Consider the following 72,089-nt stretch of genomic DNA (forward strand, 5'->3'; position numbering starts at 1 on the left):
ATTCCACCCTCTAGCCCCCCCCCCCAACCCGCCGCCGCCCCGGAATCCTCTGGAACCCGCAGGGCCGCGGGCCAGGGCGCAGACGGAGGCCCGAAGCCCGAAGCCCGAGGCCCTAGGGTATCCGGACATTCTCAGCGGGGAAGCGGTGGAAAGTGCAAGCGGCCCGCGAGGTTAGCCAGGGCCCAGCCAGAGCAAGCCGCACACGAGTGGGACGTGCGCGCGCTGCACAGCCCGGCGGCTACGGGGGCTGGCACTCCTCGTGGATGGGCTTGACGTTTTCACTCGCTTTTCTCTGTAATACCTAGTTTTGAAAAGGAATTCTTACTTGAAATATCTACAGGAGCGTCACAGCCCCGTCTGCTCATTCCACTACCTCTGGGTCCCCTGCTTTCCCGGAGACTGACAGTTGGCAGCGAATCCGCTGGCGCACGCGGACGCGGACGCGGACGCGCCGCTCTCTGCTCGCGGGTCGCCGCCGCCTCCCGGGAGCCTGAGTGGCGTGGAGGCGAGGCCCGAGACACAGTTTGCGGGGTGGTGCGGTCTTGGGAGCTCGGGGAGGTTTCTGGGGGTCTTTGATGAGCGTTAGTAGTTCCTCTCCAGGGAGTCCAGCGCTGAGCTTGGCGCTTGGAGCCAGGGTCGGGTCCCGCGAGCCCTGCTCCGCCAGCAAGAGGTGGCGCAGTCCCGGCGCGGACGCCCGCACTAATGTGTAACTCTGGGCGGGTACCGAACCGCAGTGGGCTGAGAGGCCCTTTCAAGACGGACGCCCCCGGGAGATGATGTATTTGTTCTTCGCACTTACTGTGCACTTAGCACCGAGAGGGCTGTTCATTGCACTCAGCAACCGAGACTAGAGGAGCCGCAGCCCCTGACTCTGGCTGCCTAACGCTGCGCTGCCGCCGCTGGAGCGGGTCCTTGGGCCTGGGTTTATCCAATAGGTGGCGAGGACCCTCGGAGACCCGTCGGGACCCCCCCTGTCCAGCTGGACACACTCGCTCCCTGGGTGCAGCCAGCCATTTCGCTCCGGAGAGGGGGGACGCGGGCTCAAGGACGCGAGGATCCCGGAGTGGGGTGTGTGCGCTGGGAAGTGAGTTTGCAGGCGGGATCTCAACTGCAAGCGGCTATGCCGCCGCTGTCGCAGAAAACTTCCTAGGATGCTTTCCTGATTTCTGCTAAAAAAAGGGGGGGGGGGTTGTGGGCACCCTTAATGGCTGAATGAATCTCCCTTTGGAGTGACTTGAGCTCTCCAGGAACTTCTCTGGGATCCAGAGTTTGGGGTTGTTACTCTGTCATTAACCACCACCACCCCAAGTTTGTCTCCCAGGTCCTCTGATTTTACAAACACTGCACCGAAAGATTCCAGATGATGAATTAATTCGGGGTTCCTTTGGGTTTGGCCATGCCTTTCTGCCCCAACAGGCCCCTTTCCCGGGGCGAGTCCGAACCCCGTGCAGAATGCGATCCCGGCTCGGGCCCCACCGGCTGAGCCCGGCTTGCTCGGGCCGCAGGAGTCCAGCGGCAGCTGAGAGCTGTGGCTGCAAGCGAGCGCGCAGCTCCGAGCGCGCTGCCTCCGGACGCCACCGCAGCGCTGATTTATGTTCTAGTCGCTCGCGAGAACCCCAACGCTTTGGCTGGGTTAATTTTTGTCAATTGTTCCTCATCACACTGAGATAGTCTGTAGCTTGAGGCGAGTTTTATTTATCACCCTGCACATTTGATATACAGTCAGACATAAAAATAACTGACTCTGGAACTCTGGCGCAATATTGGAGCCGTCGGGGAACAATTTGGCTAACTGACTTGGACGTTTCACCTTCTAAACAGAAATGCAACGCTCAGTCAAACTGTAAATCAGATTGTCTTCAGCACTAGGGGGAAAAAAAAGCATCCAAACCAGAAAGAACGGAAATAAAATGAAAGAAAACGCAGATAGTGACCAAAGCAATATGAGTTTCAGAAAGCCACACTGGATTTTAATTTCAGGTGTGGAACCTCATCGGGAATATGAATTCCTGAATGTTTTACCAATGGTATCTACCCCTAGGGATTCCAGGGTGCCCAGAAACAATTGACTTTTTTTTTTTTAAATCTTAGTGCTGGTTTGTTATTAAGTAATATCAAAAATGCTGCTTAAAATATTAATATAACCGAACCAGATACACGCTCAGGTGAAGTCGGGTCGCGGTCCCCGTAATTGGAAAAACCAAGGGGCGCAGAATGCCAGGAGCAGCACCCAGTTTTCAGCAGTTCTGGAGGCAACCTGACACAGGGAAGAGAAGGAAATCAGAAGCTTCCCCCACACTTTCTTGGTTTCCAAGGAAAGAAACTGATCGTCTTTTCTGAGCCTCGGGGATTCCCCGCCCCGGGTCTACGTGGAAGCCCGCAACATTAAACGCTCGATTGCTTACCACCTCAAGTAGACGATGGGATCAAAAGCCTGCCCAAAGACGAACCCACAGCAAGGCGGGAACTGGAAAAGAGGAGAAAACCCGACACAGGCGACCACTCCACAATTGATCCCAAAGGAGGAATTCAAAACACAACCAAATAAAACTTCTGCCTGGGAAGGGCGCATCTGCTATTATTTTGCATTATTTCTCCCCCCCAAGTAATTTTCATTCTAGTGCAACAAAGCGGAGACCAGTCTCACGCTTTTCCACTACAAAAACGGCAGGACTGTTTCCCTGAAGTGAACCCACAGCGACCTTACCTGTCGGCACCTGCCCCACCTTTAGTTTTTTTTTTTTTAAGTATGTATTTGTTTGAATTTATTTTTGACCGAGACCATTCACATAAACTTGCTTCTAGCATTTCTCCAAAGAAACTGGAAGGAGAGCCATGCCTCTTAAAAACCACAAAATAAAATTTAAATATAACACTGGGGGTGTCAGGTAGAAAATCAGAGGGATTATTTTAAAACAACTTTAAAAGTGTAAGGGAGGATACCTTGGCAGTTGATAGCACTCGGTATCCATTGTTGATACTGAATACGTAATGTTAAATTATTGTTGGAATCAAAACGTAGTTTCAAAAGCATTAAGTGACATAATTAAAATTAGATCCAGTATTTTGGTTGGAAAAATATCAGTAAGTAGTTGAAACATTTTCTCAAGAGCAAATTGAGTTGGTGTAGTTTTGACATTTGCGTGGTCAAGTTCTTAATGTGGGGGATTTATATCAGCCCCAAGCTGGCTTTGCTCAAATTGATATCTCTGCTTCTTCAGAACGGGAACTCAATAAATGCAGCATGTTCTGCTGATGGGCACCTCCTGTGTTGTGAGTAATCCTTTGCCAATAGATGGCCTGATGGCCTTTTCAGTATAACCAGCTGGGAAATAAAAGAAAAATGTTTCTCTCTCCACATATTTATTTTTACTTGTCGAGAGTTTTTTTTTTTATTTTTAATTCACCAAGATGAGTTCTTTCTCTTATAATCTCAAACCACAAATATCTCAAAAAACATATATTTCAAAAATTAAATCTACAGATGTAATACATACTGTGAACCCTATAAAATGCGTTTACAATGCTGACTTAAAGAAAGAAATTTATAACTTTCATATGTACCTTCCTTGTGCAATAGGCAACTGCCATATGTTTCCGACTTCCATAATTCAGTTTTCCTGGACATCTGTAGCAGGTAGTGAGTGCTTCTTAAAGTACATTTTATGTAATTTGAGAAGAAACCCACACTAAAGACCAAAGGTGAACATAAAAAAGTTCAAGTCTCTCTAGAAATGCTAGTTATTCTAAATTTACACCACCTATTAATGCATGGCCTAAGATAGTTTTTTCCCCCCTCTCCCTTTCTTCATATGAAGGCATTTAGAAATATAGTAATTTGGAAATGCAGTGTTGTACTAGTATATGGCAAGGATTGTTTATACGCAACATTCCCAGAACATAAGTTTGGTAGCCGTCCTCTTGTAATCACCACTCTTTAGTCTTTTGCTCCCAGATTTTCATTTGACTTTTCCTGAAAAGTTAGTTTGGCGATATTCCAGTATGATTATTTAAGATAAAATTTAAAATTGTTTATATTGCAATGGAAAAAATCTTGGCCTCTTTCATTTTTCATCTCTTAATTGTTCAGGATACATACTTTACAGTTTATCAATTAAAAGTGAAAACAAAATGAAAAGTCATTTAGGAACACCATTACTTCTTAACAAACTTTTGCCTATGTGTTTAAATACAAGGTTCACTCCTAAAGACAATCCTAAAGGTAATACTGTTTTTCAATAACTCAGTTCTTTATGCACCATTCCAATGTTATCTCTATATTAATCCATTAAAAGTCCTCTCATTCAACTGAAACTGAAATGCCGCATCTGTCCTCACAAAGATGTGTATCAATTCCAGCCACATTCTTTATTGTTCATACTTTCAAAAGATTATACGAATGTGCACAGAATGCCCACTGTTTAAGAACTGTTGGTGTCCACAGATGTAGAGAACAGGGTCCGTTTACAGCAAATTAGAGGGAATAATTTTTGCTAAATGCTAAATGTCAAACATAGTGATTCTTGAAAGGGCTTACGGGAATGTTAAGCTCCATTTTCAATTCATTTTTATTAACCTTGAAGAGTCATGGTAACCATTGTTTATAGGGAAAAGGCATTAAATGCTTAATAAAAATATGAAGTTGAGTATTTTATATATAAATTTAAAATGATCTCAAATAGCACAAATTATTACAATGTTCATTAACAATGAAATATTATTTAATTTTTCTGATACTTGTTTATGTTCAAATTGACTTATTGTGATAATGGTATCAGAAATGTTCAATTCCAGCTTTGGGCATTCATTTACAGTCAAGCCTTTACTTGTTACCTCCTTTGAGTCATCTTAAATTTAAATGAGATATTAGTGGCAGAGACAAGTGTGACACCGGAGGGCTTTCAATGAAGACGTGAGGGCGGCGGTTTTTCAGCGGGAGATGAGAAAAAAACACAAACAAACAAAAAACGGCCCTAGGTCTGGAGGCAAGGCAGATAGCCTGGGAAATGGATGGAAGCGGAATCGGAACCGGGGAGCTCATTTGCCCAAGCGTATGACTTTTCTTCTGGGCACCTCACAGGTTCATGACTCTCTCACCGCCCCTGGGCTTGCTGGGTCAGAGGCCCCTGTGCTCTTTCCGTTCCCTTCTCCAAGCTACAGGCCCCGTGGGCTGGGAGGAGGGAGGAATGAAGACTAGCCTACCCTCGGAATACACGCTCCCCTGAACCCCAGCGGGAAAGGAGCCCTGAGGGCACAATCAACACTGGAGAAGAAACTGCGGCCCCGAGCGACCTCTGGGCGCTGAGGAGCTCGGCAACGTTCTCGCGCATGCTGCGGGGGTTATTTTCGTAGCGGGCCTTGCTTTTGGTTAACCAGAACCAAGAAGAGGCGAGTTGTCGGGAGAGAAGAATGGGAAGCACTCTCCAGCTAGAAAGGAGGTGATGCCTGCGTGCGCCTCAGCGACGGCAGCCAGCAGGCAGGAACTGCTGCTCCTCGGGGCCTGGGTCTGCAGCTGCAGCCGGACCCCAGGCAGCGAGGAAGTCCGCGGGAGCGCAGCTGTCGAGCCCGGCCGCCTGGATTTACTCCCGCAGCCCCTGTAAATGCACACAGGTTATAACTTATTCTCATTAACCCAGGCCAGAGGAAGAGGCGAAAGGAAGAGTAGGTGCAAAGAAGGAAGAGAGTGGGAGAGGTAGGGCAGGAAGGGCTGAGGGAAGAAGCCCCAACTCCCCGCGTGGGGCGCTGCCTGCGACTCCGAATGGTGTCGGAAGTCCACAGTCCCCAACCAGGATGTGGCTCCTTCCCAGATAAAATTACAAAGTAATGCAGCCAAATACGTGCTCCTATCCGTGCTGGGGTTCCTCTCTTGTTCACCGCCACTCCCCCTCCTGTTTCTGCGTTTGGTTTCTTTTAACTAATGGTGGAAGTCTTGTTAAGCATGGGGAGGAAGTCTGAATTCTGTTTGGAAACCAGGCGACCACTTGATGCCCCCGGAGTCCATAACAGACTAGTGCGTGCCAGAGCTCCTCTCTCTGTGCCATGTCTTCAGTCTGAGAAGTCAAACGCAAGGGTTTAACACTTAGGCGATGGTCAAATGTAAAAGAAAAAAAAAATCAGTCTATAGAGAATGAAATCCTGATGCCTAAGACTTTTGCAATTTAGAACTTAAACTACTGTTCGTAAATAAAAGTATCTCATAAGGCGGGTAAGATGAAATAGCAAAATATGTATAATATAAAATATATACATATTATATACAGATATATGTTATATGTATATAAATATGTATGTGTTTATGTATAAATACATATTTCAACGCTTGTAAATAGGCACAACAAGAGCTGACAGAGAATGTGTTTTTGTAAAGGAATCTCTCAGATTATTCAAATTTCAAAAGCACCAAGCAAAACGAAGAGGCTGGCTCTGCTTTTTTAAAAGTGCAGCCCCTTTGCCCAAGGTAGTGCTGCTCTTTGGGGCTGGGGTGGACGCGGATTATACCTTGTCTTACATCTGAATGCTCTAGGATCTTTTTGCTCTTTCCTCTTTTCCAAGAGGAAAATAAGCTACTGAAAGTAGCTTATTCCGACAATGTTCTCTGAGTGATGGTTTCAAGTGCAATACGGCTGGTCTTGCCAGAGGGCGGACAGCTTATTACAGTATTAAGTGATTCCTTAGCCCTGCTCCTACTGAGAAAAGACGTTTTCCATCCGCAAATGGCAGAAGGCACACATTCCCCGTTACTCAGAACCACAGCACACACACCCCCAGCGTGTCCCAGTGAGCAGGTGCGCTCGCGCAGGCACACATGCACACACGAACACGTGCACACTCACGCGCACGGTGCACACCCAGACACGTGAGCACGCTCGATCGCACGTCGCTGAGCTGCCCTCCCAAGAATATGAGCCCGGCCTCCTTTGCTCTTTTAACTTGGAAAGCCCCAGGGCCTGCCTCTGCCCCGACACGTGTGTGTGTCCCGCTTTCTCGAGAGGAGGCCTTGCCAGCGCTATGGCTTCGCCAACTCTGCGAAGGCCCAGACGTCGCCGGTCGGTCAACTCCAGGCTTTCTTTTCTTCAGTGCCCAGAAGAGGCTCGACGCTCTCTACGGGTGCGGCGCGGTCTGCGACCCACTGCGCCACCGAGTTGGGAGACAGCGGGTCCAATTCGGTCTGGAAGCCTAAGCCCCATTCGAAGTAAATCGAAGGCAACTAGCGGCGGTGCGGTGTGGTTCCCAAAGCCCAGCCTAGCCCAGGACCAAGGGGGCGACGCCCTCGTCCTGCCGTGGCGTCCCACGCACATTCCGGTTATTTCTAAGGGCCACAGTCTGTCTTGAGGCGGTGCCGGTCGGTGAAGCCCGACTTTCCTCCTTGGCTGTTGTAGAGACACAAGTCCCGGGTGTCCGCACATCCTGGGGTCGGCACCTCCAGCTGCCAGGGGTAAAAGCAAAAGACGCGGCGGAGCAAAAGAGGAGGACTGGGGTTGTGTGATCCCGAGGGCGCACTGCAGGCCTGTGGAGTCTTTCCTAAATCAATTTGAGCTGCTGGGCACGTAGACGGTCAAGCACTCATCTACAAAGAAGGCTTCGCATCTGCAGCCCGCGTCTGTCTCTGGCGGTTTCTCACAACAGCCGCTTCCCCTGCTCCAGTCGCGGAGCTTGAGCGGGCCCCAAGGCTGCAGCGACTCCACCTTTCCAAGGCTGCAAGGGCAGTTCCGAGGGCCAGAGGGTCGCTCCTCCTCCGGGTCCCCGAAATCCCGGGCCTGGGGCGGGGCGCCGGAGCCTCTCAGGCTGCTGTTGCGGCTTCCCGCGCTCAAGCCCTTGCGGAGCTCCTGGCGTAGCAGCCTGCCACGTCTGCCCCTCTCCTCATCCCACCTCCCTTCTCGGCCCAAGCCCTCCAAGCCGCCTCTGCACTGTTCCTGCGCCGCGCCTGCCCTCCGCCGAGTTTGAGAAACAAAGATTCATGCTCATTTTTTACGTTATTAACATGGGCCTGAGACATCGCGAAGCTTCTTCGCTCCCCCCGACAGTTCCACGTCGGTGGCAAAGCCTTTCCTTGACAAATGCAAAGCCACTCTCCCAAGCGAATATGTTTTCTGCAGCATTTAAAGGAGACCACGGCCGCAAGGATAGCAGGGTGGTTCTTGGTTCCAAGGCTGCCAGCCCCCCTGGGCGGCGTGTAAGCTTCTCTGGGCACCTCCAGCTAGGTGCCCGCTGCTCCCTCACGGTGGGCCTAGACCGGGAATCACTCGTCCGCAGGAGGTGAGGTAGCAGGACTGGGCCAGTAGCGAAGCTACTCCTAGGAGCTGTTCTGCCTGAGGCGTACGGAGAAGATAACAGGGCAGGCCAAGGTTAAGGGGATCCACGGAGAGACAAAGCGGCCGTCTGATATTTTATACCAAAGAGTAAGAGAACACGCATGATCAGTTTCATCCTGTAATATAGTCTGCGACATCAAATGCCATTTATTATTAATCCTAACAAAAAGTCGAGTTGAAACTACAAAACAAACTGTGCATAAGCATGTTTGCTGTCATTCAATCCAAAAGTGCGGTTTCTTTTGAATGTCTCCTTAAAAAAAAAAACAAGCTGGCTCCTTAAATCAAAGCTGAGCTACCAGTGGTAGAGTGGTAAAGTGTGAAATCGGGAGAAATATGAAATTACACCAAGTCACAGAAAATGTCAAAAATTGCAGCGGGTGGAGTTTTTATGGCATCTTCAAACTAACTTTGCCACATTTTAGAGTTTTCAGGTTAGATCGGTATCTCTAGCGATGTAACAACTAAGATCTTTACGTTTTAAAATAGCTACCACTCTTTGAAAGAAGAGGGTCTCTGGAAAGAAAATACTTTTCTTGGCTACTTTATGCGAAGGCCTGAGCGATAATATAACACTTTTTGGGTCCCCTAAACATAATGGATTTAAATATTTTTTGAACTTTTCGCAAGAAAACCCCACAGAACTGAATATAAGTCCGGTGCTGAGCCATCCGCAGGGTGGGCGCCACTAAACCGTAGGAATGCTTAAATGAGATCGATGGGCCTGGCGGCAGTGAGTTCTGCCACCTCCCAACATGTTTTGAGCTGCGGCAACATCAAGATGCGGTCGTGGTACTGGAGTTTAAGTTGAAAGATCCTTGACATTCTAACTTGGTGATCTTCTCTACTTAAGCCCAGAAGCCTCAGCCTCTCCGTGTCCCGGCGAGGAAAGCTGGAGACTCCGGGCTGGACTGGGCGGTGGGCGGCAGGGAGACCCACAGGGGTTCAGCGTGCTAGGGGCTGGCACGGCCACGCCAGACGGCGGCGCTTTTCACTCCAGAGTTTTTTGCGACCTTGTAAGGAAGTGGGCGCGGGCCGCGCGGAATTGGCGCCTGCTGATTGGCCGGCCGTCTCCCTGATTGACAGGTCCCTGGGCCCCGCCTCCGCCGCTTTATTGACACTAATGAGCAAGTTCTTCCCACCGCTCTCCTGCCTGGAAGTGCTGACAGATCAAGGCAACAAATTTCAATTACAATCCCTAATTTGTGTCCGCAGAGTGTTTTTTACCCATGCTAGTCCTCTCAGGCGCATCAGTCGAGGCAGATCTTGGAGCAGGAGGAGGAGGTGGAGGGGGTGGGAGCGAAGGAGTGCATCAGTGAGAGCGCGCGCGAGAGAGACCCGGGGAAGGAAACTTGGCGGGCGCGTCACTGGCTTCTCGGATCCCGACACCAGCGCGAGGAAGAAAACGCCAAAGCTGTCCTTGCCCGCGGCGGGGAAGGGGGCAGAGCTCGGTTTTGGTGGGGAGGAGAGCGAGTGCGCGCGTGTGGCCGCGCGAGTGTATATGAGAGAGGGGCGGGCGGGCGCCGGGCGGCGGGGATGGCCGAAAAGCGGAGGGGTTCGCCCTGCAGCATGCTGAGTCTCAAGGCGCACGCCTTCTCAGTGGAGGCGCTCATCGGCGCCGAGAAGCAGCAACAGCTTCAGAAGAAGCGGCTAAAGCTGGGCGCAGAGGACGCGGCCGGGCCGGCAGACGACGGAGGCTGTAGCCGCGGAGGCAGTGGCGGCGGCGCGGGTGAAAAGGGCTCCTCGGAGCGAGAGGAAGGCGCAGCGCTCCCGCCGCCAGCTGGGGCGGCGTCCGCGCCGGGCCGGAGCTGCTCAGACTTGGAGGGGAGCTGCGGCTCCCGCGGCGCCGTGGGTGAGTGGGCCCCTTCCAGCATGAACTTTTGCATAGCACGAACGCTCCCGGGTTCTCGCGGGCCCCACAGCCGGCGCGAGCCCGAACTTGCGGAGTCTTTGGGGTGCGTGCGCGCCGCGTCCTACGTGGCCGAGGCAACTTCGCCACCAGCGCGCCGGCCGTGGGTGTGGGGCGCCGGGCTCGCCGCGCAACCTGGTTGCCCGCCAGACGGTTCCGAGGCTGGCTGCCGCCGCCCACTCGCCAACCTGCGCCCTTAGCCGCGGTTGCTTGCGGCGCCGGCGGCGCGGCTGTGCGCTTTCTGCGTCTGCCTCCCTTGGGGTTCCAGCCAATGGGTGCTCTGGTTTTTTCCCCCTTCCCTAACTTTTTGAAGCCTGAGGTCGGGGTGGGGGGGAATAGGTTGGGGGAGCGGTGGCCTAACTCCCCAAGCCTACCCCCCCCACACACACACACAGCCCGTAACCGGAACGAATGCCCTAAACCATTTGTGCAAACCAGGAAGGAGGCGGCCTGTTTGTAAATGCGATTTCCCGGGGGTCAGCGGAGTCTTCCCTGGGGAAGGCCGACGGCATCCGCAGGCCTCCTCACTGCTTAACTAGAGGCGCTGGGCAGTCGGAGAGTTTCAGAGCTTTCTAGAAGATGCCTCGGGCCGGGTCCGCCGCGAGACGCCTCCGACGCTTCTGGAGAAGGGAAGGCCCAGGGGCCAGGCGCTAGGCTGCGTGCGCTTCGTTTGCGGGTTGTGCGGGACTCTGCTTTTAGGAACTCGTCTTAGACTCTGCCAGACACGCCTCACAGACTCCGGCGGCAGCGGCGGGGCGCGAAACTTCTGGGCCCTTCCTTGGCTCCGAGTAGGCCTGGCGGGTGGGGTGGACGCGGCTCACGCTCCTCTCCGGGGCTCGGAACTTGGGAGCCCGGCAGGCCTCCCTGGAGCGCCGAGCGGCCCACGGGCAGGCCGAGAACGTGCGTTCGTCGATGGGCCTGTTCCTCAGGAGGATTCGATGACACCAGAGCTTCCCCTCTCTCCCCAGTCCCCGGCGCGCTTCCCCTCTGGAGCCCTCACGGTTCCCCTTCTCTGCCCTTTGCTGTCCAGGCAACTGTGAGGACGGCTTTCTACGGGGCGCTTCGCCTCTGGCGTCCCCCGGAGGCTCCCCAAAGGGGTCCCCCGCGCCCGCCCTAGCCCGGCCCGGGACCCCGCTGCCTTCACCGCAGACCCCGCGGGTGGATCTGCAGGGAGCTGAGCTCTGGAAGCGCTTTCACGAGATTGGCACGGAGATGATCATCACCAAGGCGGGCAGGTAAACGGGCGAGCTGGCGCGGTCCCCACCCCGGTCCCCGGCCCCGGCCTCACTCGTCCCTCGCTGGGTTAGGAAGGAGAAGGGCTTGCAGCTCTGCGGCGGGAGGGGACTCTGGTCAGCGGGCTCGGACGGAGCGGACAAGGCCCTGGGCCTTGATTCACGGTTGGGGATGGCTTTACCTACTACTTTGGAGAGCCATCAGCGAGGAGCATAGGCCAGCCGCACGCTGCTGAGTGCCCGGGCGAAAGTCGGTGTCGCCGCGGATGCTGCAGCCCTCGCGGTGGTTGTGCCGCGTGCGGGCGGCTGTGGATTCCAGGTCACGTTCACATCTGTGCAGGCCTCTCCTTAGGCGCCGGTTATCAGTTCTGAAACAAGGGAAGTCTTTCCAGCGTCCCCTCCTTTTAGATATTTAAAGTCCAGCTTGCTCTTCAGCATACTGTGATTTGGTTTTTCAGACTGGAAGCTTTCAGGTTGGTTCTTCATCGAAAGATTTACTGGCACCATGAGAACATGGTGTACTGTGCTGTTTGGGTATTAGGCTAGGATGAAAAGTCGCTGGAATTATCCATCGTGCGTGTTTAATCATAAGAACTGCAGGAATAATTGCCCTGACTTTTGGAAGCCGACCTGTTTGTAGATGTACAGTTATGTAGGTTAGGTAATTTTTTTTCCCTAAATGAAATCAACACATTAGCCTGCATTTGCTGAAGGATTTTTTTTTTAAAGAAACGGGTGTTTTTTTTTTTAATGGTAAGAAGTTATATCGGTTTCAGAGTGTGAAATTTGCACATCAATCGTTACTAAAACAAATGGATTTGTTGGCCAGATTCATTTGAGGTAGACAGATATATTTACATTTTAAAATTTTCAATTAGTGCAATGAAATCTATGAATGATATGCTTCCTTTAAAGGAACTTAAAAAGGACACCCAGCTCTTTCAGGGAGTACACATGGTAAAAACCTGGATAGCATAAAAGTATCCAAACTTATTAGAAATTACAAAAACATATTTTATTGAATCCATATGCTCCCTTCTACGTTTTCACAGAGCCTTTATTAATGATCCAAATTCAGTCCTCAACAATACAAAGCAGCAGTTGTCTTATAAAGGATATAGTTAAAGACCTCTACTCTTTATCTTACAGGTGCACTAAAATAACATTAAAAAAGCCAGTGTAGTAGTAAATTGTTCTCATGCCTAGTTAGGAATAATGGACTTTCTTTTCTGTGGGAGTACTCTTTAATGGCATTATTGTTATGAGAAAAATTTGGTAAATAACAGTACTAAAATTTGTGTTGTAAGGTTAAATGAGCAAAAATTAGATTACCTGGAAGGGTCCTACACATAAATCACTAGATGAAAGTTAAAAAAAGAGAACTGCTGCATTTGTTTTTATATACAATAGTTTGCTATAGTAGTCCTTGCTGCTGTGTCCTTTTCAAAGAGTAGATGCATTAGAATCTCCGTTGATACACATTCTGGGAAGCCAAGAGCTATGCAGATTTTCACTTGTTTTAATTAGCAAAGTTTGCGTTAAGTGTGGTTTTAAAAAAAGCAGTTTTGAGGTATGGTGGGGGGAGGAATGATTTGGTAAATATAAATTGTGTTTAGTTTCTGCTTTCAATAAAGAAGTTTTACTATACCTTTCACATTTAGAGCAACGTTTGCACTTCACCTTTACCATGCTGCAGACAGGAAGTCCTGTCTCAATAAAGAACATATTGTTTGGTTATAGCATGGCACATTGGCTCCTTGTGGTTTTTTTTATAACCCTTTTAAAATTTCACATTATAATATATTTTATCACTTTCAGAAATTCGTATTTTTCTATTTTACCGTTTGGTACGTTTTATTGTTTATATTATTAAAGTAAATATGCTTATAGATTTAGTTTAAAAAATCAGGTACTTGCTTTAGTGCCGTTACGCCTTCAGTGCTCAGTCCTTTTAGTTTTAGCTATTCTGACACTTCAGTAAACATGGGACACATGAACGCAGAGCGCTACAAATGACATTTACAAACCTTGGTTTTGATCATTCCCTATGTTCTGACTCCTGGAATTCCATTATTACAATGCATGCTATAAATTTGTCCATATTAAAAAGAAATTCAAGATGTTTCTTTGCTTATTCGTTCTCAGTCCTTAATCACAAGCAAAAACAGAACCCCAACCCTGTCTCTCCCCTCCCTTATAAATAGGCGCATGTTTCCAGCAATGAGAGTGAAGATCTCTGGATTAGATCCTCACCAGCAATATTACATTGCCATGGATATTGTGCCAGTGGACAACAAAAGATACAGGTACAGTGATTAGATACAGGATAATAAAGAAAATGCTAGGATTTTTCAGCTAATGGCTGTTTGATGTGTGACAGCTGTGATCCTTGTTTCCAGAGCCCTGTAGAGTTTCCAGTTCTATAATTCAACAATAGCCATGGTTCCAGCAGCCGAGCTAGTGCCATCTTTTGCAGCAAATACGGAAACTAATTTCTGTTTTGCTTTTAATAGATACAGAAATGTATCTATGTATTGTTAAACTAAATATATCTTTTATATTGACTCATTTTAATTAGAATTTTGGTAGGAAGTATTGTATAGAAATGTATTTTCGTCACGATTTTTGGTCTTCCTATAAATTTACTCAGTCTTGTAATGTTCAAAATCATGAATGTTTGTAGGCTCTTTCCCTTTAAAAATTATTTAAAGTTTTCTATACATAAGAAAAATCCCATAATTCATTAGGAGATAAACACATGCCCATTGGTAGTAAATTGTTACCTTTTGTTGTTTTTTGACTGAGTTAACACAATACATTTAAAAAACTCTTTATATTTGTGTTGAGAGAGATTGTACTTATCTTGCCATCAAGTGAACTTTAAAAAGATCCATTCTTCAATTGCAAAGGAAACTTTGCTCTTTTTCTTACATAATATAGCAAATCAGCAATTTTCAGTGACAATCCTTTTTATTTTCCCTTAAGAGTTAAAAATGCTGACATTTATAAAAGGAAGTTTTGAGTCTTTGGAAGATCAGAAGTGCTATTTTAAATTTTGCTCATCTGTGTCTCTTCTTAAAAAATATGAATGTTCTCATTTAATCGGTTTTTAATTTAAATCCGTTTTGATTTTTTAACTTATGCTTTTATGAAACAGGTTTATGGTGTCAAAAGTACAGAAATTTTAACTAGCACAGGGCCACATGAAATGCCATAAAAATGAGTAACAAAAAATAATTTCATTATTGTGTTTTGTCTATAGTATGTTGTATTACTTTTTTAATTAAGTATGTCATTATACAGTTTTGTTAAAATTATATATACACAACTAGAAAGCATTGAAGTTCATTCCTTAAACATACTTTGGGTTAAAACTCATATTCTAATTTGCGTTTTGTACTGAAGAAGATAATGTGATTCTTAATGAGATTGCAAATTACTCGTTTTTAAATTTGTCTCATGTTTCTCTAAATTTCTTCCATATATTTGTATACAGTTTATTTTGCATAACTGATTTTTTACTTACTGTCTCAGAAAACAAGGGCATTTTATAAATTAATATTTAAAATGCTGGATCAAATTGCAAGACATAAATTTGCTTTCACTTGTATTGCTTTCCAGGAACAAATTTGGCTTTAGCATTTATATTTAGAGTGTTTTACAAAGGCTATGTAACTTGTAGTGTGTATGGGGTTTTGAACTATTCAATATGTATAATTTTCAAGGTTTTGATAGAGCATATTACTCTCTTTTGATGGTTACATGATTAATATAGATATTGCAGTTTCTTATTGAAATTTCTAAGATTTCCATTTTATTTTCCACCTCTTTTAGCAGTGTTAGAAAAATATTTGTTTTTGGTTATTCTCTTATGTCTGAGTGGTATTTGGTCAAGTTAAAAATGATTGTCACTTATTAGAATATAAAATTAATATCCACAAAAGCCCACAGTTAGAAATTTATTTACTGAAATTACACCATACCAATTAGAGGAAGGTTTTAACAAATTATTCTTAATTTTGTGATTATGCATTTTTCCCAAAAGATGAGTTAGAGAATAGAAGCCATGTTGAGCTCAAAAGAGAATGAAATATATGACAATAGTTGAAACAAAGGGTTTCACCATAGAGACTGAAAATGTTTCATGCTGTTTAAAAAGAAATTTATATATTACACAAGTAGAATTTCCAGATACCATCAGCAAAGTATTGCTTTAAATTCAATGTGACCTTTTAACACAAAATGGAAGCAAAATATATAAGTATATAATTTTATTTATAATTATTCTTCATCAATAACTAATTTCTAGTGTTTAAATTAGTTTGATTTCAAAAATCATTAATACAGTGATACTTCCAAAAGTTTGTGGAAAATGGAATTAAAATACGAGGCTTATTTTGGTGCAAAATTTTTTGAAATGTGTACATATATAAGGAGCCTTCAAAATGTTCATGAAAAATGAATTATGAAAATACATTTTATGATAATTTTTTACTCAATGTATTGTTATAGCACTAGAAAAATGATTCTAAATTATGATAAGACTTCTTCCAGATCAAAATAGAAGTTACTGGAACCTTTGACAATTTCCTGTTGTCAGTTTACTGTATCCCATCAGCCCATACATAACTTAAAATGGGAATTGATCTTAAAGTAGGACACTTTAAAATATAACTAAAATATTTCTATATTTTCTTAAAGGTGAGCTTGACAACTTAACAGTTTGTTTATGTCAGTTGAAAATCCAGATGAAAGTGGGAAAATATCAGAATGTGGGTGGAATGTCTATTGTGAATGTGGGGATTTGAAAGAAGTAAGATGTTTGCATTTCTGTTGCAACAGTATGTGTGTTTTTCACTAAAACCTTAATACACCGCTTCCTCTGAGAAGGACACTGCCGTCTTGGAAAATTTTTGAAAAATGTTTGGAATCTTCCTGGATGTAAAAAGGAAATTTATTTATTTTAGACCTTTGAACAAGGACGTACATTTTGTCTGATTTTACTGAGTTGGAAATTCCAAGTAATGAGTAGTCCATATGCTGAGACCCTCGTCATTGCCTTCTAGGTATGTTTACCACAGCTCTAAATGGATGGTGGCGGGTAACGCAGACTCCCCTGTGCCACCCCGAGTGTACATTCATCCAGACTCGCCTGCCTCCGGGGAGACTTGGATGAGACAAGTGATCAGCTTTGACAAGCTGAAGCTCACCAACAATGAACTGGATGACCAAGGCCATGTGAGTAGATGGCCTCTGTAATGTACCACCTTTGACTGGCACAACCTGATCTATGGTGCGCCTGAATGAAGGAAAGGCTATTTTCAAAATCATAATATTCCTTTGCTGGTTGATCAGCATGTGCATGATTTGTGCAAGAATCAAGGTTATGTTTGCATCAGAGAGTATGCCTATGGCTGGAGTATCCCCGTGAAGCATTTAATAGGTTAACTCTAGATAAAACTGCATTTGTATTGGAATGTAAGAACCCCAGGCCGAGACTTTTTTAGTCAAAACATTTGTGTGAAATCCCATGAGGTGCTAATTATTATACTCTGAATATGAATACTACTGGGGAGTTGGGTAAACAGGGATAATGATTTATTGGCCCTGCCTTCCTCCTGCTCTTTTCCCAGCTGAGGCTCATTGCTTCTCAGTAATGGCCCAGGCTGAGGCTGTTTGTGTGTTCCGTGTGTAAGCTCCCAATTGTTTTGTAATGACATCTGATGTGTCAAAATGTGTTACAACAGTAATTCCTTTTAGTCTTGAAACTGCTGAAACATGATATGTATGTCAAAGTTCAGGCATTCCAAAAATAGTCATTTTTAACACTTTATTAATTTTTATGGAGTATTGTTCCTAGGCAAGATTGCTACATTATGGTTTTAGTAAGTGAGTAACTGATACATACTGATTTCTGTTCAAAGCTAGCGTTTCTGTTAGCTTCTTCTATTTGAGAAGGGTTTTGATGGAGATAGGACTGAAATACATTTTGAAGAATACATTATACGTAAATGGAATACCAACTTATTCATTTTTCAAAGCAGTGACATACAGATAGTGTATTTATGAGCAGTTCCTTTAAAACAAAATGGAAACTCATAAACTAATACAAAAAAATGACATAATGTGATTTGAAAGTTGCTAGTCAATTCACTGTAATGAAAATATTCAAGTACAGATTTCATGGTGGTACAAATGCATTATCTAGATTTTTGCAACTCATTGAGTAAAATCTCACATATCCAGTGTTTTTGTTCATTGATTGTTGCCTTTTATGATTTACAACAGAATCAGAACAGTAATACAGTGTTTTTTTTTTCTGAATCCAACTTTATGCTCTATATTTTATTTTATTTGTTTTTATTTTATGTATGATTTATTCTTCAAAAGGCTTTTAAATCTTGCCTCAATCAAAAGCCCACTCAAATAACAGAAGCTAACAGAAATTATTATGTTATTATTTTATTAAATTATTTATTTGAGAGACAGAGAGAGAAAAACAAAAACTGACAGGGCAGCATCCGGGTTCAGGAAGCAGAAGGCAATCCAGGTCTCCCACGTGGGTGGCAGGAACCCAGTTACTTGAGCCACCACAACAGCTAATCAGGGTCTGAACTGGCAGGAAGTTGGAGTCAAGAGCTGGAGCCAGGAATCAAACCCAGGCACTCTGATGTGGAATGTGGCTTAACCACTAGGCTAAACGCTCCTTGAGCCCTGTGTTTTAGTGCATTGTTTTGTTTTCCTTTTTATTATTTATGTTTATTTTTGTAATGTAACATAGTCAAGTTGAAACAATTATTTTTCATTTGACTTCAATGAAAGAACACTGTTATTTTTTCTGTTTCATTGAGGGAGCTGTTAAAAGCACATCCATTGAAGGGTCCTTTATGTTTTTAAATGAAAAATGTTGGACTAAATGCTATTTAATGTTAATTTGCTATCAAAACCTTAAGTGTACTGCGCTTTACTGAGTTCTACAGTTTCAGAATATATCTTTTGAAGAGATAATTGGGTTTAGAAACTGTATTGTTATTCATAAACCTCAAATTAAATGACAAATAATACAGTCACTTTATGATTTTAATTATTGAGTTCAAATGACTGGCTTTATACTTGTGTTTAATAACTAGCACACCTAATATTGGATCTAGATCTAGTAATTTGTCCATCTAGTAAGTTGATCTAAGTATTTCAGCTTTGTAGTTTCAGAAGTCTTTACTTGAAAGAGCATTCCCCAGGTCGCAGGCTGTGTGTGTCTATGTTTTAAGTCACAGCTTCATGAGATTGTGGAGACTGGCAAGTCTGAAATCAGTAGGGCAGGCTGGAAAGCCAGAGCCCCAGGGAAGAGCTGATATTACCGCTCAAATCTGGAGGTGGTCTGCCCTCAGAATTCTCTCTTTTTCTGGGGTCCTGAGTCTCTTTTCTCGTAAAGCCTTCAGCTGATTGAATGAGGCCTACCCTCACCATGAAGGATAACCGGCTTTACTCAGAGCTCACTGAATCAGTATTAATTTCATCCAAAAATGCTTTCCCAGGACCATCTAGAGTGATGTATGACCAGATGGTCCTGTGGCTTAGCCAAATTGACATATAAAATTACCTATCTCAGAGTATTGGTTTGAAATATGAAAGAAGAGGTCATAAATTGAAGTTCAGTTGCTTAAAGCTAAATAATTGTAGTATTTCACTATTAGGAAATTAAAAAAAAGAAGAAAACAAGCACATGCTAGAGAAGTGTGGCTACTAGTGAAATTCTCCCTTTAATGTTGTGGCAGGATGTGCTAGTTTAATAAAAGGAAATAATTAATGTGGGGGAGACAGAGAGAGAGATCTGTGCAATTTAGAAGTAAGAAATAACCTTACAAATGGTAAAAATGTACATATGATCATTTGATTCTAGAGGAGGATGTAAGAGAGAAAATGCTCTTCCCATTATTTATTTAAAAATATCTTTGAAGACTTTATAAAATGTGGTAAAAGATGCCAAGCCATGGTCTCTTCCTTTGATGAGTTTCTAGCGTAAGTGGGGGAGAAGATGTGCACAGGTTACCATCCTGCTAGCTCAGAGGAGTGCAGGTGCCACCTTATTCCAGGCGGGCGAGACTGGGAAGGCTTCATGAAGATGTCGGCAGTTGTATTTATTTACTCAGCTTGATGACCCCAAAAGAGGCTACATTAGGAATTTGTTTTAATTCTGTCCATGATAGTGACTAAGGTTCTAAGTAGATAGGAGTACCATTAACTTGTAATTCAACTGTCCCTTTCCTGACGCAGAGACTACTCAGGGACTCATCTGTCTGCCCTCACTTGTTTGAGGTTCCTCCCCACCCTGCAATTTTTTTTTAAAGATTTATTTATTTATTTGAGAGGCAGAGTTACAGACAGAGGGAGAAACAAAAAGAGAGATCCTCCATCTTGCCAGTTCACTTCCCAAATGTCTGCAATGGCCACAACTGGGCCGATCTGAAGCCAAGAGCCAGAAGCCTCCTCTGAGTCTCCCATGTGGGTGCAGGGGCCCAACCACTTGGGCCATCCTCCACCAACCTCCCAGGCCACGAGTAGGGAGCCAGATTGCAAGTGGAGTAGCTGGGATGCTGATGCTGCAGGTGGAGGCCTAACCCACTGTGCCACAGCGCTGGCCCCCCAAACCATGCAGTTCTAAAGCAAGTAACGTCAGCCTCTAACTAAAAAATTTGGGGACCCAAATGAGAAATGATTTCCTAATTTCATTTGAATATTGCTTTCATTTTTTTTTTTGCCTCTTCTCATGTGGAAGTATGTGTCATAATGTCTTGATAACCCTATGTAGACCTGAGGTTTTTACTAATAGCACAAAATGATTGCAGGGATCAAATCCTTCCAGGACTGTGACTGGGCATAGGACCGTAGGAGACAGGAGATGATGTGCGTTTTCCCCAAAGTGACTTCCAGTTTCCAGATTCCACAGTTGTTTAGAGAGGATTAGTGGTGAGAATCCAGAGTGGGAATCTCTCACCCTTCCTCAGCTACACTTTGAATGTTGTGAAGACTTTGTAAGTTCTATCAGACCCTTGGAGACTCTGTAGCTCGGTTTTTGATGGCTTTTGTGGGAACCAAAGCTTGGTGTTGGTTGCTATGCTCGGGTTGGAGTTCCCTCTCACCATGTGCATGCTTTCCTATTCACCTGGAATTTGCTGTTTGAAGGGAAACACTTTGGTGGTCATTTCCCTGAAAGAGGAGGTGATGCACCTTAAACCTAGCAGGACTCATACACGGGACGCTGCAGTGCTCTGGAAGGCAGCATGGCCAGGCGTCCAAGCCCAGGGCCTGTGGGAAAGCCTGCACTCCCGGCTGCTAAGGACTCAGCAATACGGATGGCCGCCTTCTCTTCCCTTTTCTTCATGAGAATCAGATGGGGAAGCGACATGCTGAGGTCTTCTTGTGGCGCCAGCACCCTGGGTTCTAGTCCTGGTTGGGCTCCTGGGTCAGATCGGCGCAGCGTGCTGGCTGGCCATAGTGGCCATTTGGGGTGTGAACCAACAGAAGGAAGACCTTTCTCTCTGTCTCTCTCTCTCTCACTAATTCTGCCTGTCCCCCCCCCCCCCAAAAAAATCAGAGAACTCTGAGTCAATCAAATGAGCTGATGCACTTGGAAGTACATATTTGTAAGGAGTGTTTTCTATACAGCATCATGCATGAGAATAAAAAACTACCTTCTGTGGAACTTGTGATTGGTTCTTTGAACCTAGTTATAGCCTTAACCCTTACCATTATTTTAAAGATTTATTTTATTTATTTGAAAGAGTTACACATAGAGAGAAGGAGAAGGAGGGAGGGAGGGAGGGAGAGAAAGAGAGAGGGAGAGAGAGTTTTCCATCCACTGGTTCACTCCCCAATTGGCTGCAATGGCCGGAGCTGTGCTGATATGAAGCCAGGAACTGGGAGCTTCTTCCCCGATGCAAGGGCCCAAGGACTTGGGCCATCTTGTACTGCTTTCCCAGACCATAGCAGAGAGCTGGATCAGAGGTGGAACAGCCGGGACTCAAACTGGCACCCACATGGGATGCTGGCGCTGCAGGCGGCAGCTTTACCGGTTTTGCCACAGCACGGGCCCCAACCCCTACCATTTAAAGCGGGTTGGTACCTGGTATCACCAAAAATTCAGGGATCCAGGGTTTTGCTATCTATTTCTCCTTGGTCCTTGTCTTGTCTTATTACAACAGAGGAACTTAGGTCATCTGGAAAATTTCCAATCAGCAGGGAGTATTTCCTTGTGGAACTTTCCTGTAAGACTCTACATAGCCACCTGTCTGTCAAACTTCAGGCACTTGAAACTCATCTTATTACACACAAATAATATTATGCTGCTTTTGCCTCACTTCTAGTGCCTTTTAAGTAGAAAAATGTACATTAGCTTGTTCATGAGAAAGCATAGATCTTTTCGACTCTCTGTGCTAATAGACCCCCTCCAATTCTCCATTAAACAGAATAGAGAGTGTAGATCATTTCCACAAGATGTAACTGTGATTTTCAGTGGTGGCCTTCTTGTCTGTAAGGCCAGTGGGTCTCCTAGTTCTACTTATTGCAAAACATGATTGACTACTCATCGTTATAAATCTGAGAGTTCATTTCAAAGCAAATAATGCTACCATATAAAGAACTGAGACTTGTTTAGAATTGCCTAAAAAGTTTTCAGGAATACCCTGAGCTCCTATAGTTGATATTTAAAATATTTTCTCTAATCTTCAGATTACTATTGGCAGTTGCTCCTTAATGTACAAATATAGGCACACATCAGGCATTTCTATACCTTACCCCAGTATACCCCACCTGAAGTCATTTTTGAAATACAGTAAGGATATAAACAAATAAAAGAAATCAAAATGTATATTACCAGGGTTTGGCATTGTGCAGCAGGTTAAACCATTGTGTAGGACTCAGGTATCCCATATTAGAATGCTAATTCAAGTCCTGGGTACTCTACTTCCAATCCAGTTTCCTACTAATGTGCCTGGAAAGGCAGTAGATGATGACCCAAGTAGTTGGGTCCTTGCCATCCATGTGGGAGACCTAGATGGAGTTCCTGGCTCTGGCCTTGCCCTGGTTGGGCTTCAGCTGTTGTGAGCATTTGTTGTGTGAACCAGTGGTTAGAGTATCTCTTTGTCACTCTGCCTTTGAAATAAGTAAATAAATCTTAAAAAATAACTACATGGAGAAAACTGCCTAATAGAAGTCTATGTGAAACAAGAGCCTGCTTTTCATTGACTCATACACAGAGACCCAAATAAATATTTTGTTTCCTATATTCCAGCTTAGTTCATTCCAGTCTTTGAAATGGGATGTACACTTATTTTTGTTTAATGTAAAGTCACTTTTTTCTTTCTGCTTTGGAATTTGTTTCTAAAAGGTTGCTGATTTTCCCTGGAAGTTTGTAAGTGCTATTGTTTTGTTTATTATTATTTGTTTACCATTGACATTTTGTTTCTTAGTTTGTAGAAGAAGAAATCTCCTTCACACTTTGCTGCTACCCAGTATATCAAGTGTATGCCAATTTTGTACAGAAGGAAGTTAGTTAAGAAATGAGGAAGGGGAAAAACAGGGTTTAACAGTTTTTATTAAATAATTGGTCATTTGCTGTTTTATGTTCATATTTAAAGAGCATGTTAAGGTAAAAATATAGAATAATTTGAGAAAAGGACCAGGACGGTTATTTTTCGGAGTCATGTGGTAAATGCAGCGCCAGGTGGGGTTAACCTCAATGCCTCTACAGGCCGAGAACCTTCTTTGTGTTTCCTTTGCTGGGCCTGTTCCAGTGGTGATGCAGGCACACAGACGTCATGCTGGGATGATGGCCAAGGAACCCAGCTTCCAGGTCCAGCCCTGAGGATTCAGAGGCGTCTCGCTTCCTGTAGAACTTAACGTCTTCAGCTATAGATCGGGGTGTTAGTGTCAGTTTTGTGCAGACTTAAGTGTGTCAAGTGTAATGTGATGCAGAATCCTCATGTTAATCTGAAATATTTTCAAGATACTTTTCAGCCCCACATATTTTTCAGACTGAGGATCAGTGAACATTATGCTCAGATAATATACTGAGGAAATGAAGATAAAAATATTTCATACTCACTGAAAATCTGTCTAGAGTACAGTAAATGTTTGAATCATTGGAATTCAATGTTGCTTCTGTGTTTTTCAAATTTTTTAAGTGTCTCACAGCAAGTCATACATTTTATGTTACGATCTAGTCCATACACATCCACACAGATAATGGAAAATATTTTGCAAAACCATACTTATTCTTACTACAAGCAGCATACTCTATGTTTGATGATTTTATTTAAAAAAATTCTGATTACAACTCTCTAAATTGATCTCATGAGTTACTAACGGTCATTGAAACTCTGCCCTTTTGTTAGACATGGAAAGAGACTTTTCCAGGGGCTGCAGAACCCTGTTCATGTCCCTAGGTGATGATGTGGGCTCTTGTCTCCTTTCGTTCTTCTTTCATACTCATGCTACTCCTCAACAAGCACGTCTGCTGGTCACACTCAGTATATCTGGCCTCTGTTCCATTGAGAGAGGGAAAATTCAAAAAAAAAAAACAAAGCCCTGACCTCAGTGTTTGTTACTGGCAGAGGATAAAGACATCCTGCTGTTGCAACAGGTGCACTCTCCAGGTGCAGAACTGTTGATGTCTGGCCTGACCAAAGATTCCAAATTTCGCTTATTGTACTGCTCATAGACTAAAAAACATCACTCAGGTTAACCCCTGAGTTTTCCTGAGAATTTTATTTTCCCTCTAAATTCATTACACCCAGAAACATCAAGTCAGATTTTATCTCGGGGAAGATACAGATTTGTTAATTAACTCATTAATAAATACCTGAATATGGAATCCCAGCAGCCGGTAGGAGATCCCATTGGATGAGTCTATTTCTTCACTCTATCCCTCTCAGTCTTGAAAGCATAGAACTTAGAAAGAAGAAAAAAATTCACCCATAATACCAACATCCAGAGATGATTACTGTTCATGTCTTTGCTTGGGTCTTTTTATTTTACTCTATTTTTATGTAGTTGTGGTAAATTTATAAATAATTTACTTCTTCTTTTATCATTTATCACTTAGAAAGGAAGAGCAGGTGTTTGGCACACTGGTGAAGTTACTGCTTGGGTCACCCATACCCCTTATAGGAGTTCCTTGGTTTGAGTCCCAGCTCTGCTCCCAGTTCCTGCTTTCGCTAATGTGCATCCTGGGAGATAGCAGGTGATGGCTCAGGTGCTTGGGCTGCCACCCAGGTTAGAGACCTAAATTGTGTTCCAGGCTTCTGGCTTTGGCCTGGCCCAGCTCCTGCTGTTGTGGGCATTTGGGGATTGAAACATCAGATAGGAGCTCTTGCTTTTGTCTAAAAATAAAATTTTTACAGAGAAGTATTTCATTATGTGTTTAAAGATTTCTTAGTAACATTAGTAACATTGTATTCCATTGTGTGGATTTTCATTTACCCAGGAAATCTACTCATATGGGGCATGTAAGGGGTTGATAGTTTACCTGCCGTCATGTATAATGTGACGCACAGCTTTGTACATGAGCAGCTCTTCTGAATGTGCAGTGCTTAGTTAGGATAGATTCTCAGGAATGGAATCACTGGCTAGGAGGTAGTTTACTCATATTATCAGATTCCCCCGGAGTCTGAGAGGACCAGCTTTTCCATTCTCTGGAGTTTGAGTCTCGGGAGCTTTGTTACGATGGCGGCTTTCATACTGGGCTCTCCTGACTAGAAACTTTGTGAGGTACACACAAAGCAGATCCTTAATATTCCCCTTACCCTTGAGTGGACATTTAGGGTCAGAGATGGAGGGAACATTTTCTTTTAAAAAATTTTATTTTTTATACAAGTTTCATGTATTTCATATAAGCAGATTTAGGAACACAGTGATACTTCCTATGCAAACTTCCTTTGTGCCCACACACTAACCCTTCTTCCTCTTCCCTCTCCTATTCCTTCCCACTCTTAGTTTTTACAAAGATCTACTTTCAGTTTACTCAATGATCGTAAAGTTAACCCTACACTAAGTAAAAGAGTTCAACAGATAGTATATAAAAAAAAACACTGTTCCTCAACAGAAGAGACAAGAGCTGTTAACAATTATCAAAATTCAGACTGTCCATTTCACTCCAATATATTACATTTTAGGTACTCTATGTGTAGAGGAAACATTTTCTCTGAAGAAAATCTTGTGTGCAAAAAATTATTTTTAGAGAATAGGTGTTGGTACAATTTAAATAACTGTTTCAATCTCAGGTTTTTTTTTTGGTTTTTTTTTTTTTTTTGGTTTGGATTCTGTTCCTTTTGGACCATTATACACAAAATGCTTAAGAATTTATTCTTGTATTTTCCACAACAAAACATTTGATAAGTTCACATGGTTGTACCAGGGTTTCATTGACATGGTGATTTTTAATTTGTATTTTTATGTGCATTCTGCAAAAACTTTCCTAGCCCTTCCTCTCCAGTTCTGATGCAGCCTGTTAAATTGCCACTTCTGACTCCTTGAAAACATTAATTTCCCACAGGAATTTCTTTTACACATTAAATATTTAGTCGTGTCGATTGGGGAGATGAGTCTGATAAATCTGGCCTTTCTTTCCTTGATGTAGATTATTCTTCATTCTATGCATAAATACCAACCTCGAGTGCATGTCATCCGTAAAGACTGTGGAGATGATCTTTCTCCCATCAAGCCTGTCCCATCCGGGGAGGGAGTAAAGGCCTTCTCCTTTCCAGAAACTGTCTTCACAACGGTCACTGCTTACCAGAATCAGCAGGTAGAGTTGTCAGAACTGGTGTCTTTCTTGACATTTCATTTCAGCTATTAGTAGTAAGATATCTTTTTCTGTGTTATCAAAATGTAATTATAGAAGAAAAAGTTTATTTTCACATTAACCTTTGACATTCCCATATATACATATTATATATATATATAAATATATGTACATGTATAGTAATAACAATTCTTTTTCCGTGATTCTCCAAGTAAGGATACCCTAAAAAGTGCTTCTTTAGACAAGATTATGTCTTGTCGCTGACAGCACAGGCTTACTTGCTGTTTTGAGATAATGAATTGTGATGTCATAATTAAAAATCAGCATGTTTATTGCTAGGAAATACATGTGTTACATATTAAAAAGTGAATTGTATCATGGAGCATGAGATTTAGTAATTCATTTTAATTTAAGATTATAGCCAATGAATTATGAGAAATATTTCAGAAGAATTTATCCTGTAGAATCATTTTGGCATCTTTACAAATAGTACTATTTTTTTCAAGGAATGCTTTTATTGTGAGAGGGTGGTTTACATGCTTATTGTTTGAGAGATCAATGATTGTATAGTCTGAGAGATCATCAACTTTTATAAAGTTGAAAACAATTTAAGAAGGGAAATGTTTTTCTCTATGTATAATATATATATGTTTCTTTAAGGCTATGTTTACATGTGTCACCTAGGTGGAGGACTGGATCAGAAACAAATGTTTAATGCAATTTAATATGCAATTCCAGGAAGTTTCCATAAGATGCAGCTATGTAATGGAGGATGATGTGGTCTATGGTAGATTTAAAAAATTCCCAGTGATCAGCAGAGTTGTTTTAGGCCTCTCTACCTCTTTTGCATTCTTATAAATCTCGGTTAAAAATGTAAGGCTTTATAATCTTCACTGTGCTTTCTGTTGTAAAACTGCTCAGGAGCTTTGGATCCTGTCCAGTGTGTCCTCCCTTAGGACTCAGAGGCTCAGCTGCCCTCCCTGGAGTGAAGATGCCCGTTCTCACCAGGGCTGAGCTGTTCTCTCATACATTGCCACTCTGTGATACAGGCTTTTAGGAAGGAACATAAAGGGTAACTTTAGAATTTGGAAGATACTCTTTTAAAATATATTTTATTTCAGAATATTCAAAAATTTATAAAACATAAATGAAATTTCCCCCATTATTAAAATCCCATATTAGTATATTTGTCACTAAAATGAACCACACCTAGCTTTCCCTATTTTTTAAAATCCAAACTCCTTTAACCCTTCTAGTCTTCCTAGGCTCTAGGAAGATACCCTTGAAATATATTAGGTAGAAACGGAAAGGAAAACCTTTCTCTCTGTCTCTGTCTTGCTCTCTCACTGTCTAACTCTGCCTGTCAAAAAAAAAAAAAAAAGAAATATATTAGGTAGAGATGATTTCTTGGGAAAAAAATTAATTCACAAAGAGAAAATAGAGATATTTAATATGCTTTTTAATTGCCTGAGTTCATCTTTTCTATATCTTGTGTACACACAAGTTAATTGTGTTGTGTGTTATGTATGTATTTTTTTAATTATTAATTTGGAAGTCAGAGTTACAGAGAGAGGGTGAGAGACATAAAAGAGAGAGCTTCCATCCACTGGTTCTTTCTTCAGATGGCCCTAATGGCCGGAGCTGGGCCTATCTGAAGCCAGGAGCTTCTCTCTGGTCTCTCACATGGGAGCAGGAGCCCAGGTACTTGGGCCATCATCTGCTGCTTCCCCAGGTGCGTTAACAGGGAGCTGGATCAGAAGTGCTGCAGCTGGGACTCAAGTTGGTGCTTTACCTGCTATGCCACAGTGCCAGACCCATCTGTGTATATATTTTTTCCCACCCTCTGTGATACAGTAAGTGCTGTGCAATGGGGTTTTGGCATGTGTTGGTGACTAGCAAACACTGACAGGTTGATTAAGAGGATGGAAAATTAGAAGGGAATTTTACAAAATCCAATCATACTCACTTTTAAATTTTCTGACTACTGGGGCCAACATTGTGGCACAGTAGGTAAAGCTGCTGCCTGCAACACCAGCATCCAGTGTGGGTGAATGACTGAGAATATGTGTAAACTGTATTAGGGACGGCAGATCACTTTACAAAGAAGCCTTTCCATGCCCTAATGTTGGCCAGCAGATTTCAGACTAAGTGCTGCAGTCAGAAGTTTGTTCATTAACTTTACAGATTTCATTAAGCCACGGTATTTGGGAAACAAAACACAATGTGCCTCTTAGAAAACAGGCTGTTAATTTCTCTGACAAAGCAGGGATTTGGTAAGAAACAGATGGGATTATTATTTATTAGAATCAAGTTCAGGATGGCATAACTAAAAAAACTTAATAGAGATGATTAGGCCATTTCTAAAATTATTCCCCTCAATATCTTGGCATCTTAGTGGGCAAGAAGCTGGTTATGAGTCAGCAAATTGGAGCTCTAGTTAACGTTAAAACATACTTATTTCTTCTGCATGTATGATATTCAGTGCCAGAAGGACCTTCATGTATTAGTTAACTCTGGTTACTCATTCTCTGTAGCACTCTGACCAGGTTCAGACTCCACAGATAAAAAATGAAAGAAAAAAACTTTGAGATGATAGTCACAAAGAAGATTAGAGGAGATGTGAAAACAGAGAGGCAGAAAAATAATGGAGTGTGTGTATTACCTAATTCTGAGGAAGAGAAGGCAGCACAGAGTCTTAACATTCAAACATGTAAGTTAAGTAACATGTAAGTTAAGCTGTTAAGTACGAGTTGGGAATTAGGTGTTCCCCTGCAAGGGAAACAGATCTAAACCATATCACAGAATTCATTGAGAATTCTCTGGTTGTCAAACATACAGTAAGTAATTCACAGACCGTTCAGTCTTCTTTATCAGGAAAGTAAAAGCAAAACATTCTTTTCCCGGTGGAGATTAAAAAGGAGTGAAGTGTCTTCCTCATAATAGTTGAATATTCTGGATGATTTCTGAAATTTTCTTTAGCTTTACTGATAAAATATTAAATACTCAGAATAGAGAAACAGTAGACTCCATCAACAATTAATTTTTGAATCATACGCAGTTCTGCAATCATTTCTGCTTTCAATAACCTTTACTTGATGTGTATGTGAGATTTGATATGATTTTTTTTTCTATTCTACAGATTACTCGGCTGAAGATAGATAGAAACCCATTTGCCAAAGGCTTCCGAGACTCTGGGCGTAACAGGTATGTGTCAGTGAAGAACATTCCAAATATGAGAAACATATTTGATATTTATTATGAATTTTCTATTACCAAGTAAACAGTTCAATTCACTGATATGGTGCTGAAATCATTTCTGATTTTTGCTCATATAGTTGTACCTTGGAGGTTATTTATTTTTGGATGTAGTGGTGTAGCCTGCCCTAACATGAATTTTCATGCATGATGTGGGGGTGAAGATGGAAGCTCTTAGGGTGTACTTTGTGTGTTGTTTCTGAAGGAGCCTTGAAGAAGCCTGCAGTTACAGGCCCAGGGGCCTCAGTATCCCAACTGCCTTTAGTATTGGTCTAGTATTTCCATAGTGATGACACAACTGTCTATTGATTCTGTCTGGGGAGTATCATGGGGTCTCTTGTTAATTCAGATGTCCAACTGGAATATGAAACACTACCTATTGCCAAGAGAGCTGATGTTCTTTAGTTTCCAAATTTGTCTTGGCTCTGCTGACAACCACACACTTGTTTATTTTTTCTGTGTTGTGTTTTACTGTGTTTGTACTAAGTAGGAGAGCTACAAAAATGAATTCCACTCCATTACTTTTATCAAAAAGCAGATCATCTAGTCTGTGTGCCAAGAGTTCTTTAATTTATTCATATGAATTGATTCCAATACAGTTCAGTGAAACATTTTCTAAAATAACTGTTAGAAGTAATAGAAAGTAATAACAGAATAAGTTCTCAAAATGCCTTTTTAGGGTAATAAGGTTTTGACTTAAAAATTTTAAAAAGATTTTTTGTAAGTGTTTGAGCAATTTTTATGACTTTACTCCCCAAATTATTCTAATGCTCCTTGAAAAGTTGGCATTAAAGCTGACACACGTAGGCTGTGTCTAAATGAAATTCAGTCTTCACTTCTAGACACAATTTCATTTGAAATTTTAGGGAGAAAACAGTGAGATAATAGTCCAGATTTTTAATTTTTAATTCTTTCAGCTGATTAATTGGTCAGGGTATATGACAAAATCGTTTTCTCAGAATACACTCAATGCTCGCAGAGACTTAATGTCATCTTTTTTTTTTCTTTAACACAGTGACATCATTTACACATCATGAGTATAAGAAATAGAATGCAACTAGAATGCTAAAGAAGTAGAGTGACATTTAACTTAGTACTGGTTGATTAGTAAGACTAATAGAAGGGCTTCCCTCTCAAATTCTTCTCTTGGTGGGAAGCTTTGCTGGCACAAGGGTTTTCAAAAAGTTCATGGAAAATTGGCATCATTGAAAAAGTATATATGGATTTCAAAAACTTTTGCACCCCCAAACTGTTGTCTTTTAATTGTATTTTTCCATGAACTTTTTGATGACTCTTGTAGTGCAGTATAGTTGTCTCCTGTATTAAATTATTTTGTCTTTTTCTCTGTTTGTTTCAATGTAGAGAAAAAAATTTGCATAGCTTTGTTAATGTTACAGTAGTTACTGGTTAACTTGTTTTTCAGAGGAGTTTCTGAAAATTAAATGCAAGCTGAACCATAATTTTGTAACTTGAAATGGTCACTTAGTGCAGATTGCTAAAGGGAACCTTCAGGTTGATTCCGTTTCTGCCTTGACAAATGCTTTGGTGATTTTTTTTCTTTTTTATGATTTTGGCTATAGCAGAATAGTCTTTATCCATTTAAGAATCTTCTGTGCTTTTAGTTCATTTTTTTTTGAAGAGAGAAGGAATTTATTAAAACTCACAAAAATTTCAGGAGAGTAAGACAGATGTGGAGAGGGTGCACCAGAAATGATGTCCAAGCTATCTGCTCTTGCAAAGACCTCACTGTTGATGGCACCAGAGGTCATGCTGCTTGTGCCTTCCCAGTTCCTTTAGTAAGCAATAAATTAAACTTTTAAAGCATATTTTAGATAGATAGTAATAGTGAGTGAGCCTTCTACAAGTGGAAATGGGATGATAGATGCATATATCAAGTTTTTAGGATGAATTCTGGATATGTGAGTACAATAAAAGGACATTTGGTTATTTAAATTTGATGAGTGGAAAAACAATCAGTGGCAATGGTGAAAATAAACTACTAAGCCTGTTCAGTATGGTAAGATCAAGATGCTAGGTTTGATTTGGGTTTTACCTACCTTTTGCCTGTTTCAAGGATATATAGGCATGGCATCTGTAGTGTTTGCTACTGTTTCTTTCCTGGTTCTAATAGTGCTAATGTTTTTAATAGAGATGTGGTAAATAATGAATTATATTTAAACATGTAATAAATTTTGTTAATATTTAATTTTTAAATTTTGTTCCAAGTGTTTAAATAATATCTTAGTACAGATACGTACTAAGCACGTTGGGCCTCTATGTAGTTTTCTGGCTGGTGAAATAAAGTTTCTACTTTTTTTTTTCTCACTGAAATTATTTTTCTTGCTTATCACAGATGGGTTCTTCATTGCTCACTTTGGAATGCTAAGTATCTGTCAGCTAACATTTCCCATTTTTAAAAATCTGATTTTAATATTTTCCAATGATAAACACAGAGAAGAGGGAATTTAGTCCGTTTTAATTTGTGATCTCTGTGTTATTTTCTCTTAAAAATAGCCCTAATTATATGTAAGATGTGGTGGATGGTACAGTGCTTTTGGGAACATGGAGGAAATTGTAATTTTTTTGTGTACAGTAGTAGGGAATAAAACCCACGAGAAAGGTTCAGTGTATTCATTTAATACTCCTTGTTCTGCTGTGCTGTTGTTACTCTTTTTAAAAACAAATTTTATTTTTATTTTTCTCCATAAATGAAATAAACAAATTATGTAGGACAAGAAGTAAACATGGATTTGTGTGATTGTTTAAACTTTATAAAATGATTTGCTTTAATTAAAAATTATCCTTCCCTGGCTATTTACAGCTCCACAGCCTATTTTATAGGAATCAGTAGCTTCGGCCCTTGAAAGCTCTCCTGCAAGACATTTGCTATGTGAGAGAGAATTTATGTGCTGAGAATAGTTTCATTCTTCAGTTAGGCCTTAAGTTTGACCCTATAAAAGTTTTTACTCAGGAAGGTACAAAAATTTCTTCTCTTTAAATACTTCAGGAAAAACATAACCATTTTACTAAATAAACTTGGCCATTTGATAGCATAAATTAAGGTGGTGATAAAATGTGGAAATTGTTCAAAGGCATCTTGTATAAATTATCGCCTTGGCTACACTCCTGCAGGAGGTGCCTTTTATCTTTTCTTTGACTAGACGGGAAAAGTCTCCATTACTGGAGAAAATGAAGGCTTTTTAACAAAAGTCCAGATTCAGCTAATAAATATTTTATAACTGTTTCCTGCAAAATATCTGAAATCCTTTCTGGAACTTGCAGTGTGAATTAGCAGCCTCTGGAAAAATATCAGTAGTTTAGAATCAGATCGCTTGTAGAAATACCACCTTTGGAGCATCTCTTTAAAGCTTAGATTATGTATTTGTGAGCATCAATAACTTCTGCCCAGAATTTGGCTTACAAATTTACATTTGAAGCATAATAAAGTTTGCATTGTAAAGCAAATATTATGCAGCAGTGCATATCCCTATGGTTAACAAATTTCAAAGTCTAGTGGATACTTCATAATTATCTTAGTATCCACTTTGATGTCTTTAATATTTAAAATTACCGACATCAAAACTCACCTATGTGGTAGTAAAAAAAAGCAGTTTTTAAAAATAAAAATGTTTCCTGAGTCTTTTGCATTTTGAAACATCTTGATGCTAGGAAGTAGTGAAAATTTTGTATTCAAATGTAGGGTAACCAGCTAAACAGCACTCACCATTCATAATTTCAGAATTAAATACAAGGATACTTCAAAATGCTCCTGAGACAATGAAATTAAAAGATAGTGTATTTTGCTGCAAAAAAAAAACCCACAAAACACTGAAATTGTCTTGTACAGCAGGCAACATGGCATTTTGAGGCTAACCAAGCCTTCCTCACTCCCTAGAAATCTGTATTTTTAATGTACAAAGTATATTATTGATTGGCATGATCTTGGATTTTGATTGTAGTTTGACCACTTATAATGGCCATAAGATGTCTGATTTGGAAACATTCAGAATGAAACAATTTCAGAGCTGGAAGGGGTCTCAGAGCTTTTGCAGTCTAACTGTCACTCTATGGGAAACTGAAATGCAGGCAGTGAAGACATTGATTTAAGGTCACACAATGAGATTTAGTATGTTGCAATCAACAGTCCAGTTCTCCTGAGCTGAATCTATTGTCCTTTACACTAAATAATCTTCTGTGTGGCACATCATTTATATCAGGGGCCAGATTCTGTTCTCCCTCTTAGGTGGCTCAGGTAAAGCAGGTGCAGGTTCCTCTGTGCCCTGCCCACACTTTGATATCCAACTCTAGCTCCTCGGTGGGTTGGGAACCTCTCTCTGAAGCCCTCCCATAGTGGCACCTCTGAGTCTATGACTTAAGAGGTGAGTCACATGCATGTATGGTCTCATAACGAGATGTGTTCGTGTATGCAAGCTTGTGCAGGCACATACTACTCCTCACACATGCACAGCCTTCTCCTGTCATGCTCTTCATTGACTGAAGACAGAAATCCATAAATTAACAGAGATGTACCCTGCACACTCAAAGGAAGCAAATTCTGTAGGTAAAACCTGAGAACAGAAGGGCGAGTAGTGTGTGATAATTTCATCAGTACAAATCTGTTCCTCTGGGGTCTGGAGAGCTTTCACTATAATATGTAAGTGATGTGGTATTTTGGTATGGTTACTCTCATCTTGGTTTATAGTTTTAACCTAGATGACGTAGCACCTACAATAAGATACTAAGGCTCTCTGACAGTCACAAGAGATGTCTGAATAGCACTTAATGCCTCAGGAAGTGGTGTAAGTTAAATGAAAAGAGCAGTGTCACCTAGACTAACAAATTGCTTATGGACAAGTGGTGAGGTCTCAGGTGTGACTGTCTCGAACATGAGCTAGTTGAGTGAGAGGTTTCAGTCTCAGAACCCAGAAGAATTAGGTACCTGATATAAAAAAGAGAAACTCTGAATCACTGTGATAGGAAGGGACTCAGATACGTGTTTAGAGTAGTTGCCCCTATTTTAAAATACATGTATAGCATGTAGCCCATACCCAGTTTGTCTTGTAATCTATTAAGTGTGTGTCTGGGCTTTAAGATAACATTTTTAAATAAAAATTTATTTATTTACTTGAAAGAGTTACACAGAGAGAAGGAGAGGCAGAGGCAGAGAGAGAGAGAGAAAAAGAGAGAGGTCTTCCATCTGCTGGTCCACTCCCCAATTGGCTGCAATGGTTGGAGTTGCATTGATCAGGAGCCAGGAGCTTCTTCCAGGTCCCCCACACAGGTGCAGGGGCCCAAGGACTTGCACAATCTTCTACTGCTTTCCCAGGCCATAGCAGAGAGCTGGTTTGGAAGTGGAGCACCTGGGACTCGAATCAGCACCCATATGGGATGCTGGCACTGCAGGCAGCAGCTTTACCTGCTACGCCACAGCGCCAGCCCCATGACAACATGTTATAACATGTTTGAACGGCAATGGTAGTTCAAATAGTTTGTGGAAATGGAATTAAAATATGTTTTTTGCTTTGACACATAATTTATTTGAAATACATAGTGTTTCCATATTGTGCATTTTCCATGGACTTCTTAGAGACCTCTTATACTGATTTCATATACCAGATAGCCCTACACACTGGCGGGAGAGACAGGTGCTGCCCTCTCCTGGCCCTTCTTGCTGTTTTAAGCAGAGTTCAGCCTGCTGCACTGGGTGGTAGTGGACATTGTGTCCCTGAGAGAGGTCAGGTTTCTTTGGATGGTTGATCTCCTGAGCTGTCTGCCCAGCCACCAAATGATGGGAAAGGAACCAGTGTTCCTTAGAAGATAGGTGGTTTTGCAAGTCATCCTTCGGTGACTACAGCTTCCTCACTAGAGGGAGAATTTATGTGGCTGGAGAGAGGGAACATTCCAGATCACAGCAGAGCCTGGGACTCACAGCAGCCTGGATAGACTCTCTCCACCTCAGTCCTTAGGCCAGGGGGACAGCTCTTCATCCCCATGTCGGATTAATTTTCTGAGACTATTGACAGGTGTCTTGGGTAGTTTGTTTTCTTGTGCTCCTGGTGACTGAATGGTAACCCATCTCCAAAGCATTTCTTTCTGCTTGTAGCAAGCTCCTAGCTTGCTAGTGTGGGGCATCCTGACAATATGGCTGTTGTTTTCTGAAATGCCTGTACTGGTGAAAGCTCCAACTGTTCTTAACTAAATTTCATTTGTCCACCCCCATCCTGACCCTTCCATTTAGAATGGGTTTGGAAGCCCTGGTGGAGTCATACGCATTCTGGAGACCTTCATTACGGACTCTCACCTTTGAAGATATCCCTGGAATTCCCAAGCAAGGTAATTCACAGAGTCTGCTGAATGTACATGGAGCTAGTTCCTGCCCAGATGCCAAGTGCTAAAAACTGCAGAAGTTATTATTTATTCCTGTAATGGCAACCTCATCACCATCACCCTACTATAGAATTCATCTGTTTTCTGTATGGTATCCTCCCTGGGCTCATCTCTGAATAGTTCCCACAGCCTCAGAGCTAATGTTCTCTTAGCGGGAGCTGCAAAGAAAGGGATGGCTCCTTCTCTCATGTCTACTCAGTAGGTAGGACTCTCAGCTCACTCCTGTAGTCAGGCTTTTTACCAAGATCCTGCTCAGCTTCCAGTGAGAATTTCACATGTTGGTTTTAGATAATTATCATTGGTTAGATTGGGCATGTAGATTATTTTGAGAAGCTATATAAAACACCATTGCTGCAGCAATGAAGGTTTTACAACCTATTCACCTCTTTGGAATTCCCTTCTCTCCTAAGTTCTGTCAGATTTGCAAACATCAATCTGCCAGGGAATCCAGAGTGGGGAGTCAGCCACCATCAGTGTTATTGATTGGACGCAGGGTCAGCTACCCTCTCTTAAGTTTCACGGGTCTGTTTATTTGCTGGACCTCTGTTCTTGTGTTAGTACATGATTCACCAACATGTTTTCCGGTTGGAAATTTGATTTTTGAAACAGTAGGCTATTGCCCTATTGCATTGCTAAAACCTGTATGATGGAGTCACATTGATACACACAAGCATTCAGTTAGGAGCCACAGATATGTTTGAGGCAGTGCATGCCTTGGACCAGTTTAGCTCTTTCCTTTCAGGTGCTTTCTTTTCTTTGCAAGAAAAAATTTTGATCCAGAGTAAATTTTGCTGAAAGAAAGGGTAAAAGCTGGGTAGAAGAGTTGGTTATACTTTTGAAACAAGATACAGAAGGAGATGAAACATATTTTAAAGTTGCTGGCCTATTTAGTATTTGTAATATTTATTACAGCAAATAAGATAATTTTGAGAAACCTAATTGAGGGAAAAAATGGAAAAATCCTATGTGGTAGTCTCCTATTCTGTAAAAAAATATATATAGAGAGAATATGTCCTAAAATATTGTGAGGACCTGTGTTTAAATTATTTCAATCTGAACTCAATTAAATTGTAAGTTTCTTGAAACCAATACCATTTTCTTTTCATCTTTGTAGCCCTCTCCCCACCCCCACCTTGTAACAAGCTGTGTCTTATCATATTTTCAGCATTAAAAGGAAAAGATGGCTGTGGAGTCGTTCTTTATATTTCAACTTCTTTTCTAGGCAATGCAAGCTCTTCCACCTTACTCCAGAGTTCTGGGAATGCTGTCCCTGCCACCCACCCTCACCTTTTGTCTGGCTCCTCTTGCTCCTCTCCTGCCTTTCATCTGGGGCCTAACACCAGCCAACTGTGTAGTCTGGCCCCGGCTGACTATTCCACCTGCGCCCGCTCAGGCCTTGCCCTCAACCGATACAGCACATCCTTGGCGGAGACCTACAACAGGCTCACAAACCAGTCCGGCGAGACCTTCGCCCCACCAAGGACTCCTTCCTATGTGGGCGTGAGCAGCAGCACCTCCGTGAACATGTCCATGGGTGGCACTGATGGCGACACCTTCAGCTGCCCACAGACCAGCTTGTCCATGCAGATTTCGGGGATGTCACCTCAGCTCCAGTATATCATGCCTTCACCCTCCACCAACGCCTTTGCTACTAACCAGACCCATCAGGGCTCCTATAACACTTTCAGGTTGCACAGTCCCTGTGCTTTGTATGGATATAACTTCTCCACATCCCCTAAACTGGCTGCCAGCCCTGAGAAAATTGTTTCTTCCCAAGGAAGTTTCTTGGGATCCTCACCGAGTGGGACCATGACTGATCGGCAGATGTTGCCCCCTGTGGAAGGAGTGCACCTGCTTAGCAGTGGGGGTCAGCAGAGTTTCTTTGACTCCAGGACCCTAGGAAGCTTAACTCTGTCATCATCTCAAGTGTCTGCACATATGGTCTGATGCAACCTCTAAGTTAAAATACATTTGAATCTGTCTAATGTATTTTCTTCCTTCTTTTTTTAAAGCAAGGTGGAAAGAAAGCTATCTGTAGCTTGTAAAATGTACATATAATAGAAAATGAAGGCTCACTGAGATTTTTGACTTTCTCATGGTGAGATTGTAATTATCTTTGGTATGTATGTAGACTGTATATACATGGCATGTGGAGTATCGCAGCCTCTATTATTTCTCCTTGTTCATCCTCATTCATCCGGGGGCACAGTGTATTGGCATTCATGCAGTATTTTTAACCATCATTCTCTGACTCATTTCAAAACTTGGCGATGATACTAACCAGATGAAGACTTATAACTTAATTTGTCAGAAAAATGTTCTAAACAGTTCCATACTTGAGTGTTGATAACCAGCAGTAACCAGCATATCGAATTTTGTGATTTATGTTATTCTTGGACACAGTGTGAAAACCAAAAGTACAAAATCCAGTTGGAGTCTTAGTCTTAGTTCTGAGGCATTTGTAATCATGAAGGATTAGCTTTTGCATTCCTGCTTGTTTTTATTTACCACAGATATTATATGACCTTGGGTCTATAAAAACTCATAACCCATAATAATTGCTATTTTCTTAAGGAAGGTGGAGGAGAGGCTTGTGAATTTTTTCACTTTCCATTGAGCATATAAGTGGTACTTACTCATCCGCAGAGAATGAATTTCCAGTGTTTTGAATTTTTTTGCCAGTTTATTTACTTTATCAAATAGACCATTAAAAATGTTCTATAAACATTTTTTAAATCTGGTTTTCACCAGGGAAGGAAAATGTGATATGAATGATATGGCAATAAGAAAATAAATCCACCTCAAATTCTATGATTCCAAAGAGAAATATCTCTTTTTAAATCTAGAGGAATAATACTGTTAACCATCCCTTGATTTATGTATAGTTTGTTTTTTAATTTAGGGTACTTCTTCAGCTAGCTTTGAGCTTCCTGATCTACACTCTATATGTAAGGAAAAAGCATTTATGCTACTTATGTCTCCTAACTCTTGCAGATTGAGATCTCCCTCCTGAACCTTGTTCCCTGACTGAGTCTTTCCCCAGATAGGTTCAGGGCCTTTATGGTGTTAAATAACCCAGTAAGGAATTTAAGGGGGTTATCTTCAGCAATCTGTCTTTTTGGGGTTGTAGTACGAAGGCCAAAGCCCATTACAATAAAGGCCCTCTTGGAGGACTAAAGAGGAAGATACTAATTATGATAGAGGCGCTATAAAACTATTAACCTAACCTGAGAACTGCAGAAATGAAAACGTTACTTTTTCTAAATCCCTAAAGTAATGTATCAGTGGCTTAAGAGTTCAAAACAAGTAGCTTTGATAGCACATTGCAAGTTAAACAGAAAAGGGTAAGAGGGGGTGATGAGGTGCATTCCCCTTCTATCGAGAAATCAAAATGATGTGTTTTCCCCTCACCTCAGTATCTTTCATATACTCAACAAGTGAAAAGACTGTGCTTTCCTTAAAATGCTAAACAGGATTGTTCTAACGAATCCTTAGTTTAAATGATTTAGCTCCTGATTTCCTTCTTTACTTTAAAATAGTGTGAGTGTGATATATTTAGGGGAATATACTGTTTGAACAGAATTTGCACAGGATGTGACTCTAGAGAAACTGATAAATTGCCTTATGGGTTCCGCATTGGTTCATCAAACTAGTATCCATTTTTAAATTTAATAATAGCATGAAGGGACATAAAATATCTGCAATAGGTAGATCCATTTAAGACATTTGTATGTGATACTAATAGCTTGACAAAGATTTGGGAAAAGGTTTTGAGAATGAGTTTGTCCCAGTCTTGATGCTTGATAAAATTTAAGGAAAAAAGAGGCCTTTTCAGCTTGTGGAAACATGGAAAGAATATCTATATACTTGTATGTACTAATTAGGAGAATATCTTCCTTTTTGTTGTTGGTAACTTGAGATAACATCACAATGTGAGTGGAATTTCTTACAAATTTTTGGGGGGATAAAATTCAGCAGTATTGTATAAATGCTGTTTCCATTGGGTTTTACTGTAAATATCAATCACCATGTCATTCAAAGACTAGCTTTTTATCATTATATTAAATGGCATACGTACATTGATAATTATATGTCTGTATTTTATTAAAAATGCTTAAGAAACTATATTAAAGTGTGTTATTAAGCCATTTTGTGGATTTTGGAGGGTAATTATTTTAAGTGTCTGTAGCTATTGTTCCAGGAATAAGCACAGAACACATACACCAAATATAAATGAATTCTAAATCATGAGGCAGGAAGAAATGGGCCTGCTGTTCACTTTCCACATGTTGGATATAATTTCTTGGTGTGTTGACCATGTCACTGAAGGTGAAGGCCCTGACAAATGTTGAACACATGAGAACTTGAATGTGAAAGGAGGAGGATGGCGGGGCGTGTTTTGCTTCACGTCCAGGGGAGAAACACAAAGATAGATACAAGAATGAGCTGTTGCACCACTGACCAGTGATGACAGATTACTTCTAGGCCCCTTGACCAGAAAACATTCCAAGGGACATCGAGATGGGGTGAGGGTGCTGCTATCAAGACCAGTCACATTCTGAAAATTAACACTTGCTTCCAAACTAGCTTCCTCCCAGAGGTCAACAGCTTTTCACAAGTGGGGCACCCAGTTGCTGACCCCTGATTGCTGGAATGTAGGAGGTCAGGAGTCCTTGGTGGCCCTGGGAGGAGGTTGGGGCACAGTGTAGCCTATATAGAGAAGGACCACACTCATTCTCCATGTTAATTAGAGAAATTTTGAGCAAAAGGAACCATCGCTTTTAAAATGCAAAGAACTCACTATTACCCAACTCCACTCAAACCTATTAGTAACTGACACCTTATTGAAAAATAGATAAACAGAAACTTTCCAGAGAGCAGGAGGTTTGATTAAGAAGGAAATAAATAATTGTGGCAGGGCAGTTCTGGAAAGATTTCCATGGAGACGAGAAAGTACAAGAAGAGAGATCCTTAACTAACCTCTGCAGATTGCCGTGGAACTCTGACACAGAGCCAGTAAAAACAATCATTTCACGAGCTTCCTTCAGGAGCTGAGGTATAGTTGGTGAATGCTACAAGGAGGCTCTCTGTGCTTAGGTTTATAAAGAACCCTGATTTCAAAGTGTACACGATGTGGGGTTTCCTCATGAAGAACTCATTGGGTCATGTAGATGAAGGTTTTCCCAAGCTTTGCATTGGGTATTTAACAGTTTTTAAATTATTACTAGTTGTATTTTAATCTCATTGGTGATCCTTTTAAAAAATGTGCTCAAATAAGTTGAGAGTGAGTTAACTGTGTATGGTTGTATAGATACACATGATTACAGCATGCTAGAATCTCAACGCTTGAAAATTAACGTCAGAGATAGAAATGAGCAAATAATGCATATCCAAATATAGAAACATTCAATAGATGTATAAACTTAATATCCCTCTACGTGCTCACAGATTTTCAGGTAGTTTTTGGGATTTTGGTACCGTGAAAGTGTCCTAATCTTGGGAACTAGGGAACTGGGTTTCCAACTATGGATTTCTTAATGATTTTTTTGCAAAAACTTAACCACTTTAGGTATCAGTTTTCTTATGTGTGAAAGAAGTGGCTGGCATGAGAATCTTCAGTATTTGTTTTGGTTTGAGTAAATATCTAGCTTAATACTAAGGAAGTAGTTTTATAAAACAATTACCACTTTCAGAATATATATCTACTTTTGGATATGAAAGAACACTATTAGAATGATTTTAAATTTATTGAATTGCTTATAATTTATCTTTTAAATGGAACTATGCTTTACTCGGTTGTAATATGTTGGATATATTTTAGCATTTTAATAATTATATTTGAAGGAAGCTGTACTTAATAATGCCTTTACAATGAACAGAAAAGGATATTAATAAAATTCTATTTCATGGTACTCTTAATTGCATAGCATGAAAGTACTTCATTTTGGAATAACTATGACAGTCTAGTAACATAGAGATCATTCTAAGCCCATTCACAGTACATTTAAATCCTTCAGTAAACACTTGAACTTGTCTTTTCAAAGGTTTTATGCCTGCTGAGACTCAGATACAATAATATGGAGAAATTTATTACTCTGCAACTTACTGAGTTTATCCAAGGCTGGATCAACATATACATCCTATATCCATGTTTTCAATCATAGAAATCATGTTACTGGAGTTATTTAATAAGGCCCAGAAGTTTTTTTTTAAATAATAGCTTTATTTAAATAAAATTCGGGCTGGTGCTGTGGCTTAGCCAGTAAAGCTGCTGCCTGCAGTGCCGGCATCCCATATGGGTGCTGGTTCTAGTCCCAGCTGCTCCACTTCTGATCCAGCTCTCCACTATGGCCTGGGAAAGCAGTAGAAGATGGCCCAAGTTCTTAGGACCCTGCACTCATATGGGAGACCTGGAAGAAGCTCCTGGCTCCTGCCTTTGGAATGGCGCAGCTCTGGCCATTGTGGCTATCTGGGGAGTGAACCAGTGGATGGAAGACCTTTTTCTCTGCCTCTCTCTATCTCTTTCAAATAAATAAATAAATAAATCTTTTTTAATTTAATGAATGCATTTTTAATTAGATATAGCTTTAGGAATACAGTGGCTCTTTCCCTCATGTCCCCCGCCGCTCCCCACTGCCTTCCCACGTTCCCATTCCCTCTCCCATCTCCTTCTTCATTATGGATCATTTTTAGTGTGACTTTTTTATATAGAGGACCATCTCTATGCTAATCATAGAGTTCAACAATTTACCCCCACACCCACACAGAATATATAAAGAACAGTTTGGGGAGAGAATTTACAGTCAATTCTCATATTGCGATTCAATAGGGACAGAGGTCCCACCTGGGGAGCAAGTGCGCATTGACTACTGTTGTTCCTTTAACAATTAATACTCATTTTATTACGATGTCAGTGATTACCCGAGGCTCTTGTCGTGAGCTGCCAGGGCTAGCTATGGAGGCCTTTTGTGATCATAGACTCCGTCGTTATTTGGACACAGCCATGAGCAAAGAGGATGTTCTCCTCTCCCTTCAGAGAAGAGCGTCTCCTTCTTTAATGACCTCTGAGGTCTTGCAGAGATCCTCCGTGTAGGGTTGTTTTTTTTTTTTTTTTTTTTTTTTTCTGCAGAGTCTTGTCTTTCCATGCCTGAGATGCTCTTGCAGTCCTTTCAGCCCAACCAGGAGGCCTTAGGGTTGATTCTGAGGTCAGAGTGTTATTTACTGCGAAAGTCATTCTAGGAGTCGACTGTGCGGACTGCTTCCCATGTTGGCCCCTCCTTCCTTTTTTAATTATATTATTTTTACTGGGTATTTGATGTTATTTATGTCGTCCCTTTTAAACTTAGGCTGGTCTATCTGTTGCCTTTAACATTTAAGTTGATCATTCTAACATTGAAGATGGTGTTTATACCACCAATTCTTATGGGTTTGGAGCCCCATGATTAGTTCTTAAGCTGTACCCTTAGAGGTGAGTCTATATGCTCGTATGCATAACTATACTTTTTTTTTTTTACAGTTTTAGACTACCTCCTTCATCTCTTATTCCCTCCTTTTTTTAAGCTGGTATCTTTTTCCATTTGCTTTAAAATACATATAATTAACTCTGTTACATGGAGAGTTCAGCCTACAGTGGGAGGTAGATGAGAGAGAGAGAGAGAAAGAAAACAGAGGAAAAAGAAAAAAGAAAAAAAAAGAGAACACCAAATCAAAGGGATATATACAGTAAAAAGTAACAATAGTTAACTGTCTCTCAACAATCAGGTCAAGGGTTCTTGAGGACATTAGTTCTGAAGATGACTGTTTCGCTTCTATACCTTCCATTTTAGCTGCTGTTAATTCTCCTGAATCAGGGAGAACATAAAGTGTTTGTCTCTTTGGGACTGGGTTATTTCACTGAGTATGAGGTTTTCCAGCTTGCTCCATTTTGTTGCAAAGGACCAGATTTCATTTTTTTTTACTGCCGTGTAGTATTCCATATTGTACATGTCCCACAATTTATTTATCCACCAGTCTTCAGTTGATAGACATTTAGGTTGCTTCCATGTCTTAGCTATTGTGAATGGAGCTGCAACAAACATGGAGGTACAGATAGTTCTTTTGTTTACTGATTTCATTTCCTTTGGGTAAACTCCCAATAGTGAAATGGCTGGGTCATATTGCAGGTCTATATTCAGGCTTTTGAGGTATCTCCATACCGTTTTCCACAGTGGCTTTACCAGTTTGCATTCCCACCAACAGTGGGCTAGGGTGCCCTTTTCCCCACATCCTCTCCAGCATTTGTTGTTTGTTGATTTCTGTATGATGGCCATTCTAACTGGGGTGAGGTGAAACCTCATTGTGGTTTTGATTTGCATTTCCCTGATGGCTAGGGATCCTGAGCATTTTTTTCATGTGTCTGCTGGCCATTTGGATTTCCTCTTTCGAAAAATGTCTGTTAAGGTCCTTGACCCATCTTTTTATTGGGTTGTTTGTTTTGTTGCTGTGGAGTTTCTTGATTATTTTATAGATTCTAGTTGTTAATCCTTTATCAGTTTTGTGTAGTTTGCAAATAGTTTCTCCCATTTTGTCGGTTGCCTCTTCACTTTCCTGACTGTTTCTTTTGCTGTAAAGAAACTTCTCAACTTGAAGTAATCCCAATTGTTTATTTTGGCTTTGACTACCCATGCCTCTGGGGTCTTTTCCAGGAATTCTTTGCCTGTTCCAATGTCTTGAAGGGTTTCCCCTTTGCTCTCAATTAATTTCATGGTGTTGCAGCGTATATCTAGTTCTTTGATCCATGTTGAGTGGATTTTTGTATATAGTATAAGACAGGTGTCTTGTTTCATACTTCAACATGTGAACATCCAGTTTTCCCAGCACCATTTGTTGAAGAGGCTGACCCGGTTCCAGAGGTTGGTCTTAGCTCCTTTGTCGAATATGAGTTGGTTATAGATGTTTGGATTGATTTCTGGTGTTTCTATTCTGTTCCATTGGTCTCTCCATCTGTTTTTTGTACCAGTACCAAGCTGTTTTGATTACAGCTGCCTTGTAGTATATCTTGAAGTCTGGAATTATGATGCCTCTGGCTTTATTTTTATTGTATAGAATTGCTTTAGTTATTCGAGATCTCCTGTTTCTCCATATGAATTTCAGCATCATTTTCTCTAGATCTGTGAAAAATGTCTATGTTATTTTGATTGGTATGGCATTGAATCTGTGTATTGCTTTCGGAAGAAGGGACATTTTGATGATATTAATTCTTCCAATCCGTGAACATGGCAGATTTTTCCATTTTTTTGTGTCTTCTTCTATTTCTTTCTTTAATGTTTTATAGTTTTTGTCATAGAGATCTTTGACATCCTTGGTTAAACTTATTCTAAGGTACTTGATTGTTTTTGTGGCTATTGTGAATGGGATTATTCTTAGAAGTTCTTCCTTAGCCATGGCATTGTCTGTGTATACAGAGGCTGTTGATTTCTGTGCGTTGACTTTGTATCCTGCTACTTTACCAAACTCTTCTATGAGTTCCAATAGTCTCTTAGAGAAATCTTTTGGATCCCCTATATATAGAATCATTGTCATCTGAAAATAGGGATAGTTTGACTTCCTCCTTTCCCATTTGTATCCCTTTAATTTCTTTTTCTTGCCTGATGGCTCTAGCTAAAACTTCTAGGAATATATTTAATAGCAATGGTGAGAGTGGGCAACCCTGTCTTGTGCCAGTTTTCAATGGAAATGCCTCCAACTTTTCCCCATTCTATGTAATGCCGGCCATGGGTTTGTCATAAATTGCCCTAATTATGTTGAGGAATGTTCCTTCTATACCCAATTTGCTTAGAGTTTTCATCATGAAAGGGTGTTGTATTTTGTCAGATGCTTTCTCTGCATCTATTATAAGATAATCATATGATTTTTGCTTCTTAATTTGTTAATGTGATGTATCACATTGATTGATTTTCAGATATTGAACCATTCCTGCATGCCAGGGATAAATCTCACTTGGTCCAGGTGAATGATCTTTCTGATATGTAGTTGGATTTGGTTGGCCAGGATTTTGTTGAGTATTTTTGCAAATACGTTCATCAAGGAGATAGATCTATAGTTTTCTTTCTCTGTTGTGTATTTTCCGGGCTTAGGAATTGACGAAACTGGGTTATTTGGACATTTTAGCTGTTATGAAGAATGATGCATAAGTTATTGTGTGGGTACAATGGTTTTGCTTCTTTTCAGTATGTACCTGGGAGTGAACTTAAAGAGTCCTTTTGAGGGACTGCCAGATTGTTTTCCAACACATTGACACCATTTCACCTGCTTATCAGCAAAGTGTGAGGATTCATCCTCAACACCAGCTATTACCTGTCTTTTTTATTATATCCAGCCTGGTGGGTATGTAATGATATCTCATTATACTTTAATGCACATTTTCCTGAAGAATGATGATTTTTAATGTCTTTTCCATGCTTTATTGGCAATTTATGTATCTTCTTTGTAGAAATGTCTATTCTAGTCCTTTGCTCATATTTTAATTGGATTGTCTTTTTATATTTTTCTATTAATTGTTCTTTTTTTCAACTTTTTTTTTTTTTTTTGACAGGCAGAGTGGACAGTGAGAGAGAGAGAGAGACAGAGAGAAAGGTCTTCCTTTGCCGTTGGTTCACCCTCCAATGGCCGCCGCGGCTGGCGCGCTGCGGCCGGCGTACCGCGCTGATCCGAAGGCAGGAGCCAGGTGCTTCTCCTGGTCTCCCATGGGGTGCAGGGCCCAAGCACTTGGGCCATCCTCCATTGCACTCCTGGGCCACAGCAGAGAGCTGGCCTGGAAGAGGGGCAACCGGGACAGAATCCGGCTCCCCGACCGGGACTAGAACCCCGTGTGCTGGCGCCGCAAGGCAGAGGATTAGCCTAGTGAGCCATGGCGCCGGCCCTTTTTTTCAACTTTTATTTAATAAATATAAATTTCCAAAGTACAACTTTTGGATTTTTGATTAAAGTGGCTTCCCCACCCCCTCATAACCTCCCTCCCATCCGCAAACCATCCCATCTCCCACTCCCTCTCCTATCCCATTCTTCATCAAGATTCTTTTTTAAACAAGACCATAGTCAAAGTGGAAGTTTCAGATTCTTGGTAATTGTGGTAGCCAGAGAAATACATTTTTAAAATGCAGGGGTACACGTTTCTTTTTTTCCTTAAAGATTTATTTATTTACTTGAAAGAGTACACAGAGAGGAAGAAATGCAGAGAGAGCGAGCGAGAGGTCTTCCATCCGCTGGTTCACTCCCCAGGTGGCTGCAACAGCTGGAGCTGTGCCAATCCGAAGGCAGGATCCAGGAGCTCCTTGCGGATCTCCTACACGGGTTCGGGGACCCAAGGACTTGGGCCATCTTCTACTGCTTTCCCAGGCCATTGCAGAAAGCTGGATCAGAAATGGATCAGCTGGGACTTGAACCAGTGCCCATAAGGGATGCCGGCACTGCAGGCAGTGACTTTACCCACTACGCCACAGCATCAGCCCCAAGGTACAAGTTTTAAAGTGAGAAATTATCCCCCCTTTCAATGCACCTGGAATGTTCTTAGGAAAATAAATGATTCCTTCAGTGTCTTAAAGAAATATAAAAGGATTCCAAAGCTTCATGGTCTTTTTTATTACCATAGAAAATAGTTGTTTGTTCTGCCAATAAATATTTACTGAGCATTGACTGTTTGCTTTGCATTGTTGTAGACATTTGGGGTATACCACAGTGAACAACACTATTAGTGTCTCCAAAATGCCTTGTATAAATTGAAATGCTGGTTTTCTGTTGGGAAAAAATCTTCGTGCTGCAGTATATCATTTTGGCAGGAACAAAAGTGTTCCCTCCCGACTTTTCTATGCGTTGGTGCCCTCACCCTTATTAAGATGTTACATACCCCAGATGGTCACTGCAAAATGCCTGCTTCTGTGCCAGGGTACAGCAGCATTATCGCTTTAACTCAGAGTTTGTTTTGTGGTTTTCTTTGGAAACCCTAACATTGTTTAAAATTCATTTTTTTTCCAATTTGGCTCTGTTTACAGAACTGTAATAAGATATTTCTCAATTAACACCAGGACAGGAAATCTTGCTTGTTTAGGGTTTTTGGAAAATCTTTGCACGTTTTTCTTAAAGGAATTTGGTGAAATTAATTGCAGAGATTTACAGATTTCTTTTTTTTTATTTGCTTCAATAATTTCATGGGAAAATTAATTGAACCATGTGTTTTCCAAACAAAATGGAAGCTCTCACTCAGCAACAGTAAAGTTCAATGTTTGAAGCTGCTTCTATCAAGGAATGTTACAAAGTCCCAGCAGTCTCTTGCCTTGGGGAAAGTTGACTCACAGTGAATGAACATCATATGGATCCCTTGTAATGTTTGCTCATTTTGATTTTCTGTTTAGTGACCTTGGTACATGGAGAAGAGAGGTTGTAGTAATTGTATACGTTTGGATCCTTGCTGTCTACTCAGTTTTACCTTGAGGATTCTGAGAGGGCAGGGGCACAAAAACAAAAAGGTAGAACTGTAGAGTCCTCAGAGATCAGGTAGGAGAGTGGTAAATGTCAACTAAGATCACAATCAGAGATCACTTCCCAGCCATTACGATGGCTGTTATAAAATATAAACAAAAAATGGAAAATAACAATTATTGGTAAGGATGTGGAGAAACTGAGATACTTGTGCATTGCTGTTGGGAATGATACATAGTTGCAGCCATTATGGAAAACAATATGGTTGTTCCAACGAAAGTTAAAAATTGAAATGCATATGACCTAACAATTCTGTTTCTTGGCATATACCAAAGAATTGAAAGAAGGAACTAGAACAGGTATTTGTGCATCTATGTTCACAGCAGCATTATTAATAATAGCCAAAAAATGGAAGCAACCCCAATGTTCATCGATGGATGGATAAACAAAATGTGCCACATACATACATTGGAATATTATTTAGCTTTAAAAAGGAAGGAAATTCTAGCAACGTTGCAACATGGATGAATCTTGAAAACATTATGCCTAATGAAATAAGCCAGACTCAAAAGGACAAACATTATGTTTTAATTTATTTGAACCACTGAAGTAGTCAAATTCATAAAAGCAAAGGTAGAACGATGGTTACCAGGGGCTGGGTGAGGGGAGATTAGGGAGCTAAGAATTTAATTGGTATAGAATTCAATTTGGGAAGATGAAAAAATTTTGCAGATGGATTATGGTGATGGATGCATATCAGTGTAAATGTAGTTAATTCCACAGAACAATATACTTAAAATGGTTTAAAATGATAAATTTTTATGCTAAACATATTTTACCATAATAAAAATTAAAACAAAATGCTAGTATATTCATAGCACTGAACTAATTCTACTAAGAGAGACTTAACTCTCATAACTTTTAGAAAATAAATTGCACAGGGGGATGGCGCTGTGGTGCAGTGGGTTAACGCCCTGGCCTGAAGCACTGGCATCCCATATGAGCACTGGTTCGAGTCCTGGCTGTTCCACCTCCTATCTAGCTCTCTGCTATGGCCTGGGATAGCAGTGGAAGATGGCCCAAGTCCTTGGGCCCCTGCACTTGCATGGGAGACCCGGAAGAAGCTCCTGGCTCCTGGCTTCGGATCGGCGCAGCTCCGGCCATTGCGGCCAATTGGGGGAATGAACCAACGCATGGAAGACCTCTCTCTCTCTCTCTCTCTCTCTCTGTAACTCTGACTTTCAAATAAATAAAAATAAATCTTTTAAAAAAAGAAAATAAATTGCACAATTATGTGTGCTTTTATTCTTCCATTCTTTAACAAATTTTGAGCATCATTTATGAATCAGACTCATTCCAGAAATTGGGAATATTGACTCTCTGCAACAGCAGAGGCTGGCCTAGGGCTAAATCCAGGAGCCAGGAGCTCAATCCAAGCTTGCCATGTGTGTGGCAGGGAGCCATCACCTGCTGGCTCCCGGAGTGTACATTAGCAATAAATTGAAACTAGGAGTGAAGCTGAACCCCAGCAGGCACTCTGATATGGGATGCAGGTGTCCTAAGTGACATCTTTACTGCTGTGCCACCACACACCTGACCAGGAAAATCCTTTGTGGTTGAAAGTTGAATGGAAATGAAGTTAATGTGATGTCTGATTGCAGTTGCTTCCTCCTCATGCCCCACCTCTGCTTTGTCTCTGAATTACTCCAAGGCTTTTCGTTTCTAAGAAAATAGTGGCTTTGCAGATGTCTTTGAGGTGTTGTCATGGACCTAAACCAGTTGCCCAGATTCTTGACTAAGCTCGGTGAGACAGACCCCTCCAATAAAAACCGAGCAGCTCTGCCCCTGGTCTTTGGACACTTGGCAGAAGCACTGATGACAGTTGCAGGAACATGATGCACAGCAGTATTCTTTACAGCAGTTTAATCTGTGTCATCAGATCCCCAGAAACCATGATTAATAGCAGCTCTTGAGTTTGTTCTCAAGTTGTATATTTGGCAGTGCTGAACTTTGATCTACAGTCTCACTTTAAAGGATCATTTTCACACAAACTTTTCCTGCTATCCTTCCATCTCATTGAGCCCTACACAAATACCATGCAGGGGGACATTTAACGCTATTGCTGTAAGCCGTGCATGACACTAATTTAAGCACTTAGACCATGGGTGTGTGTGTGTGTGTGTGTGTGTGTGTCATGTGCACACAATGAGTAGTCAGCATCACACCACACAGAGCAGTGTCATCACCAGGAAGCTGCCAATGGAGGTTTCTCAAGGTCAGTTTTGATTAGAAACATGGAATGGAAAATTAATGCTCCTGGGAACTATGAGTCCAGGACTTAGTCTCCAGTCAGATTATTTTCCTTTCATATAGTTAGCTAGGCTAAATTAGCTTTTTCTCGTTTTCCTCTTTTCTTTGCCTCTGTGTTTTTTTTAAAAAAATTATTTATTTGAAAGGCAGTTACAGGGAGAGAAAGGGAGAGACAAGCTTCCATCCATTGGTTCATTCCCCAAATGGCTACAACTGCCCAGGGCTGGGCCAGGTGCTTCATTCATATCTCTCACATGGGTACAGAGGCGCAAGTTCTTAGAAAATCTTCTGCTGCTTTCTTAGGCACATTAGCTGGGAGCTGGAGTGGAAGTTGAACAGCCAGGACTTGAACTGGCACCCATATGGGATCCTGATATTGCGGGCGGCAGCTTAACCCACTAGGCCACAATGTTTTCCCCTGCCCTCTGCATTTCAATGTAGAAAATACTCTCTCTGTTCTTTTTATAATTCTCTTTCCAGAGCATTACAACCCAAAAGGAATATAAAATGAGCCACATATACAATTTTAAAATTTCTAATGGCTACATTAACTGAAAAGGAGGTAAGATTAACTTTAATTTGTCTAACCCAGTGTATCTTAAGTGTTATCATTTCAACATGTAATTAATATAAACAGTAATGAAAGATTTTACATTCTTTCATTTTTATCCTGAGTCTATAAACTCCAGTGTCTATTTTACTCTAACAATATATCTCAATTCAATATATATATATATATAGCCCTTCCAAAACGATAAAGTCGGGTTTAACACAAAAATAGTTTACGTGTTTTTTGTTTTTAAACTTCAATATTAAGATTGAGTAAAATTCAGAAGGTAGTTCTGTAGTTACATTTGACATATTTCAAGTGCTTGGTCCCCCTAGGTTCCTCTTGGCTGCCATGCTGGACAGCACACTTTTAGTCATCAGTGAGAGAAATAGCTCTATGATTTGGGAATTTTAACTTCATTCTGCACATGTAGTTATTCCTGAGTTATTGATACAATGAGAAATACAAGCACTGGGGTCCCTAAGGCCCGTCTGGGAACTGGAACTGCAAGGGTAACTTTTCTTTTGAAATGAAGGACTGAAGGGGCTGCCATTGTGGCATAGCCACTGCCTACAATTGTGGTGCCCCGTGTAGGCACCAGTTTGAGCCCTGGCTGCTCCACTTCCAATCTAGCTCCCTGATAATGGCCTGGGGAAACAGCAGAAGATGGCCCAAATTCTTGGTCCCCGGCACCCATGTGGGAGATGTGAAAGAAGCTTCTGGCTCTTGGCTTCAACCTGGCCCAGCACTGCCCATTGAGGCCACCTGTGAGGTGAACCAGTGGATGGAAGATTTCTGCCTCTCCCTCTCTCTCTGTAACTCTACTTTCAAATAAATAAATAAATATAAGTAAACAATTAAAGACATGGAGCAGAGATCTTCGGAAGTATTTGAAATGTGGTGGCCATCCTTAGGAGCTTGTTAGCAGTCTACTAACAATATGAATGAAAGATCCTTGAAGATGCAGTGTAGGGCAGATGCATCATAGTTGTTTAGTAAGTGTCAACATCCTCTACTGTTCTTCTTTATCTAACCTATTAGCTATTTAGTACTTAGTAAAAGGAGGGAAAAAAACAAAGTGGCTAGTTGTGATTCAGGACGGGTTCTTAATAAAGGTGGTCATTGGATGATTTTTGGAAGAATTTCTTTCGTACTTCATCAAAATCATTATTGATTTGTAATAAGCATTAAGTATATCCAGTGTGTTAAGGTTGTATGTATTTGGGAAGAAGGCATAGTTGAAATTGGATTCTGGACGTATCTGACACTGCAGTAGAAGTGTTGAAGGCTCTGGCTGGGGCACATGTTCTTGAAGCAAGTGAAGTTGTTCAGAATTGTATGGGCTGGCTGGTGGAGCCATTTTCAGTTTGGTTCTCTATTACTTGGTTCCCAGAGAGTAGTGCCTTTTTCCCAGCCTAAATTTTCTCAGGATTGTCTGTATTTGAGCTCTCCCTCTGCCACATGGTTTTAGATATAATACAGGCTTTAAAGAGGGCATTATGCCAAGGTTTCTAGGCTGAAGGACAAGTTAGCAACTTATGCTGGGAGTATGCCTGATCTGATGCAGTGGTTTATTAATGATGTTCAAAGTAATAAACCACCATCAGCTGTAACAGTTACAGGAACTGAGATTCCATGAAAGATTGAAGTAATGAGAATCTAGTAAAAAGTAGAGTTGGCTTAGATAAGGGAGAAAAGGGAGATATCAAAGGGGAGATCAGACTCCTCGTCTGTTTAGCTGACTCATCATAAACCAAGAAAACTCTGCTGGGCCCCAACACCTTCTTTCATTCTGAAGTGAAAATGGGTTGGATAAAAAAGATTATCACTATGGCTTCTGTAGGCAATGATCTGTTTCTGAGTTTGTAAAAAGAGAATAAAACTGTGCTTTTCCCAAAGTGTCTCATTTGTGGATTTCCACATTGGGATGATTCTATAAGTCCTCGAAACCTGTGAACCTAAAATATTCTACCAGCCTGAAAGTCACTTCTAGAGATTGAATCAAATTCAGTATAGCATGGAGATTATATTAACATTTTTAATGACTTTTTCTCCATTGGCAAATTAGCTTTTTTTTTAGGCATTAAAACTCTATAGTCATTGATATTGTGGAATACAATACTTTTGTTCTAAATTCTTTGGAATTTGTTCCTTATATTACTTCTGTGAATCTTTATTTTCCTGAATAAATAACCTGAGGATTTTTATCAGCTAATTTCTTTTCTAATCAAGAAATGAGGAATGGGCATTTTCAGACACAGTTACACATCTGTGGCTTAAAATGAAGGAAACTGGTTTTTGAGGGCTTATTCTATTCTGTGTCCTATACCCCTGCCTTAATCTGATCTGTGGTGGTCAGTTGACTGAGGACTCAACTAAGAGATCTCACACATGTGCCACTGTGGGCTTTGAGGAGAGAAGGAGGGAGAAAAGGAGAGAACAGGGAGAGGGAAGGAAAGAAGGGAGAGAAAAAGGGTGAAAGGAAAAAGAAGGAGGAAGGAAGAGAGAGAGTTTGTGTGTTTTAAATGGGCAAATACTTGCATAATGTTTTCTATGTGCCAATTAGATTCTAAAAGCATTAACACATTAGCTCCTATCAACAAGTCTCCATAATGGGACTAATTGTTGTCACCCCTATTTAATAGATGTGGACACTAACAAAGAAAGTTTAAATGTTGTGCCCCAGCTCACATGGCCTGTAAGTGGCAAAGTCAGGGTTTGTACCTAAGGGTTCTGGCTCCGTGTTCTTCATCACTCTACTATCCCACCACACTTCACTACGTTATTGGATTGCAGGATTCCAAAGCCCTATTTAAGTGTTTTCCAAAGCATCTCGGTAGTGAGGCTCTCAGAACTGGAGAGCTGCAAGGCCAGTATTTAGTCCTAGTTCTCTTTGTCTAATACTCTTGTTATATATCACATACATAGCAATTTCACGGCATTTGTTCAATAAATGAATGTTGGAAGGGGTAGGGAACAAGTATTTATCAACACTGTTGTATGTAGAATGGATTCTTGGAATGTAAATTCTTAATTTTCAGTTGTGGGAAGTGATCTCCTTATCCTCACAACACCACACTACACACACACACACACACACACACCATTACTTAGTTTCCAGCTGGCATTCTAACCAAATCCAATGGATAGGTGTCAATTTCTTTCACAGATGCATCCCTGGAGAGTTTCTTGCTGAGAAAGAATAAGTGCAGTTTTCATGGATTGCTGAAAGGTATTTCTTATTTTACATCCTTTGCAGCAGTTGCCCAGATCCCAGCACAAACTCACAGAGCTAGCAGAGTAGACAGGCAATGACTATCCAAGAGAAATCTTCAGACTCTGCAGTCGAGTGGGGCCCTCCACAGTGACGGAGGACAAAGTGTGTGAGCCAGAACACATGAGCTTTTGAATGCAGCCTGTTTCTTTCCCTGCAGATCCGTAAAATCAAAGTTTGAGGCACCACAGGAGCTCTTTTAAAGTGTCCTGGCCAGCTTGCTGCAGCCCAGATGTTGTTCCAGTCACTGCGCTGCAAGCTCCAGTAATCGCATGACTTGAGCTGCTTGTCTGCAGACCTGCTTGCCTGCACTGGCACTGCTCCGTAGATGTTACAGATGCCACAACTCATTTCTTTGAAGTCAGTGTGTTTTTTAAAAAAACACCCCTTTCGACAGATTTGGCCCAACTTCTCATTATATAAGCTGATCTGTCGGAACATCTGTCACCATTGTGGCTTCAGCCTCCATCCTCCACTGAAGTGTAATAACTTGACATTAATAAATAATGAGGTAGTGGTGAGTTTAACATACATATTATGAGGCATTGAGGCTAAAATGGCAGACTTTCATCTTTCAGGAAGACTGAAAGCCTAGATTAACCAAACAAGAGAAATGTTAAAAGTTCAGATAAAAACTTGCAACTATTGCTTGTTTAAAAATATTACGATGTACCTTGCAAACTGACTGTCTTTTAATAATACAAATTGGCACAGTGTTAGTGGGAAAAGCTGTGGCTTTTTTGCCATACACATATAAGCATAAGGTAATTTCCACTCTATACCCACCTCGTTGCCCCTTCTCTAAATGCCTATTCTGTCCAGAGAAAGTACAGATATTTAGCAGAAATAGCCATTCCAGTACAGCCTGGTGTTGTCCTCCACCAAAACGAATATTAATACTGTCATTGTGGTATTATGCACTTAGGTAGCACCAGCACATGTCACTCTCTTGGTGCTGAGAGTTTGATTGCTTGGTATTCTTCTGGGTGAGTCATCTGTATTCCTGCTATGTGAATACGCCTCTGGGTATAGGCCGGTGAAAGCTCTTTGTACAAAGAGAAAAGGAGGCAGAATCTGGGTATTCATGAGCATAAAATCCAACATGTTTGAAATTCAAATATATTTCTATTTGTTCATGACCCAAGATAACCCCAAATCAAGGCAAACACATGTTATCAGAAAAATGGCAAAAGGGATATGGTTCCAGCCTTTGTTCCTCAGTGCACACACATGTATGGTTTGCGTACACTTTACTCTGTACATGTGTGCACATTCTTTGCTTATCTTGCATAATGAAACTATAAAGCCACCTATCTGGGTTAGTCTTTTTAGCTCCAACTTCGTGTCATACATATGTATGCCTAATGAACATTTAGTAACAAAATAAACAGTGCAGAGGATGGCTACTATTATTTCCACTCAGAAAGGAATGAATGAAAGGAGATGGATGAGTTGCCTGAAGCCAGCTCAACGAGGAAATTGCAAAGTGAAGCTTGGATGACTGAATCCCTCAACTGTGCCTGGATTTCTTCAGATTTGGGCATAGAACAGTTATCTTTGATTGTCTTAAAAATAAGATCGGAGTTGGCGAACTTAAAAGGCTTCCATAGCCTTGGCAACTCATGACAAGAGCCTACGGTGATTACTGACGCCATAAACAAGAATGTCAGTTTGTTAAGTCAACAACAGGAGTCACTGTGCACTTACTCCCCATGTAGGATCTCTGTCCTTAGTATGTTGTACAATGTGAATTAATGCTATAACTAGTACTCAAACAGTACTTTACACTTTGTGTTTCTGTGTGGGTGCAAACTGTTAAAATCTTTACTTAATATATACTAAATTGATCTTCTGTATATAAAGATAATTGAAAATGTATCTTGATGTGAATGGGATGGGAGTTGGAGCTGGAGATGGGATGGTTGCGGGTGGGAGGGAAGTTATGGGGGGGAAGCCATTGTAATCCAAAAGCTGTACCTTGGAAATTTATATTTATTAAATAAAAGTTAAAAAAAATTGGCTAAGATTAAAAGAGAAACGCAGGTTTCTGAGAACTTTCATTTCAAAGAGAAGATAGTACAGAAGCCAAAAATAAGGGTACCAAAAAGTGAGAAGACCAACCCATTTTAGTAGGCAGTGGTGACAAAATGGAGAACGACAGGAGGTTTCTTTGCCAGTGCAAAGCCCGGTGTGAAGTCTCCTTGTACCCTTACTTATTTATTTATTTACTTATTTAAATTTTATTTGAAAGGTACACACACACAGGGCAGGGGTTGAGAGACAGACATACATAGAGATGTTTCATCCACCTGTTCATAGCTTTAATTTGCAACAGTCAGGGCTGGGCCAGGCTGAAGCTGGGAGGCTATAACTCAATCCAAGTGTACCACATGTGTGGCAGGGACCCCGCTACTTGAACCATCACCTGTTGTCTCCCAGGGTGTGTATTGGAAGCATAGTACCCAGGAATCAAACCAGGCACTCTGATATGGAATATGGGCATCTCAAGTGGTGACTTAACCACCAAACCAAATGCCCATCCCACCTTGGTTGCTTTAAGGAATGCTTCCACCATAGTTAAGTGTGGTTCTCAAACAATTCCATTTTATTTTCTTGGCAACAGTTCAGCATTATCTACCATTAGATAAGAATGTGACTCACAGTGGGGCTGCAGGTTGCACTATAAGACAGTTGCTCATGGCCAGTCTCATCCTTTGAGTTGACCAACCTGAAAATAATGGAGGATGTGTGTGTGTGTGTATACATATATATATATATACACACATGAATGTGACATATAAAGGGTCTTCAGAAAGTTTATGGAAATGAATGTTATGAAAAAACTGTGCGTGGATTCCAAAGAAGTTTTTGTACCAAAATAAACTTTCAAAATGCCTTTTTCTGTGAAGTTTTTGAACTATTTGCATTTATTTCCATTTTAATGCAAATGCTCATGAAGTAACTAAGTTATTTTAATGATTTGTTCCCTTCAAACTACGATGATGTATAAATATTTATGAAAGTTTTGCTTGACTCAACACAAAGATGTTAGTCATTTTAATGTGCCTATACTTGGAGATAATTTTTAAAATATTGGAAAATATTGATATTCACTTTTGTCCCTGAACTAAGGTTCTTTTAGTAAGAATAACTGAGATGTCAATATTTTATCACCTTCTGTTTCTATTTTTTTAAAAGATTTATTTTTATTTATTTGAAAGACAGAGTTACAGAGAGAGGTAGAGACAGAGAGAGAGGTCTTCCATTCACTGGTTCACTCCCCAGATGGCCGCAACAGCCAGAGCAACACCAATCCGAAGCCAGGAGCCAGGAGCTTCTTTCTGGTCTCCCATACGGGTGCAGGGGCCCAAGGATTTGGGCCATCTTCTACTGCTTTGCCAGGCCACAGCAGAGAGCTGGATCAGAAGAGGAGCAGCCGGGACCCGAACTGGCGCCCATATGGGATGCTGACCCTTCTGGCCAGGACTTTAACCCACTGCATCACAGCACAGGCCCCATCACCTTCTGTTTCTTAGAGATTCATGACTTGATAGTCGAACTCAGAAAGGAGAGTAAAATATTGTAAAAATATTGTTATATCACATAAAAATATTGTAACATTTTAAAATCCAATCTGCCTAGAGTTGACTTGTTTAAAAAAATTTATATATAATTTCATAGGCTATGGGCTTAGCACCACATCGTTGACGTGCATATTTTTTCTAATATCTGTTACCAGAATATCTTATAACCACTTTCCTTTGAGTTTGGGCTCTTTGGGACATACTGGAAGTTGCTTACCCAATGATCATTCTTCCTTCTTCCTTTCAAAACCTCAATTTTGGGGATGGGTAATTATTAGGCTTCCTAAGACTCCCTTGCAGCTGTTGGTGAGCATGTGAATTCTTCAAAACCTAATATACAAATCGATGTGTTTTAGGTATTTTTTGAAACAATTTTTGTTTTTTTTAGTATAACTGAAAGCTTTTACTACTTTTTTCCAGATCTTTTTTCTTCTTACTCAAAATACAGATACAGTCATAGGTAGAGACATTTTGTAGGCATCCAATTCAAGGCACAGTAAGAAAATTTTAAACTCGAAGATTTGAGTCAGATACAGCAGACTTAGTATCTCAGGCCATGAACTCTGAACTTTTTCCAGGCACACAACAGAGCCACAGACAGGTTTTCAAGCACGAGGGTGGCAAGATGAAGGGGAGTCGAGTGCCAGTTGTAGGAAATGAAGATTTCTTATGGAACTGGACATTGGAGGTATGCATGTGAGGAGGTGGGGCTTTAATTGAAAGACTCTATGTCGCTCCCCCTCTTCATGGAGGAACGACACTAAACCCTGCCTAGGCTTCATATCCGAGTCACGGCACCATTATGTCGCTCCCCCTCTTCGTGGAGGAACGACACAGGACCCTGCGCTGTTCTTTCGTCTGCTCGGCCCTCCCCTGGTTTGCTGCTGGTTCTTCCCGGGTTGGCTACTGTCCCTTCCACCTCCGTGGAAGGGCGGTTCCCCCTGCCACATTCCTCACTTCCGCAGGGGAGCGGCACACCGCCGGCCGGCTCTCTCAGGGGCTGCACAGGTGTTCCTTCAGATAGATGCTCCCCTTAGATGTTCCTGGTGCATGTTGTCTCTCTCCTCCTTTATAGTCCTCTTCCACCAATCCCAACTCTGCTACCCACACGCCGAGTACGCTGCTCTCCTCCAATCAGGAGCAGGTCCTGCTGCTTATTGGTTGAACTGGAGGCAGCTGTGTAGAAGCTGCTCTCTCCTCTCCCAGCGCCATATTGTGGGAGAGCAGATGCATAGAATAAGTCTTAATTCCAGTAACTTAGTCTAGTCCGAGTTGCTCCCCACACTCTAAAATACAATTCTTGACCATATCACAAGCTATTCAATCAGTAACTAAAACTAGATTGGAGTCTATGAGATGTCAAACTAAATATTAATGAATATGGAATCTGACTTTTTAGCCGATGAACAACTCAGCTGCAGAACCAGTACATGTAAATGTTCTGTTTTTACTTTCCTGGTTTCTATGTTCTCCTCTTCCCTCTGCTTGCTTTTCCCTCTTCATCCCCTTACTTTCTCCTTCCTTTTTCCCTCCCTCTTTCATATCCTCTCTTCTTGTGTTTGTAGCTTTATTCTAATCCAGGAGTGATTGACTTTGGACAATTTGGAGTTTCATTGTGTGTGTGTGTGTGTTTGCGTGTGTGCGCGTGTGTCTGTTTAACCAGGAAGCTCAGGTAAAATCACTGGAGAGGACACATTGAAGAGCTCATCGCCATTCCAAGGGCAATAGTGTCCAGGGATAAGGAGTTCACTAAGTTCAACTTGCAGTCCCCAAACCTGCTTTTTTGAGGTGTGATACTAGGAACCTCCTTTGTTAGAGGGAAATGTAACATCATGACCCCACAGTGACAAAAGCATAGCAAGCTAACTGGTTCTACTCTGTAAGGTCACTCTGTTCTTTACAGTTTTGAAGGGAAATAGCCTAGATGTGCATTAATTAAACTGAATACTACTTCCTGCTCTCACCCTTCTTCCTCCAGATTAAGGAAAATCACTAATGTGTGTGTTCCTACTGCATATTTGGAAGACATTCAGCTCCTTCATGGTGAGCATTCAGTTTATTGCTATTTGGGAGGGTGGGCTTGGAAAGTGAGAACATTGCTGTTGCTCTTTCTGTAGACAGTCAGAAACAAACAAACCAAGAAAATCTATAGGCTCCTAACAGATGGGTTTTAAAAAGTAGGTCATGTTTTGAGCCCACCAACTTTGATGACATCTCTGTAACAGAAACTGGATTCCTAAGTGTCAGGACAATACAAATGAGGTTCTAAAATGGTCTCTGGATCTGTTACAGCTTCCAAGTACAGCTGGGAAAAAAGTTGTGGAGGGAGGTCTCTAAGGATTTGGGAAAGTAAAAAACATGCTGGGAAACTCTGAATTCATCGTTTGATCCTTTTTCTTCCCTGATAGAAGAGATTGGGACTGATTCAGTCCTAAGGGAATTAGATGCTAAGGAGATTTTAGGGAAAGAAGGTTTGTGTGTGTGTGGAGGAGTGGTGGGGAGCAAGAGAAGACCATTTTTCTGCTTTTCAATGAGATTCTGAAAGCATTTGGAGACTGAAGTACACAGATTGTTACTGCTTTACTTTAATATAGTCTTTTCCTTGCAACTGAAATGCTAGAAGGATAAGGTGTGTATCCTGTGAAGAGGGATGAAATGCCACCCATCTTCCACCTGGCTTAGGATGTATGTGCCAGAGAGCTTTTTTTTTTTTAACATAGATTATGTACAGATCAAGTTAATGAGCATGAAACTTAGACTAAAAAAGTTATAGGTCTATGAGAACTCACAGGACTAAGATGAAGTGTCCTTGTGTATTTTCCACTCTGTAACCCTGGAGAAGGGAAATAAAATATCTTCTTAGGTCCAAATATCTGTGGTTTCCCAGGCTTCATGCCTCATTGCTGAGTGAATACAACAATTGGAAACCAAGAGGTACATTTATACATCAACACAGTCTTGCCTCCAATGGAATGAAGGATGAAATGGCCTCCCCAGATTACCCTTTGTTGATTATTTGGCTGACCCACATAATAATCCATCAGAAATCTATTTGCCAAGCTCACTTCTACCCCTCCAACCACCCCAGTTAGAGATACTTTTCCATTACTTTTTTTCTCTAAAGAGTGCTTGTGCTTTCTTCTTCCCTCGTCATCCATCTGCTTTTGAGATCCATAAATATTTCTTTTTTTTTGCAGCTTCTTTCTTTTTTATTTCTTTGAAAGGCAGGTTACACAGAGAAGAAATAGAGATCTCCCATCTGCTGGTTCACTCCCCAAATGGCCACAATGGCTGGTTCTGGGCCAGGCCAAAGCCAGGAGCCAGGAGCCAGGAGCCAGGAGCTTCATCAGGGTCTCTCACTAAGGTGCAGGGTCCCAAAGGCTTGAGCCACCTTTGGGTGCTCTCCCAGGCCATTAGCAGAGAGCTAGATGGGAAGTGGAGCAGCCAGGATTAGAACAGGTGCTCATATGGGATGCCTGTGCTACAGATAGCAGCTCAACCTGCTGTGCCACAGTGTCAGGCCCCTTTTGTAGCTTCTTTAATGTCAATTTTGGCTGATAAAAAGATGCAACCTTTCAGGCTATTGATAGGTGATCTTTGCAATTATTTTCTGCATGCTGATTTTTGTATTATTATCATTTTTCAAAATTGATTATTCAATAGAATAGGTCCTCCATTTATGAATACATTTATGTCATCCTTCCCATCCTTTCCTTTCTAGTCAACCTGATGGATGTCAAACATTTCTTGTTTACAGTGGGTAAGAAAAAAAGGCAGCATGAAAATATGACAAGAGCAATGATTATTATACTTTGTTAGATACACACACATGCCAAACCTTGATAGTACTTCAGTACACTAGAATTTTTCCTGACAATTCCTATCTGACCTCTTCACTCTTTACTCTTACACAAAACTCTTTTTTTATCAGTGTATTTTTATTATATTTAAGGACTACAAATTTCATGCATCTTATTTATACATATTTGGGAATATTGGTGATTCTTCCCCCCAACCTGCCTCCCACCCATACACTCACCCTTCTTCCTCCTCCTTCTCCGTTTCCCATTCTAATTTTTTTGCAGAGATCTGTTTTGAGTTAATTTTATACTCATAATATCAACTCTACACTAAGTAGAGAGTTCACTGAATAGTATGAAAAAAAAAAAGAACAGAAACAATCAAACAAACAAGAAAACATTGTTCCTCAACAGTCAGGACAAGGCTGTTCAAAATCATCACATTTCAAGGTGTCAGTTTCACTTCTATAGATTATCTTTTCGGTACTCTGTTACTTACCATGGATCAGAGAGACCATACTGTATTTGTCTTTTTGTGACTGGCATCTTTCACTAAGTATAATGGTTTCCGGTTGCATCTATTTTGTTGCAAATGACAAGATTTAATTTTTTCACCACTGTGTAGTATTCCATAATGTATATTTACCCTAATTTTTTTATCCAATCTTCAGTTGATAGATATCTGGGTTGAATCCATATCTTAGCTATTGTAAATTGAGCTGAAATGAACATGGAGATACCAATAACTCTTTCATATGCTGATTTCATTTCCTTTGGATAAATTCCCAGGAGTGAGATGGCTGGGTCATATGGTTAGCTTCTATTCAGATTTCTGAGGTATCTCTATGCTGTCTTCCACAGTGCCTGTACCAGTTTACATTCCCACCAACAGTAGATTTGGTACCATTTTTCCATATCCTCACCAGCATTTGTTTGTTGATTTCTGTATGAAATCCAGTCTAACTGGAGTGAATGAAAACTCATTGTGGTATTGATTTACATGTCCCTGATGGCTAGCAATCCTGAGCATTTTTTCATACGTCTGTTGGCCACTGGGATTTCCTTTCTTAAAAAATGTCTGTTCAAGTCCTTTGCCCATTTCTTAACTGGATTGTTTGTTTTGTTGTTGAATTTGTTGAGCTCTTCATAGATTCTGGAAATTAATCCTGAATCAGTTGCATAGTTTGCAAAATTTTCTTCCATTCTGTTGGTTGCCTCTTCACTTTGTTGAGGATTTCTTTTGCAGTGCAGAAGCTTCTCTGTTTGATGCACTCCTATTTGTTAATTTTGGCTTTGATTGCCTTTGCTTCTGGGGTCTTTTCTAAGAAGGTTTTCCCTATGCCAATGTTGTGTAGGGTTTCCCCAGTGTTCTCTGGTAATTTGATTGTATTGGGTTGTAGATTTAGGTCTATGATCCGTTTTGAGTGGATTTTTGTGTAAAGTGTAAGGTCTTATTTCATACTACTGCATGTGGAGATCCAGTTTTCCCAGAACCACTTGAAGTGACTGTCTTGGCTCCAGGGATTAATTTTTGCTCCATTGTCAAAGATAAGCTGGTTGTAGATGTATGGATTGATTTATGGAGTTTCTCTTCTTTTAATTGGTCTACATGTCTGTTTTTGTGCCAGTACCACACTGTTTTGCTTATAACTGCCCTGTAATATGTCTTGAGATCTGGTATTGTGATCCCTCCAGCTTTGCTTTTGTTGTTTAAGATTGCTTTAACAATTAAGGGTCTCCTGTGTTTTCATCTGAATTTGAGCATCATTTTAGATGTGAGAAGAATGTTGTTGGTATTTTGATTGCAATCATATTGAATCTATAAGTTGTTTTTGGTAATATGGGCATTCTGATGACATTGATTCTTCCAATCAATGAAAATGGAAAATTTTTCCACTTTTAAGTCTTCTTCTATTTTTTTCTTTAATGTTTTGTAATGTTCATTATAGAGCTCTTTGACATCCTTGATTAAATTTATTCTAAGGTATTTTAGATTTTATGTAGCTACTGTGAATGTGATTAATCTTAGAAGTTCTTTCTCAGCTATGGCATTTCTGTATATACAAAGGGTATTGATTTTTGTGTGTTAATTTTATATCTTGCTAATTTACCAAACTCTTTTATGAGTTACAATAGTCTCTTCATGAAGTCTTTTGGGTCCTCTATATATAGAATCATGTCATCAGCAAATAGGGATAGTTTGACTTCTTCCTTCCCAATTTGTATCCCTGTGATTTCCTTCCCTTGCCTAATGGCTCTGTCTACAACTTCCAGGACTATATTAAATAGCAGTGTTGAGAATGGGCATCCTTGTCTGGTTCTGGATCTTAGTGGGGATGCTCCCAGTTTTTCCCCATTGAGAAGGATTTTGGCTATGGATTTCTCATAAATTGCCTTGATTATTTTGAGGAGTGTTCCTTCTATACCCAATTTGCTTAAGATTTTCATCATCAAAGGATTTTGAATTTTATCAAATGCTTTTTCTGCACGTATTGAGATAATCAATAGTTTTTGTTATTCAGTTTTTAATGTGATTTATCACTTTTATTGATTTTTGGATGTTGAACCATCCCTGCATACTGAGGATAAATCCCACTTGGTCTGGGTGAATGATCTTTCTGATGTGTTGTTGCAATCAATTGGCTAGTATTTTCTTGAGGATTTTTTCATATATGTTCATCATAAAAATTGATCTATAATTCTGTTTTTCTATTGTTTCTTTTTCTGGTTTAGCAATTAAGGTTATTCTGGCTTCATGCAAGGAGATTGGGAGACACCCTCCCTTTCAATTGTTTTGAATACTTTAAGAAAATTTGAATTATTTCTTCTTTAAACGCCTGGTGGAAATCAGCAGTGAAGCCACTGGGACCTGGGCTTTTCTTTGTTGGTAGAGTCTTTATTACTGATTCAATATCCATCTTGGTTATTGGTCTATTTAGGTATTCTATGTCTTCATGACTCCATTTTAGTAGATTGTATGTGTCCAGGAATCTATCCATCTTTTCTAGGTTTCCTGCCTGATTAGTTGGCATACAGCTCTTTATAGTAACTCCAGATGATTCTTTTTATTTCTGTGGTATCTGTTGTTACATTTCCTTTTTTAATCTCTGATTTTATTAATTTGAGTCTTCTTTCTTTTCATTTTCGGTTAGTTGGGTCAATGGTATGTCAATTTTGTTTATTTTTTCAAAAAGCTAGCTTTTCATTTTGCTGATCTTTTGTATTGTTTTGGGTTACAATTCTGTTTATTTATCCTTTAATTTTAATTATTCCTTTCCTCCTACTAATTTTGGGTTTGTTTGTTTTTTTCTAGGTCCTTGAGATATATTGACAGCTCATTTATTTGGTGACTTTCCAGTTTCTTGATGAGGCACCCATTGCTATAAACTTCCCTCTTAACACTGTTTTTGCTGTATCTAAATTTTGATACAATGTATTATCATCTTCATTTGTTTCCAGAATTGTTTTTTATTTCTGTTTTCAATTTTTCTATGACCCACTGTTCATTCAGGAGCATATTGTTCAGTCTCCATGTGTTTGCATGTGTTTTAGAGATTCTTGAGTTGTTGATTTCCAGTTTCATTCCATTATGATCAGAGAAGATGCATGGTATGATTTTGACTTTTTTGAATTAGCTGAGACTTGCTTTGTGGCCTTGTATATGATCTATCCTAGAGAAAATTCCATGCACTGATGAGAAGAATTTGTATTCTGTAACTGTGGGATTTTGTAGATATCAGGTAGGTCCATTTGTTCCATAGTGTCGATTAGCTCTGTTGTTTCTTTGTTGATTTTCTGTGTGGTTGATCTATCTATTGAAGAATGTGGGGTGTTGAAATTTCCTGTTACTATTGTGTTGGAGTCTGTGTCTCCCTTTAGATCTGTTAACAGTTCTTTTATATAGCTAGGTGGTATATATAGTCATATCTTCCTGTTGAATTGATCCCTTAATCATTACATAGTGCTCTTCTCTGTCTCTTTTAACAGCTTTTCTGTTAAAGTTTATTTTGTCTAATATTAGGATGGCATCACCTGCCCTTTTTTTTGCTTTCTGTTGGCATGGAATATTTATTTCCATCCTTTCACTTTCAGTCTGCATTTATCTTTGTTGGAGAGATGTGTTTCTTGTAGGCAGCAAATAGATGGGTCTTGTTTTTTAATCCTTTTGTTTCATCTGTATCTTTGAACTGAAGAGTTGCAGCCATTTACATTTAAGATGACTATTGATAAGTAAGAATTTGGCCCTGCCATGTTTTCATAAATATTCCTATTGTTTACTTTGGATTTCTTTTGTACTTTTACTGGGTGATTTTCTGCCTTCACATTTCTTCATAATAACAGCTATCTTTTTGTTTTTGAGTGTAGCACATCCTTAAGCATCTTTTGTAAGGCTGGATGAGGGGTGACAAATTCTTTCAATTTCTGTTTTTTATAGAAGGTCTTTATTTCACCTTCATTCCTAAATAAGAGCTTTGTATAGTTCAGTATTCTGGGCTGACAGTTTTTTTCTCGTAAGATTTTGGACTATGTTTCGCCATTGTCTTCTAGTCTGCAGGATTTTTGATGAGAAGTCAGCTGTGAGTCTAATTGGAGATCCTATGAAGTAATCTGGAATTTCTCTCATGCACATTTTAGAATCTTCACTTTATGCTTTACTGTGGAGAATTTGACTACATAGTTTTGTGATGAAGATCTTTTGTGGTCATGTGTGTTAGGATTTTTGTGTGCTTCTTGTACTTAGACGTTCCTTTCTTTCTCCAAATTAGGGAGGTTTTCTATAATTATTTCACTAAATAATCCTTCTAGTCCATTCTCTCTTTCCATACCTTCAGGAACTCCTAAGAACTGGATGTTGGGTCATTTGATAGTATCCCATAGATCTCTAACACGGTTTTTAAGTTTTCTAACTTTCTCTCTCTCTCTCTTTTTTTTTTTTTTGGTTTAACTGAATGATTTCCAGAGATTTCCTTCTGCTACACCAATCTGTTGTTAAGCCTTTCCACTGCATTTTATTTGATCTATTGAATTCTTCATTTCTAATATCTTGTTTTGATTTCTCTTTAAAATCTCAATTTCATGGGAAAATTTTTCATTCATGTCATTTATGGTTTTCTTTAGTTTGTGGATTTACTTCTGATATTTTTGAGTAATCCTATGATCAATTTTTTGAATTCCATTTTTGGCATTTCCTCAATGTCTTCATCTTCTCATTCTGATATTGAAATATTGTTTTGTTTTTTTGGGGGGTTCATGATATCTTCCTTATTATTGTTTCCTGAATTTCTGTATTTATTTTTAGGCATTTGTAGAATTAATTGATTTTTCCCCCTCTGATGACTTTGAGCTATTCCTCTGTGGCTTAGTGGAATATTTGCACTTTCAGTGAATATGCAGAGGTGTGTGGTGGGTGTGGCCTGAGAGCTCTTATCATTGCTCCCAGGGTGAGGCAAGTATCTAGGCAGCACCCGAGTTTGGTGTGGTGGCTCTCCTCTGTTTAACTGAATGGAGAGGAATGATCACCTCTGTTGGTGTGATCACTCCCTTACTCCCTCACCTCCTCTCCTCCAAGTTGAGAAATGCCCAGGTGTTAGCCCCCAGTGTGTTCAACACTCATTTGCACATTGTGTGAACCACAAAATGATCTGCACAGTCCTGCCTTTGAGCATGGTTTCCTCTGCTATGAGCTGCTCTAGGCAGCCAAGGAGCTCTGAGGGTATGCAGTAGCACTCAGTGGTTATCCAGAAACCCACCTACACTCTGCCTCCTCTCATAGTCACAGTTTTGTCTCAGTCTCGGCACTCAGGCCTCTCATGGTCAAGGAGTACAAGAGGCACCACTCTTCCCTGCTATCCTGTCATGTCCCCAGAGAGACTGAGGTGTCCCCAGAGCCGATCCTCCCAGCTAGACTCAAAGTCAGTGGGGAAGATGGGTTTTCTCTCTGGTAAAATCCTTGGATCACATGTGTACACAATACCCGCTCACTTCACAATTGTGCCGGGCACATGCAAGAGTATGGGACATACAGGAGTATGGATGCAGGAGTGTAGAAACCCTTATACAAGAAAGAAAATCAATGAATGTTGGTAGTCACACAACTTAAAATTTCATGAGCTTTGACTTTCCTACCTGTCCTGAATTATGATTTCCATCTGACATTTTGATGTACTTCTTTTTTTTTCTATAGGCTCAGCAAAAAAAAAAAAAAAAAAAAAAAAACATTCCATTTCTGTATGGTATTCTTACCAGAATTTTGTCTTAAATTTGCTAGGCCACATCCTTAAGTATCATCTTTGAAACATTGGGTGGTTTTATAACCCTTCCAAGAGTCAATTTCTTTATCAGTAAAAAAGAGAATGATAACAATACCTGCTTCATTAAGATGCTGTGGACTTAAAACATCTCATAAGTGTAAAACACTGATAACAATGCCTGAAAAATGATCAGTACTGTGCAATCACAGCATCACTATGTTAAGTAGAAGTGTATATGCTGATCAATGGGATTTAGATAAAGCAGAAGTTTTGGTGACATCAGACATGAAATAATGACATTGGAGTTCTATAGGCTAATTAGGAGATTTAGTCAGGGGGGAAAAGTTGCCATGATACCAAGTATACAGTATTGAACTTATTATACTCAAAACCACTGTGTTTTCATTATAAAGGGGTATTTGTATATTTATTTTCATTTAGGATATTAAAATAGAGTGTATTAAAATAATACCTAGTATAGCTTATAATCTAAAAGTAGGTGGCTCTCAAAAATGAGAGTTAGAGATACATATCCTATTACCAGTTTTTCTTATATGTCCCATGGTCTTATTTTCTTGGGGTCTGACAGATATATTGCAGAACAAAACTGTACAGATCAATCTGTTAAGTGGCTCCCTCACCAACTCCTCCCACTTCCCACTGCCTCAAGTTAGGGTCAACAGGAAAGGGGACGTATCCATTTGATATCGCAGATCTTTTTTTTTAACTTTTATTTAATGAATATAAATTTCCAAAGTACAGCTTATAGATTACAATGGCTTCCCCCCCATAACGTCCCTCCCACCCGCAACCCTCCCCTTTCCCACTCCCTCTCCCTTTCCATTCACATCAAGATTCATTTTCGATTCTCTTTATACACCACCCTGAACGCGCCTGATCTCATCTGATATCGCAGATCTTTGTCACTGCTTTGCTTGATAGTCTGCCCTTCACGATACAGCCTCAAAATGGAAAACCAATCAACTTGTAAAAACATTTGGCTGCCATGTCTCAAATAGATTTGTTTCTGAATGGTGTGTCATTTTTGCTAACATTGGTATAGAACTTAAGGCTGCCCCAGCCTTACTTATTTTTATAAACTAAATCAATAATAATAAAAGTTTATTCTGCTAAATGATTTAAAAATTTCAGTGTAAAAGAAAAAATACCCAAACGTGATCATTAGCCATTGCCTATTAAGATATTGACACAAATATAGATTCTTTGCAGAATTAGAAATCCAGGTCTACCACTTTTGGATGCTATCGATGATATTTGGAAAGCCCTATTTATTAGGTTCAGCTTTTAATACATGAAGTAGATCAATAGAATCAACATGAATGGTGATTGACACTCAATTGAATAAACATTTATTGAGGTATGTTGTGGGAAATTACAGCCTCAGCTTCTTTTTTCCTCAAAAAAGGCATTCATTTAAGAAACTAAGTGACAGCAAATGAATTAAGGAAGAGTTGACTAAACAGGTGAACTATGATAAATTCTAGGCCTCAGAATTCATTTGACCTTTTTTTGAGGTGCTTGACAAGTCACTCTTAGTTTGCTCTCACCAAGTTCCTGTGGTTGGGGAGCTCTACATGTTTGTAGCAAAGCATTTGGTTGTATGTGTTTGTGGGGAAGGCAGAAGTGAGTGAAGTGAAAAACCATTCTTTCATAGGTACTTTTTTTCATAAAAACTCTGAGCTATGGAAATGATTATGGTTTATATTGCATAATCATCATTTTCATGACAATCCATGACTGTGGTTACCAGACTATGGCAATATACGTATGGCTCCCTGACTTCCTCCTTCTGTGCATCAGGGCAAACACAGCCCCAGGCATTCAGAATGCTTGTCTGGAAACCGATGATTCCCCCAATCTTGGAGGTCACTGGTTTATATTGCCTTTTTTTTAAAACCATAATCATGTAATACTTCAGTGCTAGCAATGTGCATACACTATGTGTTAGGTTAGATAAAACATACAAATATGCATGCATATCAATACACCAACATAGACATTTGCAAAATTTCATAAAATAGGTTCATATTCAGCAAGTGTACTAAGGTCTACAATAGATCGCCAGTATAGATTGTTCAGAATGGTATCAGTACGTTTCAACAAACTCCAGGTGACTAGAACTAGAGGAAATTGAAGAGGTCATTTAACTCAGTGTTTGTCAAAACAAATTCTAAGGCACAATATAAAACTAGAACTGTATTTCACAATCCATACTTGTACACACACAAACACACACAGAAGTAACTGAAACAAATTCTCATGAAGCAATTTGTGACACAGTGTAGTATTTTTTTTTTTTTTACCCTGTTCTGTCTTGTCCTGTTCTCTTCTATCTTCTAACAGTTTCCTAAGTGTGTTTGCCTCGTGTCGTAGTGGAGCTCCCTGTAATCTGTGAGCCAGAGTCCTGGCTGCTCCACCTCCAAACCAGCTCCCTGCTAATGGTGCCTGGGAAAGTAGCAGAGGATGACCCAAGTCCTTGCCCCTGAACCCATGTGAGAGACCTGGGTGGAGTTCCAGGATCTTGGTTTTGGTCTGGCCCAGCCCCAGCTGTTGTGGCCATTTATCTCTCCCTTTCTCTCACTCTGTAACTCTGCTTTTCAAATAAGTCAATCTGTAAAAACATTTTTTAAAAAGTTCCTTAGTGTGACCCCTACTAAAATGACTTCATGTCCCACCCATAGCTACATTTCAGCTTAAAGCTATTGTTTTAGACAAACCCCTTATTTACTTGAGGAGAAAAGCAAAACTCAGAGGGCACCAATGAGTTGTCCAAGGTCACAGTTATTGCAGAGCTGGGACCAGAGTCCAGGTCTCCAGGTCCAGAGGGTTATGCTTGTGTTCTTCTCTTGGAGAAAGCTTCTCCCTTCTGCCTACCCCTGACCAGAGTTGCCCCCAAACAAGGCTATCTAAGCCAGCCAGCATCTTCACTGAATGCTAAATTGTTTCTCATCAGATCCCCCTTCCCAGGAATGCAGGAACTTAAAGAAGGACTGTATTTTCCCTTAGGCTAGACAACTTGGTCTCCAGGCTGACCAAACTGTAGCCTAGAATGTGAGGTGAGCTTGCCCTTGCCCCTTCATTTATCTTCCTTTAATCAAACAGACTAAACGTTTTCATTGGAAGGAGATGATTGTTATCCTTGGCTTTCTTGTGTCTCCAACAGTATTTTTCTTAGGAATGTGTTAATAGCTACAAAAATTTTAACACGTCTGCAAGTGCCTCTCATGTTAGGAGATTCTTCTCAGTTGTGGGAAAAGTGGTTGTCAGTTTGCTTGGTACTTAAGAGAAATCAAAATGTTTCTGACAAGTCAATTATGCTCTCACTTCAAATATTCTGTCTTTTCTGAATATGCAGCCAGAAGCTGAGAGGGAGAGATGTTTTTCTTGCCAACCCTGATTCCTTCAATACCCCTTCACTCCTGAGACAGTCGGATCTAAAGAATGGCTAACTTCAGGGCCAGTGTAGGAAAAGATTTGAGAGTTTCTAGTATCAAGATCATGTGTTTTTCTACCCTTTTGTAAATCGCTTCTGCTAATCAAACTTCTTCACTCTAAGGTTTTGTTTGAAAAAACAAGAAGATTGAACTAACAAATAGGAAATACATTATGCAGAGAGAAGTTCCAGAGGGAATGACAGCCAAGTATGCAAATAAAGGTAGGGGATTCCTAAAAATAGCTATTCAAATTTTTGTTGCTTGTTCAAAGGTCATTGATTTCATGGGATTTAAAGGTAGGGAAGAGGAAGAAGTTGAATTCACCTGAGATTACAAACTCCCCAGTGTTCTACTGAGAGAGTTATCTCTGAACTTGGCATCTCTTTTGCATTGAGAAAGCAATTAAATGCAGACTTTCTTCTCCAGTAATGCCTTCTAGAGAGGATTTTCTCTATTGTTTCTTTTTCAAGTATCTATGTCCTTCCCTTCCAACATCTCCCTCCCTGTCTTGTGC

The 72,089-nt window shown here is 40.7% G+C and overlaps 1 protein-coding gene across 1 annotated transcript; it reads left to right on the forward strand.

Moving 5' to 3' along the window:
• The first annotated feature begins 9,437 nt into the window (after window positions 1–9,437).
• Window positions 9,438–40,043, forward strand: TBX18 (T-box transcription factor 18). The gene is made up of 8 exons (XM_008263171.5): window positions 9,438–10,164; window positions 11,252–11,456; window positions 13,658–13,759; window positions 16,520–16,691; window positions 26,089–26,256; window positions 29,393–29,457; window positions 35,747–35,841; window positions 37,118–40,043. Exons 1-8 carry the CDS (start codon window positions 9,849–9,851, stop codon window positions 37,840–37,842), a joined length of 1,848 nt encoding a protein of 615 aa, XP_008261393.5. The 5' UTR covers window positions 9,438–9,848; the 3' UTR covers window positions 37,843–40,043.
• The last annotated feature ends 32,046 nt before the right edge of the window (window positions 40,044–72,089 follow it).

The sequence above is a fragment of the Oryctolagus cuniculus genome, chromosome 5 (genome assembly GCF_051225735.1).
Source record: "Oryctolagus cuniculus isolate XC-2025 breed Fujian yellow rabbit chromosome 5, ASM5122573v1, whole genome shotgun sequence".
Lineage (NCBI taxonomy): Eukaryota > Metazoa > Chordata > Mammalia > Lagomorpha > Leporidae > Oryctolagus > Oryctolagus cuniculus.

Coding starts and splice junctions, on each gene's coding strand:
- TBX18 (XM_008263171.5), top strand. CDS start 9,849: ATGGCCGAAAAGCGGAGGGGTTCGCCCTGCAGCATGCTGAGTCTCAAG. Junction 16,692..26,088: donor AACTGGATGACCAAGGCCAT/GTGAGTAGATGG, acceptor TCCTTGATGTAG/ATTATTCTTCATTCTATGCA. Junction 29,458..35,746: donor CGAGACTCTGGGCGTAACAG/GTATGTGTCAGT, acceptor CCTTCCATTTAG/AATGGGTTTGGAAGCCCTGG.